At 38.4% G+C, this 72089-nt stretch overlaps 1 pseudogene; it reads right to left on the bottom strand.

Moving 5' to 3' along the window:
- Nucleotides 1-34331: 34331 nt before the first annotated feature.
- On the bottom strand, nucleotides 34332-40456 carry LOC149748616 (protein TASOR 2 pseudogene; annotated as a pseudogene).
- Between the last annotated feature and the right edge of the window lie 31633 nt (nucleotides 40457-72089).

Below are 72089 nucleotides of genomic sequence, written 5' to 3'. Positions count from 1 at the left end.
TGCTGCCCCATGTAACAATGTTTTTGGCTTCAGCTAACACCCACCCGCTGCCACCTTGAACCCCAACCTCCAGTTCTAATCCCTTTTCCAACTATTTTTACCAGCAGCAGGACAGCTTTCAGAAACACTTATGACCACCTCATTATTTCTCAAATTTAGCTCACTGAAGTAGTAGTGTTCATTTAGGTGTAAGCTCCAAGCTAAGCACTCGACACAGTCTCATGTAATCCTCACAGCAAATCTAGATGATAGTTTCATCTATTTTACAGATGAGGAAAGTGAAGCTTAAAGAAATTAGTGCTAATCCACATTCTTGACAGTAAGATTACCTTTCTCTTTTAACTCAACAGCTTCCCTACAATTTCCTCTCCTCCGTGTCTCTCTTCTACTGACAATATCAGTGCAGTGTAAGTTACCTTACATTTGATTCTTTGTTACTCCTCACATTCCACAGTTGCCAAGGTGCGTCAGTTCCCTCTATTATGTGTTCCTACTGCCATTATGATAATTCAGAAGAAATCCTCACTAGCCCCAGATGACTGCACTGAACTCTTGGCACTGAAAGATACCTTCAGTACCTTTTCTAGTCCAACCATCCTTTTAAAAAAGATAACTCCTATTAGAAAACCTTAAGTCTTAGACTCAAAGCTCATTTATATGTTTAAAGGTCTGCTTCCAAAGATCACTATTTATCATCAATGAAACTAGCATTTAACATAGGTATCTTATGTAACTAACTAAACCCCACTTCACCTTGTAAAAGAGATTCCTTTTCCTTACAGACGTACCTTTCCCTGGGTCACCCAGAGTGCTGATAGCACTGCTGCCAACACAGAGTCCACGCTGACATACCAACTTTGCCTTAAACAAAAGATCGTACTTTGCTTATCATATCGTTCTTGGGAGGGTCCATGAAATAACTCTATAATCTATATACAGACTTTCAATACAGAATCTGTACGTTCTATGCATTCATGGCACAAAGCAAGCTTACGTAAGGCAATTGTGTTTTAGTTAATATTAACAGCTCAAACTTTTTCGTGAAATTTTATTATTTCTGTTAACAAAAATGTCACCAGCAAAACCAAATTAAACAAGCTCACAGATAAGTCCTCTCTTGAAGATTTCTTTTTCAATTACAGCTTGGGAATCACTAAATTTGAAAATGTCTTCTCTGCAAATGCTTTTTTTTTTTTTTTTTTTTTAGTATGAATCCATAACATATCTTATTTGGAAGTTAAACAAACTCTCTAGTATTACTATATAATCCATAAGTTATATGGTAATGTTAATTATTCTTTAGCAAATCTATCCCTGTTCTTTAAAAATCATGACCTCAACCGAAATACTACCTTGGAATTACTTTAAGTTGGATTATAGATCTCTAGCATTGCTGAACTGTATCTAGAAGCCACACACATCTCGGGAGACATACCTGCACACAGTAGTTTCCTTCTCCACAATTTAGGTACAACCAACAATATGGATGTTCAATTTTCAAAATAAGGCATGAAACAATTCCAAGTAACTAGAATGCTGAACGTGTTCATCTTGTCCCCAAAATCATGTAATTTAAACTTGAAAAACCTCCACAAGAAATAGAAAATATCTATCTAAACGATGATCGAGAATAGAAAATATCCATTCACTCCATTAAAAGTCATTATTAATACTTAAGGAATCTGTATTAATCAAAATCTCACCACGAGCTTACAAATGTATTCAAGATAAAACTAAAGAAAACCTATGGAAAGTTGTAGAAATCCAATCTCTTTCATGACAAGCTTTCACTGTCATTTACATTGCCACCAAACTAACAAAAAAGACTGATGAACTGGTAATCTTACAAACTTTATAGACCTAAAATACCAATATTTAACTTTAATGATATAATTAATTTTGTACATTAACATCACAAAATTACTTTTCTACGATCGAATTCCCTTACCTGATTTTCAGTTTCAAACAGAAGAAACCCGTAAGTTTCTTGAAGTTCTTCGTGAGTACAGTTACTTGCTTTTTTTTCTTGGTAAAGAGTTTTGTACCGTATAAGGGGAGAATAATCAAATGTTATAAACATGTTATTTTGCCTTGAAAATTAACTTTTAAAAATGCATCATCTGAATTCCTCCTGCTAAAAGACTAATGACATTTATTATTTTTCTATTCCCTAGAATATATTATAATTACCTTTCAAGTGACTATTTCCAAGGATCTTTTATTTCAGCTGAAATGGGATAGCTAAAAAGAACTAGGCTTATATATCAAAAATAATGGGTCTCTTTCATTAAAACTAAAATAAAACAGACACAGTGTGTACCAAGCACCTCACCTCATTTAAGAAAATGTCACTTTTCACCAGTCACTTGACTGTACTGAAAACCATGCTCAGATGCAGAGTCCAAGTAAGAAGTACGGAGAATTGAAACTGCCCTCTGGAAGAGAGAGTCTGAACTCAAGGACACTGTCTCAAAAACTGCAAAACACAAACAAAAATAATGCAACTGTTTAAGATAACCAAAGGATGGGGAAAAGTGGCACACTAAATATCACTGAATACTGATACAGGAAATATATCATCTATGATAATAGGAAATAATCATCTATTTCCTTCCTGTATAATTAAGACATTTACAATGTGTTTTGGCTACCATATCTGGACTATCTTAAAAGATCTCACATGTGAAAATAACCTAAATGGATTATAACTGAGGGTGAATGACTTTTAATGCAAGAATAAATCCCTTTTGGTTTCAAGCTGGGCGCTGTAGCCACACTGGGTAAAAGCAGATGCAACTGTAGTGTCAAGTTGGTGGTCAGCAACTGCTTAGACCAATGCTTCTCATTCTTAAATTTTTTTAAACCTAAGCCACATTTTGATAAACTTACCCTTCCTGTCTTCTCACCAAATCCCCAAGGAAGTCTGTTAGGTTCCTTGGAAGGAGCCTACTACTGCACACTCAGCAAACACATTAGAAATCATGTTTCTTTGGGGCTTCCTCACCAGCCTGTACATGCCTATTAAAATTTACTTCTTATGGGCTGTATTATAAAATCATCATTTTACAAAAATAAAACTTTATTACTTTTCTTGAAAGTGCTTTCTTCAAACCATACCCATGTGTTATCCCAAAGATGCTGGTATGCCCCTCCCATGAGAGGCATGCTTCCTAATTGAGAACTACTGACTCAATCCAGTAATTCTCTTGATTGAGCCCTTGTGTCTTTTGATTTTACCAGTCCTCACTTAGCAAGAACTGAGCCTAATGAGTTCTCATAACATTGAACTATTTGATTTGTTTACTCCTTTCTATTTACCTCCTCTCTATTCTCTTTAACAAGGTTGGGGGGGGCGGATACACACTGATTATTTGTAAATAATAGAGAGAATAATTTATGTAAGACTGGAAGTTTGGGCCTTACAGTATAAATAAGTACATTAATCTGGCTTCCTACTTATACCAGGACTCTGCCAATTACACTAGAGTTCAAAAGTTAAAGAAAACATAAGCTTTTTAATTAAAATTAATTTATGAACAACAGATTAAAAAACCCTAGACTATTACAGAAATCAAAACAAACATTTCAGTAAAATTCATTTGGACTAAACTGTCCTAATGCTTCAATTCCCAAGGTAATTTAAAAATGATTTTGATAATAATACTTCATCGTATCAAAAATAAAAGATTATAAATAGCAAGGAAAGAAAGAAAAGAGGATGAAACACTTAAGAATATTCTGAAGTTGGCACATCTGATCTATATCGATTGCATCTGACTTTGATTTTTCCTCAGTTTCACCTTCTCTCTTTCAATATCGGTATACCAGTGCTGTGAAAAATATGGATATTCTAAAGAGATTCAAACAGCAAAACACCAGTGATAACAATTTAAAAATTATGGCTTTCTTTAGCTACTTCCTCAAAACAAACTGGGAAGCCTATGCACTTGCAAACTCCTTTTACAAATAATCTGTACAGCTAGCTCAAATGCAAATCAGGATTCCTTTAAAAATTATAATTTTGGAAACCTAGTATTTAAATTTTTTAAAAGGCAATATAATATTTAAAGAATCTAATTATACCATGAGGCTCAATATTTGTGAAAGATGTTGCTTACAAGTGAAAGAAATAAAAGTTGTCATAGCTTTGGAAATGACCAATCTATGATTATCAACTTCCCTAAATTCTGCAAGATGTTAATAGATTATAAGTTTCACAAGTACTGAATACTACATATATCCCCAATTTTGAGCGTCAACGCACAATAATAAACTGAAAACTGTGAGAAATAATGCAATTTAAAAGACCCCATCTAATACAATGTGGGGAGTACTGCTCCCAATAAAGCTAGGACTAATGGTAATGATTTAAAATAAACAAGGAGGAACAAGTAAGAAATGACTTATTTTGTACTTTTATACTGTAACTTCTAAAACCATTTATTTATGGTTAAAAATGCTTCCTTTTTATGTCAGCACTCTCCAAATAGCCATATGTTAGAAAAGTAATAATTTTACAGTTGGCAGAAGGAAAAGCATATCAAAAGAGAAGTTAATGGAAAACCACAGTAAACCCTGAATCTTTCATGACTTCATAATAAATGACCTCAATTATACTCTCAAGAAAGCACAAGTTTCCTGCTCTATAATTAAGGACATAATGAGAATTTTACTGATAAATCATTTGACGTTGTCTCTTCCCACACAATGCGCTTTCATTTAACCGCCTAAAACAAGCGTACAAAACGAGGAGCATTAAATAAATGGATAGTTTCATTTTTTGCTGAGCAATGCACATGCTCTAGTTTAACATTCAAGATGATCAGAATATTAAGAGAAAGAAGAGGGGGCTATTCCACAAAGAAATCTAAAGCAACATCTAAGAAGGTAACTTGAAAAGTACCTGTCTGTAAAGCATAAAGAGTGTCCCTTACGGTTTAAGTGATCAACAAAGAGCACATGGAAAAAACTGAAGTTGAATCAAAATGGCTCTGAAAACTGAGTTAATATTCTTTCCTGTAGCACCTGGCTTTGGGCACGTTTCTCTGCCATTTGTGGATTGGATCTTAAAAGTCAGGTCAAGCTTGGGTTTCCCTGGTGGCACAGTGGTTGAGAGTCCGCCTGCCGATGCAGGGGACACGGGTTCGTGTCCCGGTCCGGGAAGATCCCACATGCCGCGGAGCGGCTGGGCCCGTGAGCCATGGCCGCTGAGCCTGTGCGTCCGGAGCCTGTGCTCCGCAATGGGAGAGGCCACAACAGTGAGAGGCCTGCGTACTGCAAAAAAAAAAAAAAAAAAAAAAAAGTTAGGTCAAGCTTGACACAACAAGTTGGATTCTGCTCAAAGCGCCCTGCATCAATCTCCCCCATCTCAAAATCCATGACAGGGATACTGAGTGTCTGATTTCGGGACACTTTTTTCTCTCTTTATAACTTCTAATAAGAGAGATAAAAAAATTATAAACCAGCTTCTGATGCTATACCACAGGTATCTATTTTCCATTCTATAAGCATCTGGTCTGAAAGCAAATAATGAGATGAACAAACGTCAACAACTTAGGTGTCACAGTAATCTAACAGAATCTAGCCACTTCTCCATCTCCCCCAGACTTACATGACCACAACTCCTGTTTGTGAACTAAGCAATAGCACTTATCAGAGACAGAAACACTAAGAACCCAACAATATGTGCCATTAAAGGCCCTTATTAGTAGAAGGCAACCTACACCTTTTAATACTCTCCATGCCTATATACTGTATCTCCTCTAAGTAGGTCATTTGACAGTTGTTGAAGGAACAGCCCATTCTTTAATCACCTAATCCTAAAATGTACTACCCTTACCTTTAAGATATCAAAGGACTGCCAGTTTAAGATATATACAGCTTTTTTAGAACACAATTTGGCAGAAAGTAACAAAAACTTAAATGGGCATACCAAATAACCATTCCATTTCTGGGAATCTATTCCTCAGAAATATTAGCATAAGTGCAGGGGTTATATGTCCAAGGGTGTTCCATGCACCAACACCTATAACAGCAAAAACACTGGAGACAACCTAAATTGCCATCAATAGGGAAACACCTTGCACTTACTAAATAAAAACAAAGTAAATCTGTATATACTGACGTACAAAGATATCTATTGTATACTACTGAGTGAATAATATGTATTATCTGTCATTTTGGTAAAAAAAAAAACCATAAAAAATTACGTGTTTGGAAGTATACAGAAAAAGATGTAGAAAAGATGGGAAATCCAACCGTTAACAGTATATACACCAATGGTGATTGGGGAGTGGACAAAAAGGAGAACTTATACTTTTGCCTTATATATATCACTACAATTTAGATTTTTCTTACATAAGCATGTATTACTTCTACTATTTAAAATATCTCAATTTAAAATCAAGTAAAATAAATCATAATTTCAAAGAAATACAAATAGAGGAGTGTGACAATTTCTCTTGAACACACACACCTTTTCTGATGCAATTTGCAAACTTAATCACCTATCAATTTTGGACTAATAATTATAAGAAATCTGTAGCTACTGGAAGATAGAATTTTTAAAAAAGTCCTTTCATTTTACATGATCTAAATTAAAATCTAAAAAACTGTACTGTGCAGCTTTGGATTCATTAGTAATAGCTTATAGCATTTAGTTTAATACCCACTCTTCTCTGATATGAACCTTGTCTCGGTCTTCTCTCACAGGGAATGGAGCTGGGAGGGTGGTCTTAATTCATTTGCACCAAGTATACCCCCGGACTTCTTGACATAGTCCTGTTCTCTGCTAATGTCATAAATGCTAAAATGAAAAAAGAAAAAATTAAATCATAAAGTGAATAGTTCTATTTCAGGCATATCTACTATATAAATAAATGTTTACTGAGCATCTAGTTTGCATTAGGTACAATTTTGTAATGTTTCCCTTCTTTGTCAAGTCTCCAGAGCTAAAGGCTAAATTTGCTGTATAAGAAGTAGTAACACACATAGATTGAAGTGGTTTTCCCCCAATTCTTTAATTTCTAAAGAAAATTTTCTTCGCAGAGATAAACAGGAATCAATTTTGCCTCACTGAAAAAAACCTTTCAAAATGCACAGATTATAGAACCACACCCATGTTCTACTGGCTGGAAATAATAAAATCAAATAGAACACAAATAAAACCTCTCCCCACCCCTACATAAGTAATATTTGATTCACCCTTCATTAAACAAAACTATTAGTGATGACTATTATGTGCCTAGTACTATGCTATACCCTGCATTTTATCAAGACAAACGAGAAAAAGTCTCTATGATGAAAGCGTCCCGGTGGCCTGGAGATCTTAGAATGCGCTCACAAAATACTCCTAGAGTGAGTGTGTGACCTTTGGAAAGCAAGGGCTGTATCTCCTGGTGACAGTGGTCTCAAAGAGGAAAGCAGAGCTGGAAGTAAAGACCCTCCCAAACCAGATTACACTTGCAACTTAGAAAAGGAGTAGCAACAAAGGCACCATATTTTTAAAAACAATCCTCAGCTTCAGGAGCAGAGGAGGGAACCCTTAAGCCTGAAAACTGCTCTGTTGCATCCGTACACTGGGCTCAAACACATCTTCAGAGCTAGAATAAGATGAAGGCAGGGAGAGGGCATCTTTTCCTTTGTCCTCGGTGAGAAAGCTTTCCCAGAATTCTCTCTGCAGGCACCCCATTCTCAACTCATTGGCCAGAACTGAGTCACACGTTTATTCCTAAAACAATCACTAACCAAAGAGAGTGGAATTACCATAATGAGCTTAGAGTAACTAAGAGTCACACAGCCCCCCACTCTCACCCGCCCAAGCTGCTCCTGAAGCATGGGATCACCCCAAAAGCTAGACAAAATTGTGGTTTGGGGGAAGGGAAGAAAAAGGGAGGTGATTACTGGGAAGGCAGTCAACAACATTATCACACTAAGGTCTCAACAAGTTAGTGGTAGGTCTGCACTAGAATCCTGGTCTCCTGAATCCCAATTTAATTCTCCCCTCTTGACATAATGAACGATATAATCAATATTGCTACTTTTTCTAAAGAATCTTAAATATATTCACACAGTTCTACCTCAAATCCTTTTTGAAAAAAGGTGTACTATTATAAAACTATACATGCTATTTTTTGTAAAGTATACTGAATTTCTCAAATAATGAACTGCTTGCAGTTCCTCATGTGTATCGTGTTTCCACCTCTGCATTTGCTATTTCTATTGCCCTGAAAATGTATACACTAGTGCCCTTTTTTGGCTTATCATTTGAATACTTACTTAGATTTCAGGTATCAGTACCTCTCTGAAACCTTTCATGACATATCCCATCTCAATGACACTGGCTGTTGGTATCACTGGCTACCCACTGTATCATGTTCCAGATTCTCCCACATATCTATAGTACTGATTTCGTTATAGATTTTTCTTCCTGCCACTGGATTAGATGAAAAACTTTCTTGACTGGACCTTTATTTTCTAAATACTTTCTCACTCTTTTTGTCTAATTGTTGTGGCTATTCTATTTTTTAGGAGAGTTCTTCAGCTTTATTATCTAATCCTTTCTTGCTTCCTGAATAATTTCTCTCCCTTTTTTAAAAAAAGAATCTCTTCTTTTACGTAAGTTGTATTTTCTCTTTTCTTTTTAAAGATACCACAGTTTACAGATACTTCTATTTCTATTCCACCCATATTCCTGCCCTGAGAAGTACTTGGTACCTCTAAATCCTGAGCCTTTTCCAGATTCTGTGGAGGGAATCGGCTTGCTTCTCTTGTTGGCTTACCTCTCTTCAGCCTTCAGCATTCTCTAATCCACTAAATCATTTAGTAATTGACCACCTTCTTTTGTAGTTTCCCAAATACTGATTTCATTTATCTTCTCCTTTCTCACTCTCTTGATCTTTGTGGATTTATATCTTTACTCTGTTACTATAATCTTAGTGGAATTTCCAGAGGAGTGTACAACTGGAGGTGTCACAGACATAACTGAAGTGTCTACTTAATGTAAGTCTTAATTTCTTCAATCAAAAAATGTGCAATATATCACCCACCATGGTAGCTACTATCACCATTATTTTTATTTTAACTTTTATAATTATGAAGACCTCATTTTATTTACTTATGTATTTATCACAGAACTAATTACATATCAAATCTTCAACAAATATTAATTTTAAAAGAATTAATTTTTAGTGTGTATTAACGCAATAACCATTTACTCAAATACATGAAAAGAACAGTCAAAGTAGATCTTCAACGATTTCTTTCAGAGCATTTATCATGGTTTATAATTACATAATCATAATTATTTCACTAATGTCTATTTACCTAATAAACCAAGCCTTATGAGGACAGGAATCATGTCTGTTTTGTCTACTTGTGATTACCCAGCATCAGCCCAATGCCTGGCACGCAGTGAATGTTCAGTAAATATGTATTTGATAATTAAATGAAAGAATAATACTTATGCAATTTAATCTGTTCCAAAACTCAGAAAAAGAGCTTCCCGATTTTTTTTATAAAGCAGTCAAATGCTAACACCAAAATCTGACAAAGAAAATACTAAGAAAGGAAACTATAGATCTCACGAATATTGATACTAAAATCCTAAAATATATGTATTGGCAAAGGGAATCCATCAGGACACTAATATAATAACAGAAGTCAATTAAGGTACATTTTAGGAATGTATGAATTGGTTCAATAAATAGGAAATCCATAAATTTAACTAACCACATTAACAGGTCAAAGTTATCATGAGGGGCTGCTGGAACATGGGATGAGGCAGGAGAGCCACATGTCAGACTGTCCAAAGGAAGTTACTATATACTTCTTTCCAAACAGATGACTTAGATAAGTTTTTGTTGCTGCACAGTATCTTTTTCATTTATGTAGTATTATTTTGGCCATACTTAATCTACAAAACAAATTGATGCTTCCAAATAAAAGAAAGCTGTTCATTTAATGTAACACAGAAAAAATCCTACCATAAGTTGTTTAGGGGAAAGAAAAGCTGATAACAAAGGAGAAGTATGTATATATATACACAAAGTCTTAAGAACATATACTATGATTTAAACAATGGTCATCATCTGTATAATGCTTATCTGATGTTTTTCTTGTTTATTTGATTATGCGCCCACCACTAGATTATTAGCTTCATGAATACAGGAATTTATCCTTTTCCATGCTGTACCCCAGTGCCCAGAACAGTGCCTGGTACACAGTAAGGTTTCAATAAACATTTCATGTATTGAATGAATCAATCCATATTCCAAATCACTTCACTTCTCTACTTAAACCCTTCGCGGCTTCTCGTTGCCCCCAGAATACAACACACACTCCCTGCCATGGCCCTGTGAAATCTGACCCCTGCTTGCTTCCTCCACCTCACCTGATCCTCCCTCCTCTGGCTTACTACTACGGTCCAGCTACCCTGGTCTTTCCATTCAAGCTCTTTGCTCTTTTCAGGCCTTTGCACTTGCTGTTATTTCTGACTGAAACGCTCGCTCTCCTGTTTTGCCCTCGGCTTAGCTCCCTCTCTTCTTTGAGTGAAATCTCAAGTTATTCCCTCAGATAAACCTCCTCTGATCACCCCGCCTAAAGTAGGTATTTTCTTTAAATCACTCATTACAACATACAGCTATTTTGTCAATTTACTTTTGGGTGTGTGTGTGTGTCCATCTTCCCCAGCAGAATGTAAGGTCCACAGAGGCAGATACTCTTTGTCTTGCTCACAAAGACCTTCAGTACCCAGCAGAGCTCCTAGCACCACAGTACTCAACGCTCTACCAAGTTATCTTTGGGTAGGTCAAGTACAGGTAATTCCTGTTTCATTCTTTTTACAGCTTTACGTATTATCTGAAATTTTACGTAAGCATAAATATAATCTGGGGAACTAAAGCTATTTTCATTTTGGAAAAAAAGATCTTCCATGGCCCTAAGTAGTAGCAAGTTAGTTTTTAAAATGAACACAAAGTAAATGAATGGAAATAGCATTTCCCATAAGCCAAAACAGTAAGAGACCCATAAGATAAAGCTTCTCTATTAAAAAATAGAAAATACTACAGAATGAGAAATGTATGATTTTTATAACAATTTTTAAGTTCTTAAAAATTTTTAAACTTTAAAAATTTCTTAAATTAAAAAAAGTCTACCATGTACAAAAGTTTAAATGTTTTCTAATGTCAAGATAATCACCCACAGAAAGAGTAAAAACCAAGATACCCTTGCTATTATTTGAAGTGCAAAAGTCCATTTGGAATCACTGCTTTACAATTCAAAAGATTTCCTAAAATACTGTAAGTCTACACACACAGAAGAGTTGTAAAGAGTGATGCCATCTCTCTGGCAGTTCGGCAAGGGTTTCTCCACTCCACGCTCGCAGAATCCCATGAGTCAGGAGGCAAAGGCGCTCCGTAAACCCTTAAGTACATACAACCGTTTGTTCACCACCTACCTCGGCGGCCCCACCAAAGCTTCACTCCCCAAAGCCCCCTGAAGGTGGGACACCTAGTCCGTCCCTTCTCCCAGTCTCCTCGTCACCCAGTTGTCTGGCAGGCAGCTCACCGGCCAGGTGGGAGGCCCCAGACGCAGGTGTCTCCAGGAGCCCCTGGCTGGGTGGGGGTTAGGGCCGGCCCCTCCTCCTCACCTCATGGCGTGTGGCGGAGGGGGCTGTCCCTCTGCCCAGCTGGCCCCTCCGGCCCCCTCCTGCCAGCGAAAGCCAGTGTGGCGGGGGCGGCGCGGGTTGTGCCTTTAAAAGTCAACGAGGGCGGGTGGCGAACCGCGAGCCGCGCACACGGGCACAGCCAGGCTACCAGGCCGTGCGCCGGGTCGGGGAGCCGCAGTCTGGTCCGAGGGCTGGACAAGCAGAGTGTCCTCAGTTCCCTGTTTCTGACGTCTCCCAATACTCTTAGGTGGACAGTTTTATTGTTATTTTACAACGATCGCTCCAAGCTTCAATTCCCTCGAAGGTCTTGCCTGCAGGTTATTCAGTAACCATTCTGGATTGCAAATCCTAGACCTAAACCGAAATCCATGTCTTTTCACCACAGTGACCCCAAGTTATTCTAACTCACCGCTGCTATAAAGCTTTCCCATTATTGTCTAGTAAACTCGCTGATTATAGTTTCATGGGGCTTTGCTCTGTAATTTACAAAAATAAAAGGTCTACTGAATATGGTTTTGGATACTCCATATATGCCCAGGAGATGCTGATACCAGCACCCAGGGTTGGGATGGGGTGCTTGTCCCTCCCACTAAGCCACACAGCCCTAACAAAACTCATGAAAAATAAAGTTGGAGCGTGTGTGTGTGTGTGTGTGGTGTTTGGCCTGATCTAAGGACGTCTTTCCTTTTGGCTTATGTTTTAACCAAGTAATCTAAGACATCCATATGCATTTCCTGGACCGTATCTGCACTTGCTAGCGGAAAACTAATCAGGAGCTCCTAGAGAATCATTGCCGCTATGGTATTGTACAAATAGAAAGCATACAGGAAGACCTTAACTCACAAAGGAAATTACTTAAATTCATAAAGAATCACGTAGATTAATTACTATTGAAAATAGCAAAATCACTTTGCATATTTAACATATGCAATGGGAGAGCAACTGCCTTCTTCTTAAAAACTTTAAAAAATTATTTCCATTGCTAGGGGGAAAATTGGCTGCGGGTGGTAGTGGTGTGATGAATTGGGAGATTGGGATTGACATGTATACACTAATATGTATAAAATGGATAACTAATAAGAACCTGCTATATAAAATATAAAGAAAATTCAAAAGTAAAAAAAAAATTATTTCCATTGCTAAAAATCCCTTTGTACTATGATTGTTTCATTTAACTGTGGCTTACTTTTAGACTTAATATTCAATTTTTGAAGACTGTTTGAACATTTTCAAAATCCATTTCTACTATAAAAAAGATTTCTATATATCAGACAGATGCTTATAATCTCATATCATATTTTGTTTTCTTTCTTGCTATGCTGTGTAAAAAGTCAACAGATTCTTTGGAGAACATACTTTCCATATTCAAGATTATGCACTTTTTATTAGAATCACTTCGAAGTTGATATGGTGCCATTTTCAGACATCTGTATAAAGGAACCGGCCTTTGCTCTGGCTCATCAAACCACGTTTACTAATTTGTGCTTCAGCATTAAACTATCAGCCTGCAATGAATGGCTGCATTAAACTCATTACTGTATTTATACACTACAAAGATACTGTTAAGTAGTTTTGTCCTTCTTCCAAGAAAATCCTAAGACTAAATTTCTCTCAGGGTCAATTACATTTTAAGACCTGCTTTAGATTATTTTGATTATCACGTATAACAAAAGGGAAAGTGACATCTAATCCATACCATAACAATGATTTTTTTTTAATCACCACCACCCCTAGATATATCCCATCACAAATGCCCTGGGCAGAGAATAGGCCTATTTACTAAAGGTGGCTCATAGAGAAGTGGAGGATAACCACAGGGTGAAGCAGGTGCTTCAACTGGTCAAAACAGGCCTCAGGAGTTGGGGTCTTGAATAGTTAATGAGGAAGCAGGTGTACCCAAAGGTTCTAAACAGGGTCTATTTCACCGTACCAAGGAGGGCAGAGTCTTTAACACAGAATATTACCAAGGGATTTAGTTATCCAATTAAGTGTTACTCAATTCTTAAGAGAAAACAGAAAGTATGCCCCAGACACTTCTTAGAAAATTCATAAATAAAAAGAGAGGCCAAATTTAAAAACAAAAGGCCAATTGAGTTAAACAATAAAAACCAAAACCTAGTTCTTTTTTTTAAAAAAAAGATTTTTTTTAATGTGGACCATTTCTTTAAAAAACTCTTTACTGAATTTGTTACAATATTGCTTCTGTTTTATGGTTTTTGTCCCCCCCCACCCCCGCCAGCCATGAGGCATGTGGGATCTTAGCTCCCCCACCAGGGGTTGAACCCACACCCCCTGCATTGGAAGGTGAAGCCCTAACCACTGGACCGCCAGGGAAGTCCCCAAACTGGTTCTTTTGGAATAAGTAACCTTTAGCAAATATAATCAATAAAGAGAAAAAATTAAATATCAACAAAAGGAGGCTAACCACAAATACAGGGAAAAATTTCTAAAATAATAAATTATCACACACTATACCAATAAATTTGAAAGTTATAAAAATATAATTTACTAACATTGGTCTAAGTGGAAGAAACATCTGAATAGACCAATTACGATGAAAAAACTGAAAGAGTAGTTGCAGTCCTACTCCTCTCAAAAGACCAGTTCCAGAGTTTTATTGTCAAGGTTCACTTTTCACTTATCAGATTATCAAAAATCCACGAGTTTGGCAATGCAGTCTGTTGGGGAAACTGTGGGAAACAAAGGAAAAGAAAAGCAAAAGACCAGGAGAAAATATTTACTATGAAGGTTATAAAAGATTTATTTATACATTAAGACAAACAGATCAACAGAACATAAAAATGGAAATTCACAGTTTAGGAATTATGAATAAGTCAATAAACACATTTCAAAACACCTCCAATTTACAGACTTAAAAAAGCCAAATAAACCCAAGCAAGATAAATATAGATACAGTGAAACAGCAGAAAGCTAAAGACAAAGGGAAAAATATTAAAGCAGCCAGAGACAAGGAACTGAAAGACTGACAGGTGACTTTTCAATAGCAATAATGGAAACCAAAAGACAGAGGAATGAGATCTTCAAATTGCTACAAGAAAATAACTGCCAACCTAAACTGCCATATTCAGCAAAAACATCTCCCTTAAGTGATGGTGAAACAAAGACACTTTCAGGTAAACACAAACTAAGAGAGTTCATCTATTCTAAAGGATAGACTTTAAGCAGAAGGAAAATGGCCCTAGGTGGATGGTCTAAAAGATAAAACAATCAATGAATAATAGAGAAAGTAGCAAAAATGTGGGAAATATAAAAAAGGACTGACGGCAAAACACAATAACAATTCTAAACAGGTCTCCTTCTGTCTTGTAAGAATATTAAAAAAAAATTAAACTACATAATAATAACATGTTAAGTCATGAGGAGCTGAATAAAATTAAACTACTAAGGTTCTTGTATTATCTAAGAGGAAGGTAAAGATATTGGTTATTTTTATTATTTAAAAAAATTTTTTTTTTGCGGTACACGGGCCTCTCACCACCGCGGCCTCTACTGTTGCGGAGCACAGGCCCCGGACGCGCAGGCCCAGCGGCCATGGCCCACGGGCCCAGCCGCTCTGCGGCACGTGGGATCCTCCCGGACCGGCGCACGAACCCGTGTCCCCTGCATCAGCAGGCGGACCCCCAACCCCTGCGCCACCAGGGAAGCCCTACTGGTTATTTTTAGATTTTGAAAAGTCAAGGATGCATGATATTTCTAGGATAACTATAAAAAGAGAAAAAAGTATAAAACTTCTGAAATAATATACGGGGAAAATGAAATGATATAAGATATTAAATAGCTATTTTAAAAAAATAACAAAAAAGGAGAAAAAAGAAATATAAAACAGCCAGGACAAATAGAAAGCAAAAATAAGAGCAACTGTAGCAAATGTAAATAGGCTATATCCCAGCTAAACATGTTTGAAAATTGCATTAAAATTCCAACTGATGCTCTTTAAAATAAGCATATCTAAAGCATACACATGCATACAAATCTATAGCTATCTCAAAAATAGTTTAATAAATGAAAAAACAAAAAATAAACACAAAAAGAAATATATGATAAGACTTCCCTGGTAGCTCAGTGCTTAAGAATCTACCTGCCAACGCAGGGGACACAGGTTCAAGCCTTGGTCTGGGAAGATCCCACATGCTGCAGAGCAACTAAGCCCATGTGCCACAACTACTGAGTCTGCAAGCCAAACTACTGAGCCCACGTGCCACAACTACTGAAGCCTGCGAGCCTAGAGCCTGTGCTCCGCAACAAGAGAAGCCACCGCAACGAGAAGCCTGCACACCACAACGAAGAGTAGTCCCATCTCACCGCAACTAGAGACAGCCCGCACACAGCAACAAAGACCCGACGCAGCTGAGTATAAAATATAAACAAATAAATAAAAAAAGAATTAAAAAATAAAAACAAAGACATGATAGAGATAATCACAAAGCTAAAACAGGATTCACTAAAAAGACTAAGATCGATGATAAACTACAGGCAAGATGAATTAATAGAAAAGGAGGAGGGGAGTTGGGAACAGAAATATGCATTATCAGAAATGAAAAAAGGAGACATAATTACACATTCTTCAGACATTAAAAATAGGAAGAGGGCACTTTTAACAACTCTGTACCAATAAATATTACAAATTTAGACAAAATGGACAGAGTCCTAGAAAAAATCTAATCTACCAAAACTGACATAATTTTCTTTAAGAATCTAAGTAATCCTGCTACTATTAAAAAAATTAAATCACTAGTCAAGAATCTGCCACCACCAAAACTTCAAACCCAAGTGGATTCAATGGTAATTTCTACCACAACTGGTTATCCATATGTGAATAAAGTTAAAATTACAGCTATACTCCAAACTACCCACAAATAACAATTCTAAATATACAGACATGAAATAAGAATGTTTAAAATTAAGAATTACTAGCACCACAAAGAGAAAAAGAATTTGCAACCTACTTAACTGTCAAAAGATTAGTACCTAGAGTATGTAAAGAAGTCCCAAAGTTCAACAACCCAATAAAAAACAGAAAAATGGACAAAGAATATGAGCAGTTAGTACAAAAAAAGAGGGGGGAAAGACCTTTAAGCATATATAAAGATGCTCAAACAGTCCAAGAAAATGTAAATTCAAATAAACTGATACCACTTTTCACTGATCACACTATCAAAACCTATAAATGTATAAGCATATTCCGTGAGGCGAGGTTTTAGGAAAAATAGTCACTTAGGTATACTGCAGGTAAGAGTGCAGAATCCAAGGAAAAGCAATTTGGCAATATTTACCAAAATTTCAAAAGCATTTACATATTGACCCAACAATCAGTTTTGGAAATTAACTGTATAGAAATCTCACATACAAAATGACAACTCTACAAAGTTACTCCATGCACCACTGTTTTGTTTTTTTTAATAGCAAAAGATTAGAAAAATATCAAATACTCTATCTACTACAGATTAGGTAAAACTGGTACAGCCACAAAGTAGAAAACTGCTTTTCCTACTCTATAGAATGAGTATGCTTCCTCTATACTGATTTGTGAAGACTTCTAGAATATGCTGAAAAGTGGAGCAAAATAAAGGAGCATAATAGCAGAAATTACAGTAAGAAGGAGGAATATCAAAAAATACACTGGGGGAATGAGCTGGACAGGTACAGGGAAGAAAGACTTTCTTCAACGTATGCCTTTACATGTTTTTAAATTGTTTAAATAAATGATCCTAGTAACTTTTTTAGCAACAGGAAGAGTTCATCAACTAGTACATATAACATATTTCATTTTAATTCGTAGATATTAGTAAGAAAAAACAAGCAGCCTGTAGAAAACAGCCCTGCGTTTCTTTTAAGTAATCAGAGAAATGCAGTTTAAAACCACAGTAATATATCATTTCACTTCTACCAGACCAGCAAAGATTTTAAAAGTTGGACAATGCCATATGTAGAGAGAATGGTGAGCAAAGGGAGGTTTCATTCACAACTGGTGGAGTATAAATCAGAATCACCATCTGGGGAAAGTTAGATATTATCTAATGAAATTGAACATGCAAATATCCTCCCAATGGATCTAGCACTTCCACTACAAATATGCCCGATCAACAGTACTGTGTATATGCACTTGGAGATGACTGAGAGCATTTATGGCTCCACTAATTATAATGGCCCAAATGTTGGTAATAACCAATATGTTCATAAAGAATAAAATGGATCAACGTATAATATATTCTTAGAGTAGATTATTATACTTCAACAAAAACGAATGAATCACAGGTGTGGTTCTCAAAGTGGTGATGATAATGTAAGTGAGTTTTTGGTATTATATATTGAAATGTGCCATCATTTGGGAAATCTACATAATTCAGTGAACTAGTATCTTCCTCATGACCAATGCATGGGTGAAAGATCCCTTTAAAGTGCAAGCTACCAGACAAACATGTCACAAAGGAAGAAAACTACAGGCCAATATCACTGATGAACATAGATGCAAAAATCCTCAACAAAATACTAGCAAACAGAATCCAACAGCACATTAAAAGGATCATACACCATGATCAACTGGGGTTTATCCCAGGAATGCAAGGATTCTTCAATATACAAAAGTCAATCAATGTGATACACCATATTAACAAACTGAAGGAGAAAGAGCATATGACCATCTCAAGAGATGCAGAAAAAGCTTCTGAAAAAATTCAACACCCATTTATGATAAAAACCCTCCAGAAAGTAGGCACAGAGAGAGCTTACCTCAACATAATAAAGGCCATATATGACAAACCCACAGACAGCATCATTCTCAATGGTGAAAAACTGAAACCATTTCCTCTAAGATCAGTAACAAAACAAGGTTGCCCACTCTCACCACTATTATTCAACACAGTTTTGGAAGTTTTAGCCACAGCAATCAGAGAAGAAGAAGAAATAAAAGGAATCCAAACCAGAAAAGTAGAAGCAAAGCTGTCACTGTCTGCTGATGACATAATACTATAGAGAATCCTAAACACTCTACCAGAAAACTACTAGAGCTAATCAGTGAATCTGGCAATGTAGCAGGATACAAAATTTATGCACAGAAATCTCTTGCATTCCTATAAACTAATGATAAAAAATCTGAAAGAGAAATTAAGGAAACACTCACATTTACCACTGCAACAAAAAGAATAAAATACCTAGGAATAAACCTACCTAAGGACACAAAAGACCTGTATGCAGAAAACTATAAGGCACTGATGAAAGAAATTAAAGATGATACCAACAGATGGAGAGATATACCACGTTCTTGGATTGGGAGAATCAACATTGTGAAAATGACTCTACTACCCAAAGCAATCTACAGATTCAATGCAATCCTTATCAAACTACCAATGGCATTCTTCACAGAACTAGAACATAAAATTTCACAATTTGTATGGAAACACAAAAGACCCCGAATAGCCAAAGCAATCTTGAGAAAGAAAAACGGAGCTCGAGGAATCAGGCTCCGTGACTTCAGACTATACTACAAAGCTACAGTAATCAAGACAGTATGGTACTGGCACAAAAACAGAAATATAGATCAATGGAACAGGACAGAAAGCCCAGAGATAAACCCACGCACATATGGTCACCTTATTTTTGATAAAGGAGGCAAGAATATACAATGGAGAAAAGACAGCCTCTTCAATAAGTGGTGCTGGGAAAAACTGGACAGCTACATGTAAAAGAAGGAAATTAGAACACTCCCTAACAACATAAACAAAAATAAACTCAAAATGGATTAAAGACCTAAATGTAAGGTCATACACTATAAAACTCTTAGAGGAAAACATAGGCAGAACACTCTATGACATACATCACAGCAAGATCCTTTTTGACCCACCTCCTAGAGTAATGGAAATAAAAACAAAAATAAACAAATGGGACCTGATGAAACTTAAAAGCTTTTACACAGCAAAGGAAAACACAAACAAGATGAAAAGACAACCCTCAGAATGGGAGAAAATATTTGCAAATGAAGCAACTGACAAAGGATTAATCTCCAAAATTTACAAGCAGCTCATGCAGCTCAGTATCAAAAAAACAAACAACCCAATCCAAAAGTGGACACGAGACCTAAATAGACATTTCTCAAAGAAGATATACAGATTGCCAACAAACACATGAAAGGATGCTCAACATCATTAATCATTAGAGAAATACAAATCAAAACTACAATAAGGTATCACCTCACACCAGTCAGAATGGCCATCATCAAAGAATCTACAAACAATAAATGCTGGAGAGGGTGTGGAGAAAAGGGAAGCCTCTTGCACTGTTGGTGGAAATGTAAATTGATACAGCCACTATGGAGAACAGTATGGAGGTTCCTTCAAAAGCTAAAATTAGAACTACCATACGACCCAGCAATCCCACTACTGGGCATATACCTGAGAAAACCATAATTCAAAAAGAGTCATGTACCACAATGTTCACTGCAGCTCTGTTTACAATAGCCAGGACATGGAAGCAACCTAAGTGTCCACTGACAGATGAATGGATAAAGAAGTGGCACATATATACAATGGAATATTACTTAGCCCTAAAAGGAAACAAAACTGAGTTATTTGTAGTGAGGTGGATGGACCTAGAGTCTGTCATACAGAGTGAAGTAAGTCAGAAAGAGAAAAACAAATACCGTGCAATAACACATATATATGGAGTCTTTAAAAAAAAAAAGTTCTGAAGAACCTAGGGGCAAGACAGGAATAAAGATGCAGACGTAGAGAATGGACTTGAGGACACGGGGAGGGGAAAGGGTAAGCTGGGATGAAGTGAAAGAGTGGCATGGACTTATATATACTACCAAATGTAACACAGATAGCTAGTGGGAAGCAGCTGCATAGCACAGGGAGATCAGCTCGGTGCTTTGTGACCACCTAGAGGGGTGGGATAGGGAGTGTGGGAGGGAGATGCAAGAGGGAGGAGATATGGGGATATATGTATATGTATAGCTGGTTCACTCTGTTATAAAGAAGAAACGAACACACCATTGTAAAGCAATTATACTCCAATAAAGATGTTTAAAAAAATGCAAGCTAGACCAATAGGTTTTAATATCGCATAGTTTGAGAAGTTCATTGATTCCAAACTCTATACTTCAGCTAACCTTTAAGAAACTATTAGGTTTTGATGAGTATTAAAGAAAAATATAACTATTTAAAAGAATATTAAAATATTCCTCCCTCTTCTAAACATACAGCTCAGTGAGGCCGGATTTTTTCATATACTTCAACTAAAACAGTATATTGCAACTAACTGAGTGCAGAAGCAAACATGAGACTCTAGTCATTAAATATATTTGCGAAAACGTAAAACAAAAACACTCTTGCCACTAACTTATTCTGGGTTTTGGAACACAGTTATTTTTCATTAAAAATGCTGTTTAAGATGTAGTAGGTTTACTATTATTAGTAGTAGTATTTTTTAGAGGTATACACCTCTATAAGCAATACACCATATACTTAATGGTATATGTAAATATACCAATATCTACGTTTAAAATTGGTTGGTTTCAATATCTAATATAATATTGATCCACAATATGATCCACAAAGGATCTTTGTGGTCCTCAATACTTCCTAGAACTGTGAAGGAGTCCTCAAGTTTCTGAATTGAGCTATAGGTACATGCTTCAACAGGGATGGATCTCAGAAACATAACGTTTAACGAAAGTAATTCACAGAGTACACAATATGATTCTACTTAAAGTTCAAAAACAGGTGAAAGGAAACAATATGTTGGGTAAGGATACATATATGGTTGATAAAACTGTAAAGAAAAGCAAAGGGATAATTAACACAAAATTCAGGACGACCATGGTGATGGGGGCAGAGAATCCTTTGTTTCTGGAGAAAGGCACACACCAAAGGCTTCTAAGGTACTTGTGATGGTCTATTAAGCAGAGTACACAGATACAGTTTTTTGTTTTTGTTTTTTAAAACAGTATATACAAATGGTATATTTCACAACAAAAATTTTAACAGAAGAAACAAGGAGGCATACCTATCCTCTTAGAAGAAAAAACTCAAAAGAATGTCTCTTCTCAAATTAATCTATAAATTCAATGCAATCACAAACAATATCTATCCCAGCAAGATTTTCTACAGAACTTGAAAAGATGATTTTAAATTTCATCTGGAAGAAAAATGCAAAAGAAGAGCCCAAAACTTTTTTCAAAAGAAAGTACCAAACTATATTATAAAGCTACAATAATTAAAACAGTGTGGTAGTAGATAAATGGGTCAAAGAAAAGAAGAAAATTCAGAACTCAATTAAAAAAAAAAATCAGCAAAGTATATGACCTGGCCAAAAATGCTTAATTTTCCTACTATCCAAGGAAGATAAACATTTAAATGAGATGTTATTTCAACTATTAGAAAATTAGTAAAATATTACCATCCGGTGCTGGCTAGTGGGGAGACAAAACACATCTTTTGAGAAAGTGAATATAAAAAGGTACAATCATTTGAGGGTAATTTAATAGCGTTATTATCCATCACTCTCAGAAGCAATCAAGTCTACGATTCATAGAAATACTATGATGAGCGCATGAAACACTGCTTATAATGGCAAAAAAATCACTGCAGCATTTTAGTTATAAGGGAAAACTTGAAAATAATTTAAACGTCCATCAGTAGAGGAATGAAAGACTCATTTGACAAACAGATGTCATATCTATTTAATTACACTAAATAGATATATCACACTGCATTTATTTAACAAACACTACGTCTCAGTTAAGTTTTTAGACACTTTGCAGATTTTAATTCACTTAAGCAACTATGTCTGGATTACAGGAGATGCTCCTGATACAGCTCTTTTTAAAAAAGAACTGGTTACACTTGGACAAATGTCCTGAAAACACAAAATTTCAAACACTGTTCTTTGTCTTCCTTAAAATAGTTGTGAACACTGTGTCACTTTTAATTTTTCTCCAGTCTGAGTTATTTACTGTTGTACTGAGTATACTGTATAGAGCTATCTGGTTCTAGAAGGCAGTTTTTCAACAGAAAAGTATTTTTACACTATTAAGGAATAGCAGCTTTGTTATAAACCTCCTGAGTAAGCTTACTACCAATCTCAGAGCCTATACTATTAAATATATCCAAACCCCTTTCCCCTTCTAATGCTTTTTCAGGGGAACACCGTGGGCCCTTGGATCACCAACGTTACTGCAATAACACCGTACGCTTGCACAGCACTTAACGTCTGGAATATATTTTCAAAAACCTAACTGTTCTAATTTTACCTTACAGGGAGAATAAAGGGTAAAAGAGGTGTATTTAAATATATGGATTTCAAATAGACAAGTGGTGATTAAGAGAAACTTGAGGATTTTCAAAGGATCTTCCCCCCAATTTTGAGGTTAATGTGCCACGTTCTCCCACAAATGCTGCTTGGTGCCACCTTCAGACAAACTGCTGGGTTGAATGGACCAACCTACGATGACGCGCTACTTCTGTTTTCAGCTAAATGACCCTCCCTGGGGAAAGACCTCTTCTATGCCTACTTTAAAAAAGAAAAGGTCACACACGGCCAATGAAGTCTATGCAGAAGGAAAGCGGAGGTGCGGCCTTAACCAAGAATCCTTAGAAAAGTACTTCACTGCCAGTCCCAACCCAAGGAGCAAAGAAAGCTTCAGCTGGCCACTTCTTAACAACGTCCACGAGGATGCAGCGGTCCTCTCACAGGCAACTCAAAGGAAGTGCTGAACCGCCCTACACTTCCCGCCTCCGAAAGGGGAAACAGGAATTCTGACGCCTTACACACCTGGAAGACGCTGACTGACTAGAAACAGGTGCAGATCGGTGTGTTAGCAGCTGAGAGCGGCCACAGGTGGAGTCAGAGCCGAAGCAGCAAAGCAAAAGCGATTCTGAAAATCTCCGACCCCCGCCCCTCCCACCCAGAGCAGCGCTACCAGGCAAGAACGCGTGAGTCAACTCAGCATCCAGGAGAAGCATGCAAAGTCGACTGGAACTCAATTTTTCATTAAAAAATAAAATGACAACAACGAACCCCGCACAACCCGAGCGGCCACGCCGGGCACTCGGCCCCGGAGGACGGGCTCCTCTCGCCTGCCCTCTGGGTGGGCGTCCACGAGAGGCAGTCTCACCTGTCCTGTGCGCCGCCGCCGCCCCCGCGGACCGAAGATAAGCGTTCAGTTTCCTCTCCATGCTAAAATGCTGTCCGCGCCTCCACACGCGCTTCCTCCCCTCAGGCCCTCGAGGCCAAGCGTGACAGATCCCGTCGGACCCTGCCAACCAGCCGCGCCCGGGCCAACTCCCCGGGCCGGGGAGCCTTCGGGCCGCCCCTTGCAGCGACTCCCCTCCTCCCGGTTCCATAGGGCCCGCGTTCGCACAGGCTCGTCAGCGGCGCGCGGGACCCTCCACGTCGCAAACAGTCCTTCCTCTCCGCCCTTGTGCCAAGAAAGCCGCCCGGGCGTCGCGGGGCGGCTCCGAGGCGCTGGCGGGAGTGACGCGGACCCGGCGTCCAGGCTCGGAGCCTGCAGGCCTCGCCGCGCTCGTCAGCCAAACAAACGCTGCTCCTGCCCCAGAGGGTCATAGGAAGGCACGAACGCTGAAACTCCGCTCCACCTGAGGTAACAAGTCGACTTTCTCAGTGACTGACGCTGGAACCCGGAAGTAAAACCCCACGCCCACAGGAAGCGGAGGTGGGGGGAAGAGAAAGTGAAAACTGAACTGTGGCGTCCCTAGGAGGCAGGAGCCAATCGCTGGGGAGAAGCCGACGCGCAGGCGCGAGCTGCGGCCCTCGTCCACGCGGCGCTCACCTCTCTCCTCTACGCAGGCGCGAGGCCGCGGCGGGGCCCGGGATTGGACAAAGGATTCTGGCGGGCGCGGTTGCCCGGCGGGCGGAGCTGGGCGTCTCGCGGGGCTGACGCGTCACCGGAAGCGGAAGGCGCGCAAGGAGAACCGCGGAGGCGCGGCCACGACGGCGTTGAATGTGTTGGCGCGCGTCTTTCGCCTCACCGTTGGGAGTATTTACCTCCTTGAGTCTCCTGCTACAGCTGCCGCAGCGTCGCTTGTCTTGTCTTGCCCAAAAGCGACGTTTACGAAATCACGTTGATCCATGTAACATTTGTTTATGTGGTGGGTTCCCTAGGAAAACACCGCTAGAAGCTTCTATTCCATGCAGAGTTAAGGGAATAGCATTACTATAGCAATGCTGTTACCACAAATAGCATTACTTATACCAATCAGAGATACTAGGTGATGCACTTAGCCGTGAGCCAGACACTGGGCCACACTATGGGAATAGAATAATTTACTCATTCAGTAGCATCTTTTATTGTTTACTGTGGCCAGGTGCTGAATTAGGCACTAAGATTACAGTCATGAATAAGCCAGATAAGGACCCTGCACAGAGTGGAGCTTATTCTAGAGGTGGATGACAAACAGTAACAAGTAACACCACCACCACCACCACCAGAACAGAACTTAATAATAACTGCAGTGAAAACAAGCCAGAAATGCTGAGGATGGGGTTGGAGGCTGGAGGCCAGAGCAGAAAAGGCAGAGCTACAACGTCTCACTGAATAAGGGACATTGAGGTCAAACCTCAGTGATAAAAACAGACCAAATTAGTTCTTGGAAGATGAGGAGGAAGAACTTTCCAAGCAGAAGACAAAGTAAGTACAAAAGTCCTAGACATGAAATTGTGTTCAAGAACTGAGGAAGGTTGGCTGTAGAAGCAGAGACTGAGGTACAGCCGATGTTTTCAAAGTACATAAAACCAGTATGTACAACTCCCTGGCTTATCACAAAGCAAATATTCATGAAACCACCACCCTGGTCAAGAAATAGAACATTAAAACTAGAGCCTGTGCTCCGCAGCGGGAGAGGCCACAACGGTGAGAGGCCCGCATACCAAAAAAAAAAAAAAAAAAAAAAGAAATAGAACATTGCCAAAAACCCAGAAGTTCCTTCTTGCGCCACCTATGGATCAATACCCACTCCCCTTACCTACCATCAAACCTAACAACGAATCTAACTTCCATGGTAATCTCTTCCTTTCCTTTCTTAGTAGGTTTGCTGCCTAAATATGCATCCCTAAACTTTATCATTTAGTTTTGCTTGTGGTTTGAACTTTATATAAACTGAATGGGTTTGTGCCTGGTTTCTTTGGAGTAACACTGTGAGACTCATGTTTCTGTGTACACAATTCTTTCATTTTCATTGCTATATATGTAGGGGTGGGTGTAGCACATTTTCTTTATCCATTTTACTGTTGATAGACATTTGCATTATTTCCAGTTCTTGGCTATGATGAATAATACCGCGGAGCACAGGCTCCGGACGCACAGGCTCAGCGGCCATGGCTTACGGGCCTAGCCGCTCTGCGGCATGTGGGATCTTCCCGGACCAGGGCACGAACCCGTGTCCCCTGCATCGGCAGGCGGACTCTCAACCACTGCGCCACCAGGGAAGCCTGCTACTCTTTTAACCCCGCTTCTCTTCACCTCCAGCCTCCTAAACCTATAGCTCTTCTTGCTCTTTCCTATTTGGGTGTTGGTTGATAAGGATTAGTGAGAACTTCCTAGTCAGGGGCCTCTACAGTAAAAGTTGCTAACATTTATTCAGTGCTAACTATGTGCCAGAAATGCTTCTAAATGCTTTCCAAGTGTTCGGTCACTTAATTCTCTCAACAATATTGTGATGAAGGTATCCATTTTACAGATAAGGTAACTGAGGCACTGAGAGGGGAAGATGCTTACTCAAGGACACAGTTAACAGATAGGGGAGCCATAGTTTGAATCCAGGCTTTACTCCAGAGCCTGCACTCAGACATTACGACTTGCTCAAGATACTGAAAACCTTCAGCGAGGCTGAACAGTGGATTATGAGTTTCCAGGGGACTAAGAGGGGTTGTGATTTGATGTTTTTAACACAGAATCCCTAAAATCACAAGTGATGTCTATTTGGCAGACTGGCCAGGCCTTAGAGCTTACGGCCTTTGGCTTACATTTGAACAGACTGCTGTTCTTCTGAACAAACGGTTTGGCATTTTTAAGGTTGGTTTATTACATGTCTAAAGACTGGATTCACTTATATCTTTCTTATTCCTGTTCTGATCTGGTTCCCAAAAGATGGCTGTGAACTTGAGAAGGGAGGAGTGTCTTCTTATTCATCTTTGTGTTTCCACAGTCTCCAGCCCTTAGGCTTAGTAGGTGCTCACTAAATGTTGGTCCACTGGAATTAAACCCCTTTAGTCTGTATCAGCCACCTTGAATTATGGGCCATGGTAAAGGTTCCCCTCTGGGACCACCAGGTAACCCTGTTCTGCTTGGCATTGACCTTTTTTTCTTTTTCCCTGCACACAGAAGCATTTTTTTCTTTATTCTGATTTAATGTGTGTGCGGGGGTTGGTTCTCTCTGATAACTACAACAGAGAACATATCATGCATTTTTGATTACTCTACATCTTTTGAATGTATGAGTAGAAAGGACTAGAAAATTTACCCTTCATTGCTAATTGCTTGCCTTCAATTTAAAGAGTAAACTAAATCCTGTTATTCTAGCTCAATCTATTTTATCTATTCTTTCAGATGCTTTCCTCTGTCATATCTTTCCTTTTTCTCCCTGTATCATTTTTCTTTTTTTTTAAGTTCTCAGCACAACCTCCAGGCTTGACCAGCATTCCTGTGTGCTCTCAGACTCCACCAAAGAAGAGGCGGATTGCTCTTCAATGATTTTATTATTATTATTTTAAAATTATTTATTTATTTATTTACCTATTTTTTGGCCATGCCGCGTGGCTTGTGGGACCTTAGTTCCCCGACCAGGGATTGAACCCGGTCCCTCAGCAGTGAAATTGCAGAGTCCTAACCACTGGACTGCCAGGGAATTCCATCTCTCTGTACCTTTTAATGAGCATTGCAGATCATTCATTTTGTACAACTTCTGATCCCCACCTTTTGGACAAACTTAATACCCATGCAAATATGAGTTTAAAGATTGAGGCACACTGACCGAACTCCCTAATCCCAGGCATCCCCAGGAGGCTACTGTCTCTCTTGAACAACCTTATCTCTGAGAGACCCTAGGTTCCTGGAATAGGGCAGATTCTGCTTCAGAAAGGAAATGTAGTCATACTCAGAACATCCCCTAGGCCAACCCAGAGCAGCCAGGGGTCTTCATTCCAAGGTTGGCTCTGAGCAGATCTGCTCTTCTCCAGACCCGCGCATGAAGCAGACTGACCTGCCGCCTGTGGGCATTCCAGCCCGTGCCTGCTGTGGACAGCCTCACTGTCTTCAGACCTCTCTGCTGGTATGTTTCCAACACTTTCACAAGAAAATTCCTAAGTCACTTCCTCCATGTGGCCTTCCTCCGATCAACCCCAAAGATCTGTGAGACCTCCTTTATTCTGTATCCCATCATCATCTAAATCCCAAAATTTAATTAAGGATTTTCCAGACTTCTTCTTTAGAATCTTTTCTGAAACAAATGGATTTGTGAGGATCTGGAAGTCATATATAAGCTTTCCTACAGTTATAGACTTTAAATGAAGTTTGGCTTCTATATTATATTGACACCTGTGAATCTGTTGCTTAATATCAATAAAAGCTCCCCAGACTCTCTGAGTGTGATGCTTTTCTTTCCAAAGGCACAGACCTAGGCTTCCTGGTGTCATCCTTCTGTATATAGCTGTGCTCAGGTCAGCGGTGATGGTCAGCAGCCTGCCCGGGGTGAGAGTCTCCCTAAAAGGGACCCCAGAAATTGATCTACCTTTCAAGAGGCTCCATCAGCATCCAGAAACACTGTACCCTATCTCGAAAGGCATCGGTCCTGCTGCTCTGCAAATCAATGTTCTCCAGGCCTCATTTTGGCAGCGTGGGCCCTGGAAGTCTTTCTGTGCTGTACTTCTGTAGCCTTCCTTCTTGTGCACCCGCACTGCAACCTCTGCAACTTCCCCTTACTTGGCGCTGGGATTTCAGGACCTAGGAATTTTCCACGATGTCCTTCTACATGCTTTTCCATCGGCAGGCCTGGGCTGGCATGTCACACAAGGCTAGCTCCTTCGGCCAACCCCCTCTGCTTAGTCAGTGGCAGCTCTGCAAATGCTGGAGGGATGACTCAATGCACGGGAGTGTGTCCTAAATACTGCATTTGAAAGTGATAGTTTTCCTGAGCTTCTCATGACAATGACTAACCTCTCTGAATGTTTCTTTATGCCTGTGAATAGCTTATCGAAACGGATTAAGCATCCTTTTATGCATGTTCTTAGTAATACTGGCAATATAGTTCTTTTTGTTTGTTATGGAAATAACCCAAATTGGGAAAGGTAGCTTTAAAACTCCCCCGCTAACCAAAGCATGATCAATTGGGGAAAAAATTTTGAATTCTTTTCTTTTTCTTGTGAGAGGCATGGGAAATAATAGGAAAGGGAAAGTGGGGAGCACCACTCATCAAAAACATATTTTAAGAAATGTGCTGGCTTCTATTTCAGGAAGGTTTACATCAACACTGTTAACAGACAAATGAAGGAAAAGGAAATGTGGATCATTGGTATTGGTACTTTTCAGAAACGCTGATTGATAATATTTTCTTGTATTTGAGATAATCAAGGACAGAAAGCAATGTCACAGGATGTGAATTACTCCTCATGACGGTGAGGAAGGTGCCTATTTTCTGTCTGTTGTACAGTATGTCTGGGAAGTCCCTCCCACACTGAGTCCTTGGTCTTTCTTCCTCTGACCCTTTCACATGACTTTGACTCCTTATTGGCAGGGCCTTTTCCTAAGATTCTTTTGCTGATAATCCAGTCATGCTGTTCTCACACAAAGGCGAGTACTAGAAATAGGCATGTCAGGCTATGACACAGCCTTCCTCCTCCTTTGAAGGGGTAATGACCTTATTCAAGATGCTTTTATTAGGTCTTCTCCGCAAGTTACCGGAGAAAAGTCATTGCATTTCATTCACACAGCCATGCTGCCACTGCCAGTCTGGGTGGTTCTTCCAAGTCTCGGTCAACCCCCGTTTTACATGGCTGAGGCGAGGTAAGAAGTTGGACAATGAATTGTAATAACCTGGCTGATTTCTTACTTTGATTTAAAAAAAAAACAAAACTAATCATTATTATTTTTTTCTGCCTGTAAAAGTAGTCATTCCGACTGTAGAAAATACAGGGAAAACATAAAGAATAAAATTAAAATCCCACAAAATATCATCGTTATTAAATTTTGGTATTTTTCCTTCTATATCTGAGTTAAGTTATCTTGTCCCACTGGATGGGTGGGACCAACAAAAGAATTTTCTTTTTCTGTTATGGCCAAATCTACTGTTTCAACCTGGGAGGATCTGTCAGTTTTCTCATAGTGTGCATCACAGAGTTTAAAACTACTTGGAAATACAGCCCAAGCTGGCTGTGCTTCTTCACCTGGTACCTGGCAGTCAGGACTAGAAGCTGGTGACACTTCTTTAATTAAAGAACTGAAGGAGGGAAAAAACAAAAACAAAAACAAAAACAAACAAAAAACAAACAAACAAAAAAAAACAACTGAAGGAGAAGTCTGAACCAACTTGAACTTCCTCTGCAACCTCAAGGGCACAGGTTTCTTTCGAAAGTATGAAAGCCACTGTCTGTAAGTTATCACCTTTTCTCTCACTTTCTCGTGGTTTCATTGACGTGTGATCAGCAGAGTTCACATCAGGCACCTCTTCAGGCTCAATTATTTCTTCCGCTGTCTCCTGAAGCTCTAAGCAGGGTAACGGGGCCTCCTGCTGCTGCTCCATTTCACCAGCGGATGCTTCTTCCCAGGGACTCGTGGGCGGTGATATGGTGAGAGTGAGGTCAAGGTCAGAATCCTCCTCTGATAACTCGAGGCTGACTTCCTCTCTATTCACAGATAGGCTGGTTTGTTTGGTAAATGCAGAATTAAATGTTTCAAAACTCATGTGTTCACTGTTTAGACCACTCTTGTCATTCTTTAGTTCTGAAGAGCCATCCGAAGCATTCCTCACTGATGGGATGCAGTCAAGTGAATCTTTTTCTTCCAAGGGATCAGAAGCTGACGATGAGACTACTTCTTCAAGCTGGGACGACTCTACAGTGTCTTCCGAAGAGATGCTGAAGAGACTCTGGCTCGACGGAAAACATTCTTGAGAGAGCTTCATTTCTTCTCTGGGTAACAAATAACTAGAACTTTTAACTAGTGATAATGCCTCTGTTACAAGGCAATTATCAGACGGCGATGGTGAGCCTGCAACAGCCTGCCCTTTCTGTAATGAACACATTTCTTTAGCAAGTATCTCTCTACTCACTGAGAAGGCACAAAGGTACTTAGCGCCTTGTTGTCCTGACATTGCCAGAGAGGGAACGTCCCTAAGACCCTGTGTCTTTTCAAATGCGGACACAGGATGTCTAAGGCTTGTAGCAGGTGATACTTGTTTAATCAACTCCACATTAAAGGGTGTAGGTTTATCAGCTCTGTTTACAACTTCTGTCTGTATCGGTGCATAGGCATTTTTTTCAAAACTGAATGTAACTCGTTCCAGATTAATCACTACATACTCCGTATCATCCTCCCCTTCCAAGGATGACTGACATTCTTTGATTATAAGGCTGCTATGCTGGATAAAGCCCTGCAAAGCACCTGTTTTTGTTTGCATTTTTGCATGAAAAACATCAACTTTGCTTTCAAGGGTGCTGTACACAGACTTTTGAAAAATCATTGACGGATTGCTGATCCCATCGTAAGTCCTGGCGAATGTGGACTGTGTGACAGTATCATTATAAGATGTCACCTGTGTGCCATCAAGTGGCTCAAAGGTTTTATCTTCAGCAGGAATAGAAGATCCATTAGTTTGGGTACTTCCAATGCTAGAAAGCACCAGATTAGAGGTCTCTAGTTTATCTGATGACTCTTGTTCGGCTTTCCCCCCAATTATCTGAAATGATAAAAGCAAAAGAAATAAATTAATTTAAAAAATCAAGGGCCAAATAGATCTTTTTTTCAAGCATTTACATATGTGAAGAACAGAACAGACAAAGATCAATTTTAGTTTGCTCTGTTCTTTTGAATCTTCATAGGGTAGAGATCAAGCAAATCCCTCTCTTCTTAGGCTTAAAATACCCCCCAAATAGGAATTTGTTTTATCTAAATACACACACACGAGAACTCCAAAACTTTCTTAGTTGCACAGCCTTGTTTTTTTTGTTTTATTTTTAATGGACTTTTGGGAAGAAAAGTGGCTAGACCACTGGCAATTTAAAGACTTGAAAATGCAGACTGTTTGCTAAATAGCATCACTTAATTCAGAAATGCAGCAGTAGAGGAAAAAGTGCTCAATTAATTTAAATTATTTTTAGTAAGATTAAAAGATAATCTTTAAAGCAAAGAATAACTTATTTTAAACACCAGCTTTCAATTAGACTATAAATGCACTGTCATCTGGAATGTTCCCATGAGGAAACACTAATTATTATCTCTTGTACTCAGAATACACTGATAAGCAGCTTTCCCAAGGTATCAATCTCTATCCTGTTAAATAAAAGTCCCTTACCCCTTAGCTGTCTTCTTAGCTTATAACTGGACATAATCTCTCTCTCATTTTAATACCTCCCTATTCAACAAAGCAGCAGAAAACACAGTGCAGCTTGCATTAATAAACTCAACTAAAAGGACTGATTTAAACAGTACCAGAAAGGATTTAGCATAAACAGTAACAGAAATACCTCTGGACAATTTTGATAACCTCATAAAAAGGCTGTTTCTTTTCTTCTTTTCTTTAAAGGCTGAAGAATGGTCTTGTTCAGAATATGGTAAAGTGGATTGACCATACAGTTGACCTACACCTGTAGCTCTGGAACACTACGGCCACAGATTTCCTGCCAGATTTTGAAGCAGTCGTGTTGTAAGTCAGGACCTGTGTTTCAAATCTCTTGTTAAAAACATTTCTGCCTTAGTCAAAGAAAGACACTGACCTGAGCAATTGGCAGGGAGGAGCTGAGACTTGGTTTTAAGGGGACACGACTGGCCAGATACAAAGCGTAGAAAACTCTTGATGGCACACTCATTCTGAGAACAGTTCTATGACCCTCCCAATCGTACTGTGGCTGATAATGTTGGGCCATAGTCGAGAATCTCACCATGCCTGTGCTCTTAGTGAAATGAAAACTTTGATAATCCTAGTTTGCCCTAGAATAGGGAGTGGTACAGGATTTAAAGGTGTGTGCACCTTTAAAGTATGGGTACAGTATTCAAGAAGATGACGGAAACATATTTCTAAGTATATGCTATAGAAAGTGTTAGGAATCGTTAATTTTAACATTCTACTTTCTACTTAATACTCTTTCATGTTTGCAAGAAAATCATTCCTAATTGGACATTACTAAAGTAAGTTAATATATATTACCACGACCGAAAATACTTTATAAGAAACTAGTGTGTGTATAAATATATATGTAATAATTAAAATCTGCCTGACTAAACATAAATACTTTCTTATTCTAAGGTAGTGATTTTATGTATCTCTTTGAGAATAAGATGAAATTTATGAACCCCATCCTCAGAAAAAGAACGCATACACACGTAACATATATTTTATGTGTACACATATAAACACACATATGTGCATATATATACATAAATACATCCACAGAATTAGACACTGAGAAACAGCTAGAGTGTCCAGATCTGAGTCTTGGCCGGACAATTTACTATGTGCCTCCAGGCCATTCTGTACTTCTCCATCCTCAGTCTTCTCACCTATAAGATGGGTGGCACGGTCCTTACCTCACCCGGCCGTGTGAGAATTAACTGAGCTAATGCGAGTGAAGGGCTCAGACCAGTCTCTGGCCCACAGCGTTCCACCAGTCTTCATTCTGATGAAGATGAGCATCTGCAGACACTCACAGACCCTCTGAGGCTCACCCCTGGACCTGCAAATCCCCACGGAAGCCCAGGTACAGAAACTCAATGTTAACACAGGCACTGAAGGTGCCCAAACCCATGTAAAATTATTCTGTAATAAATCTGCTCTGAAAGCTTAAAAAGGCAGGTATTTTGTCAATCCATTTACTTAGAATCTTGATACAACTTTTTAATTTGCTCCAATTAAAATTCGATTATCAGGCTTCCCTGGTGGCGCAGTGGTTAAGAGCCTGCCTGCCGATGCAGGGAATACAGGTTCGTGCCCCAGTACGGGAAGATCCCACATGCCACGGAGCGGCTGGGCCCGTGAGCCGTGGCCGCTGAACCCGCGCATCTGGAGCCTGTGCTCCGCAAAGGAAGAGGCCACAACAGTGAGAGGCCCGCATACCGCAAAAAAAAAAAAAAAAAAAAAAAAAAAAATTCGATTATCCGTCCTATCAGTTGAGAACAGTGAAATGAAACAAAGTGTATTTTTCATATTTACAAACAGTTATCTGCAGACTATGAGAGGTCTGGCATTTTATTTACTGTCTCAGGATTTGTTTTCTGTTTTGGTGGTACGCGGGCCTGTCACTGTTGTGGCCTCTCCCGTTGCGGAGCACAGGCTCCGGACGCGCAGCCTCAGCGGCCACGGCTCACGGGCCCAGCCGCTCCGCGGCATGTGGGATCTTCCCAGACCGGGGCACGAACCCGTGTCCCCTGCATCGGCAGGCGGACTCTCAACCACTGCGCCACCAGGGAAGCCCTCAGGATTTGTTTTTAAAAATATTTTTTAATATATTCAATTTTAGTTTCCTTTAAGGTTTATCAAAGATTTTTTATATTTATTATTACTGCATTTGATCCATAAACACTATTATAGGTAAACAGAATAAGTATTATTCACCTCTTTTAAAAGATAATAAGCTCAGAGAACAAGTAATTTGCCCCAAATCATACAACTAAAAAGCTACATAATTATGGTTGGCTCCCAGATCATCTGAGGCCTACGATTTTTTTCCTCCTTTTGTTTCTTCAATCAGGATGGTAGATAAGCTCCACCTGCAGACAATCCAGACTTTGTAAACTAAGTTTCTGGCATTCTAATCCTTTACATAGCTAGAGAATCCACTTTCCTAAAAGAAACCAATGCCTTGTTATGAATGTGATTTTACGTACAAAAAATATTTCTTCAAAAATAACACCAGCATTTACAGTATTCAGCTTTACCTACCTCATTATTACAGGAATAGATGAAATTCTGGCTTTCTGGGGTCTCTGGATGACCTGCTGTTGCAAACATTTCTTTCTGTTCATTCTGCACCCAAAGCTCCAAGCCTCTCACAGGCGGTGGTTTCATGAAAGGAAGCAGGGGGTCAGTGATTGGGAAGGACACTTTGGCAGTAGGACCTCTGGGAGCCTCATTAGTCTCCAACAGAGGGTCTACGGAGCACCTTTCCACACCGGAGGACTCTTCAATTTCACTGAATTCAAACGATTCTAACGTGCTATTTATGCACACGTATTTTGCTGGGTTGCTGTGTTCTACTACTTTTCGGGATGATTGTATGACTTTGTTTTGATTGCTATAAAACAGAGCTACCCACATATGAAGTAAAAGCTTCACTTCTTCCATGGTATCTGGTAAATCAGTATTCCAAGGCCTGAGATTTTAAAGAAAGAAGAAACCAAAATCATTGAAAATGACTGTTTTAGTTGATTATCTTATAAGTAAGTGCCTTAATTATTAACCTTAGTTTTTGTGTTCATTTTTATTTTAAAAATTACATGAACATGAAACAATGAGTAAGATAAAAATGAAGTTGATATAACAAATAATTACAGTGAATCTGCTTGGTATTATTCCCAAGTTACTGGATTTTACACACTTCCTTCTCCCTCCCCAGGGTTTAGCACAAGTATCCCTTCTCGCTACATTTATCTCAACAGAAAAGTTCATCCGTTTTCATCCAGGGTCACTCCCACTCACCCGTGTAGTGCTCTGACTACAGTCTTCTCCAGGGGGTTGTTGGTATACTTACTTGCCGTCTAAGCTGAACACGTAATCTGCTTCCCATACGAAAGTGACCTTAAAGGAGCCGTCACAGCTGAATACGGCACGAGAGCGGCAGAAGTCCTGCAGGCTGGAGGGCAGCACCCCGCTCCTGCGCCTGAGCGCTGGGGCCTCGGAAAGCTGCTGCAGTGGGGAGGTGACCTGCTGATGCCGAAATGGCATCACTTCCCCCACTGGGGTTCCCGCTTCAGGGCCTTTTGTGCCATTCTTGGCAAACGCAGGGCCTGGGGCCCCTCTCTGCTGTAGATGCTTCTTTGAATGTTCTGCAAGGAGCAGGGCATAGGAACGCTCCACAGCAATGACAGAGCTTTGGCTTGCGTCGGAACTTTCTAGGGTTTCCTCGGGCAGTGCTGACTGGGCTTCTGCAGGGGCCTGAATGCCAGCAACCAAGCTTTCTTCCTCCTGGCTGACCGTGGGGTCTGATGTCAGATTACTCTTATCAGAGGAGGGCTTGGATGACGGTCCACCTTTTTGACTTTTAACTCTTCTATGATATTCATGGTCTGATGTACCACGCAAAGAATGTTCTTTAGAAAGCAAAACATCGTTCTGTGGCAATTCAGAGGAGCAGGGCAAGTTTCTGGGCTCAGAGGATGGTGTGGTAGAGGTAGCAGCGCTTAATGCAAGATCAGCCAACATATTTAGGGCCTGGGAGTCACAGTTGACAATGGAGTTTTCAGGTGGGTCTTCTGGAGCCACTGTGATATTTTCTGGTTGAGCTGTACTTATGCTAATAACATCTTCTTGACCATCTGAAATTTCTGATTGAAGCTGTGAAGAAGTTTTTCCTTTGGCTTCAGCATAAAAGAAAAAAAGACACATAACACTTGATTTCCATAGAATTAATTCTTTGTCATATTCCTATGGTTCAGTGAAAATCAACAGTTAAGTCAACATATTCAAGAAAAACCTCTTGATATGTTGCATAAATTGTATGTTAAATTTTTATTACCAGAGTGAGGTCTTGTCCAACTTCCTGATGTATTATAATGTATTTACCAAGGAACAAGTCTTAAGGAATGTGCATATTAATTTAAAAAGAAATCACCCTTCAAAACTGCATGTACTCAGGCTTCCCTGGTGGCGCAGTGGTTAAGAGTCTGCCTGCCGATGCAGGACATACGGGTTCGTGCCCCGGTCCAGGAAGATCCCACATGCCACGGAGCGGCTGGGCCCGTGAGCCGTGGCCGCTGAGCCTGCGCGTCCGGAGCCTGTGCTCCGCAACGGAAGAGGCCACAACAGTGAGAGGCCCGCGTACCGCAAAAAAAAAAAAAAAAAAAAAAAAAAAACCTGCATGTACTGACCTACACACAAGGCATACTGCTCAGCTAAAGAAATATACAAAGAGAAAAAAACAAAAACAAGAAAACAAGACTCCTGCCCTCAGAGAGCTTACAATCTAGTGAGAATCTAAGAATTTCTAAGTTTAAAGTGTATATCATAGAAGGTTAATGTACTTTCTTAGAAATCATTTCCCTTGGCAAGTTATTAGAGAAACCACCTAAGTTCAAAATAGAGATGATTTTTAACCGTACTGATGTTTAATTATAATACGTTACGATACAAATAAAAAATGAGAAAAGTAAGAATATTCAGAATCGCCAATTAATTTCAAGTTTTAAAACTTCAGTTTCTGCATTAAAAACATTTCCTCTCTATTCTATCTGCAAAAAAGCAAATCTCCTCATCTACTGATAATTCTCCTTACAGCAGGTACTCAAATCTACCCACTGGCATTCGGTCAGAAAACTAACATTCTCAGGTGGTTTACTTGCCTTCTCAGGACTTTGATTCAGCCTTTTAAAATGTGATTATCATGAAGGACAAAGTTCTCAACAATACTGGGCAGTGAGTCCCTGTAGCAGGTGGCTGGATGGACAGAAAAGCCAACTGTGCTCCTCTTTATAATTAGCAGTAGCAGGTCTGAAATAAATTACTAACCTGTCTGCAAAGCCCAATGACAGTACATTTACAGAGAAAACTCTGGCCTATGAGGTCATCAAACAGAATGACAAGAGTGTGTGTATGGTGAGGAGGGTAAAATTAATCAACCACTGCCCAGTTTTTATTTAAAATATCAAAGCCCAACGGGGTGAGGTACGAGAAAGTGGCCCAAAGAGGGCTGTCTCGTGAACCCTCCGGGTGTACTGGAAACACATTCATTTTAGGATCTGATGTGTTTACTGACACTAAGTTCATTCTATCCTTAAATACTATGGTTCTTACACTGAGTATCACTATGAGGAAGGTCGAATCTAGAGAACACTGTATTGAGTCAAGAAAAAGGGTTCATTTTCATATGTGTCATTTCAGGTAAATCATTTAATAACTGACTTGCTAGAGGTTTTCAATTAATTAAAAATACAATACTGATCATCTATCTCTTTTAAGAAATATAGATAAAATGATGCCAAATAAATTATAAAAAATTAAAGAGTTCAGTAAATAAAAACTATATTGAAAACTTTAAAAAGGACAGAAAACCATTAGTTTCAGTAACAAAATGATTGAGCCTTCTTAAACTCTGATATTTCAAGTAAAAGAAATGAAGTGGATTAGCATGGGTGATTAAGAAATAAAAGAAAAAATTAACACATTATTTAAAAGGTGGTAATCTTAAAATTTTAACTTGGAATGTGGCTGCACAATATATACAGACACTTGCAATACAAATCGCCCTATTTCTGAATACCCATTCTGGAAACTTTTCATTTTCTGGGCTCACTTTTCTGCCAATGCCCAGTTGCACACCTCCTCCCACTAATCGATTAGCCTACAAGTATATAGAAGCCAATTCAGCACAAGGAATTCTAATGACAAGGCTGGGAATACAATGCATTATGTATGTATCTATACTCATCCTGTTTACAAACTAATTGGAAAGACAGGACCAAGACACACCAGATGATTGGAAAATAGTATGAATTAACTCTTTAACGTTCTCAAAAACCCAAAAAAGAAATGGAAAAAAAAGGAGAAATGAGTGCAGATCAGAGCATCAGGAAATGACTCCGGGTGGACTTAGCTGAGCAGAGGGGACTGCACAGGAGTGACAACAGGCGTGGTTCGTGTGGGTGGCACCATGTGCCTGGCAGGGAAGGCACGCATTGGGAAACGGCAGGAGAGAAATGTGCACCCGTGGGTAAGACCACCTCGTAACTGCCTGGGGAGACAAGCAGAGAGGCTGTGTTGGGTATGACTCTCTACAGGCTGTACGGTGATATGACTGAGGAGCTTTCAGAAAAATCTTCAGCCATAAACAACATTAGCGAAACTGAGGAAAGGGACTTCCCTGTGGTCCAGTGGTTAAGACTCTGCGCTTCCAATGCAGGCAGTGTGGGTTCGATCCCTGGTCAGGGAACCGAGATCCCACATGCTGCAAGGTGTGGCCGAAAAAATTTTTTTAAACAATGAGGAAAGAAAAAACCAAGCTCATCCATAATACCATCACCCCAACAAAACAAGAGTTTCTTTCCCTGAATTCCACTAAATTTGAGGCTTTTAAAAAACCTAAAGGTAGATGAGAGAAAGTAGAATCATGAGATTAGACAGAAAACTGATGGAAATACAGAGATATGAGGAAATGAAGGTTTTTCTAAACAAAAAACACCACCACACATACAACACAGTAGGACTCAATACCGAAGATACTGTAAAATGTATAGATTTTGCAGCTTGGTGGAGCTGCACTCTACTCAGAGAGACGGGTATGAAGAGGGACATGGAGCTGGGAGAAAAGTGAGGTCCGCGGTGATGAGGGAACGTGCCAGCAACGAGGAGGTTCCAGCAGGTGGAACACGGAACCAGCAGTCAGCTGCTGGCTCACAGAAGGAGACTTGGTTATTCACTTCCGCACAAGTAGAAGTAGAAAAGTAAAACTGCTTTTAAAATTAATTTAATGCCTTTTGAAACCAAGTACAGGGGCTTCCCTGGTGGCGCAGTGGTTGAGAGTCCGCCTGCCGATGCAGGGGACACGGGTTCGTGGCCCGGTCCGGGAAGATCCCACATGCCGCGGAGCGGCTGGGCCCGTGAGCCACGGCTGCTGAGCCTGCGCGTCTGGAGCCTGTGCTCCGCAACGGGAGAGGCCACAGCAGTGAGAGGCCCACGTACCGAAAAAAAACAAGAAAAAATACAAGTGAAATACAGGATTCGAGATTACTGACTGCTTTGAACCATGTCTTTACAGTTCCCTCTGGACAAACTTATAATATCTTCTATAACTGATTATGGTCCAGAAAAATACTGCCAGATGCTACTTGCTTGTGAATTTAGTCATTAAAAAAGGCCATTTATACTTTAACTCTGCTAAACAGTTCATGTTCAGGCTTTCTGCAGAATGAAAAGTAGGGTCTATTTAGTGAAGGTATGAATCTTGGCACTTTCTTATTTATTCACAATGGGAAACCAAGTTACTTGTCCTGTCAGTGTCTGAACTAAAGAAGACCACAAGAACGTGACAGATTTCAACTGATCTTATACTGTTTCAATATACTACTTTATAATCTCGATTAGTCTGTATTACGGTGCTGAAATTTACAGGAAGAGGACTTCTTACCAGGTTGTGGCTGCTTTCTGATTCTGGGATTCTGATTGCCTTTTACTATATTTTCCCTCTGTTTTTGTGGAGAATTCTTCACAGGTGGCTCAGCCCTTGGAACAGTTTTGACTGGAGATGTCTCTCGTTTCCTTGCCCTTTTAGCATTCGTTGACCCTGGAACAGCTTTAGAAATAGGAGCTTCTTGGTTTTTCCAATCCAATTTGGTTGTCTGTACAAACTGTGCAGTCAGCACTTCAGCACCTTATGCAGAAAAGACACCGTTTTCTAAGGGGTAGGGGGCGCACATATTTATCAGCATAGCTTTCCTTTGATTTGTTTTGGGGGGAAACTTTAATAATGGGGAATAAAATATAAAATTTGGGGTATTTCATTAAAAGATTTTTGAACTTGCTAAGTGTTGGTCTATATCCCTAATTAGGATTAGGAGAAAAATATCAGAGTAATAACTTTATAGAAACAAGGCATGACTTAATTTTTAAAAAAGATTCCATAATCTTTGCTGACTGATGTGGCAGGTAAGGCTGAACATGCTAGTTCACAGCACAGGGTGACGGATAATTCAATTTACACAAAAGCGACACAGCTCCCATAAAGCCATATGGTTAAAACCATGATCACACTGTAGAGAAGAGACTGTAGGTTCACAAAGAGCCATCTTACATATTTTCCTTCACTACACCTAAATATCAAAGCTTTAACACTGCCTGAAAAATCATCTCTTAAGAGAAGACAGAGGAAGGTACATTGAAGAAAGTCCTCTTCTGATTTAACTTCCTATAAATCTATTATAATTGCTCATTTCTCTTACAAAATGCTCAGCTTTACTTCTCGCAGGGAAGGAAGGAAAGAACTAAAGGTGGGGGCACATGAGGAGAAAAAACTATTAACAACCTGCTTGTATCACACGCAGAAAGTGTTTCAATCCTTTAAGAGTTTAAAAAAAATGTTAATAAATGTTCCCTGTGAAAACGTTTTCCCCATTGACGATATAAAATAATCACACGTGTGAATGTTTGCAAATATTTTAAAATCACGTTATATGGAAAATACTATTTCTAATTGATTGAGAACAGAAAACATATTAAACAGTTTCAGAATGTGATGGTTATTAGTGAAATGTAGAAAAGAGACCAGTTTCATTTTATTCTTTTGAAGGTTAGAAAAATAAACGGTTTTTTAAAAAAGCTTTTAGACTCTCTTAATGTTGTACATTTCCCTGGGTCTAATTATTTTCTTCCCTACTAAACTATCAAAGGCAATAAAGCAGCAGTTTTGTTTTTAGAGTAAGACTTCTGATTTTATACTGGTTACAATTTCTAAAATTTTTAGCATAAAAAAAGGCAAAATATAAGTCAAGCAGGAAAACTGTTAAGACTAAATTAAGAAGAGAAAGAAAATAAGATGAGATGATCAAGACTAGGGGAAGCGTAACATCTGCACGGGCGGGAGGGGAACATCTCTCACAACCTAGGTCCTGCGAGGAAAAGGAGAAACACGAAACAGGTGACCCTGCACGGACTGCCCTGCTTATTTGCATCACTCAATGACATGTTTCTCAAGCTGCATGCAATAACCCATGGGTGTATTATAAAATAAACTTAATGGGCTGCAACCAGAATTCTTTGTTAAATGAAACAGAAGATATCAGATTGTATTACACATAGTTAGGGTAAATGCTTCCTGAAATTTCTGTTTCAGTAATGTATGAATTTGTGTGTACTGGACTACAATATACAATGTATTTCTTTTCTATTTTTTTTGAGCTTTTGTGGTATTATATTTAGTCATCTTGGCTGGTTTAATCACATCGTTGTTGTTGTTCATTTTTTGGCCACACTCTGTGGCATGTTGTGTCTTAGTTCCCTGACCAGGGACAAACCCGTGCCCTGTGCACTGGAAGTGTGGAGTTGTAACCACTGTACTGCCAGGGACATCCCTAAAACATATTTCTTATAGTGGATGAAATTAGCACACTTGAGAAACAGTGACAACATATATGTTGAATTATAGGTAATTTATTTAATACCTTTAAAATGGTTCATATAGAGAGAAACCCAATATGGTTGGCCTGGAATTTGTGAGGAAATGTAAAGTGTGAGTTGCTGCTTCATACTGCCGTTCTTTCTACCACCCTCCTAAACACACACACACACACACAATTTCTCAAACTATAATTGGCCAGAAATAACTACTTGTTAAACCACAGGGTAAAATCTTAATTATCTAGGATCCTGGGGATCCACACACCTCCAGTGTTTCTTCTTTAGGCATCAGAATTTTAAAATTCAAAATACTATAGATAGGGTTGGCAAATTTTTTCTGTGAAGGGCCAGACCTCAGTCACAGCCGCCCACCTGTGCCAGCACAGTGAAGTACAGAGACAACAGGTAATGCCTGAGGGACCCTTTGGCCCAAGTCTGCTCACCTCTTCGCTAAGGGGTCATAGAGCATAAGTTCCCTAGTTTTAAACAAAATACACCACACATAATCTGAGATGACTCTAAGCCAAAATTGTGTTATTTGTCGTGCTCTGTTCACTGAAGTGCATTTGACTAACATTAAATGGCTCTGGACGCTGATTCTCTCTCAGTTTTCAGGGGGCAACAAAACCACTTGAGGAACTGTTTCAATATATATGTCTCGAGGCCACTGGACCTTGTTTCAGTAGGTCTGTAGTAGGATCCAGACGACCACTTTTAAAACACACAAAGGATTAGAAATTCTGCCCCAGGATGCTCTAGTTCTGGGAGAGTCCAGGCACTTTCCCCCCTCTTTAAACATGTTCAGGCTATCACTTATCAGTTTTTGCCATCTGTTCTTAGTGTGCCTGATTTTAGCAGATCCTCTTCTTCCACTCGAATTTGTCCGAGGACAGTTCAGAAAATGAATGACCTTATTTCTTAGACAGGTAAGTAAATAACTGAGTGATGATTTGAGCAGTTTTACAAGTGAAATACAAGCTTTTGGTGGGTGGGCTTTTGTCCTATTTCTTGATTTTCATGTCATCTAGATTAGCGCTTCTCCAACTTTAGCATGCACACAGATCACCTGGAGAGAGCTAACGGACACTGTCAAGCTACAGTCCAGGATGGTCACACAGGAACAGGGTTAACACACAACAGTTATTACTAATTGCTCAGCTGAAAATCCATACAGACCATGCTTACCGTTTTCTCTTTTCTGACGGAACTTGAGAGTTGTGCGAGAGTCTGGACGCTTCTTTGCTCCACCACGAGTTCTTCTGGGAAAGGGACGGCACAACTTCACCCTTTTACTCTGTACCACGGGCAGCGTGCCTGCTTTTCTCTTACGCTGAACTCTCAGATTTGATGCGGGACTTAATGGGACCAGAGTTCCCTGCCTTGTTTTAAACATCTCTTCAGAATTCTTTTGTGTTTCTGTTTCTTTTCTTACTTCTGCCGCTGAGTTGTGAAATTCAGCACCTGGAGTCATAACTAAAGAAAATCCAGCATCACAAATTCCATCTGAAATACCTTATTTCTTGGACAGGTAAGTAAATAACTGAGTGATGATCTGAGCAGTTTTACAAGTGAAATACAAGCTTTTGGTGGGTGGGCTTTTGTCCTATTTCTTGATTTTCATGTTATCTAGATTAGCGCTTCTCCAACTTTAGCATGCACACAGATCACCTGGAGAGAGCTAACGGACACTGTCAAGCTACAGTCCAGGATGGTCACACAGGAACAGGGTTAACACACAACAGTTATTACTAATTGCTCATCTGAAAATCCATACAGACCATGCTTACCGTTTTCTCTTTTCTGACGGAACTTGAGAGTTGTGCGAGAGTCTGGACGCTTCTTTGCTCCACCACGAGTTCTTCTGGGAAAGGGACGGCACAACTTCACCCTTTTACTCTGTACCACGGGCAGCGTGCCTGCTTTTCTCTTACGCTGAACTCTCAGATTTGATGCCGGACTTAATGGGACCAGAGCTCCCTGCCTTGCTTTAAACATCTCTTCAGAATTCTTTTGTGTTTCTGTTTCTTTTCTTACTTCTGCCGCTGAGTCGTGAAATTCAGCACCTGGAGTCATAACTAAAGAAAATCCAGCATCAATAAATTCCATCTGAAATACCGTACTTCTTAGACAGGTAAGTAAATAACTGAGTGATGATTTGAGCAGTTTTACAAGTGAAATACAAGCTTTTGGTGGGTGGGCTTTTGTCCTATTTCTTGATTTTCATGTTATCTAGATTAGCGCTTCTCCAACTTTAGCATGCACACAGATCACCTGGAGAGAGCTAACGGACACTGTCAAGCTACAGTCCAGGATGGTCACACAGGAACAGGGTTAACACACAACAGTTATTACTAATTGCTCAGCTGAAAATCCATACAGACCATGCTTACCGTTTTCTCTTTTCTGACGGAACTTGAGAGTTGTGCGAGAGTCTGGACGCTTCTTTGCTCCACCACGAGTTCTTCTGGGAAAGGGATGGCACAACTTCACCCTTTTACTCTGTACCACGGGCAGCGTGCCTGCTTTTCTCTTACGCTGAACTCTCAGATTTGATGCGGGACTTAATGGGACCAGAGCTCCCTGCCTTGCTTTAAACATCTCTTCAGAATTCTTTTGTGTTTCTGTTTCTTTTCTTACTTCTGTCGCTGAGTCGTGAAATTCAGCATTTGGAGTCATAACTAAAGAAAATCCAGCGTCACAAATTCCATCTGAAATACATGGAGACTGAGGACAGCCTGCCAATAAGTCTAGTGCAGTAGATACTTCCAAAATGTACCCATTAGGATTTGAAGAATAAGATCTCAACTGAGTTAAAGACTGTAAAGGGCACTTTTCAGCTGGAGGAGTCAAGTCAAAACCACTGGACACTTTGCCAAAGAATGCAGTCTCTTTAATTCCATCCTGAGAAGCAGCAGTCAATGAAGGACTTTTGTCCACCTTGTACAGTTCTTGGAGATTATGCTTTACTAATGTGTTTGGACAGATTCCTTTTTCAGAAAATGATTTCTTTGCTTCCAGCAGGGCACAATTAAGGGCAGGTAAAATAGGTACCACCTTCAATGAGATGTCATCTTCAACTTTCAAGTCTTTCAGCCCTAAAATATATACACATGTATTAAAAACCCAAAGTTCTTGTTTTTTCAAAAACATGCAGGAAAAAACGCTTTAGATTACAAAATTACAGGATGGTTAAATATGATACAGTGTTTCAAATGGTAATCTAAATAGCAATTAATAGAAGACTTATGGATGCACTTAATGAACATATATTATCTCCATATATATGAAAACACGCACACACAGAACCAAAAAAGAGTCACTCAGATGGGATCACCAGGTGAGAATGAAGAAGGCAGGCCCGCCTGCAGCTCCATCTCATCTGACCAGGAGCCCAGCGTGGGCTCAATGCACCGGCATTTAGAGTTGGCAGAATTACTTTTCTATTCTCATCTTCTGCTTTTAAAATGTATCTAATCTGTACCTTATATGACCTACTTCAAATTCTCTTAAGAAGGTAGTCACAGGTGCAAACTTTCAGTTATAGGATAAATAAGTACTAAAGATGTAATGTACAACATAATAAAAAATAATTAACACTGCTGACGTTACATATGAAAGTTAAGAAAGTAAATACTGGGACTTCCCTGGTGGCGCAGTGGTTGAGAATCCACCTGCCTTTGCAGGGTACACGGGTTCGAGCTCTGGTCTGGGAAGATCCCACATGCCATGGAGCAACAAAGCCCGTGCACCACAACTACTGAGCCTGCGCTCTAGAGACTGCGAGCCACAACTACTGAGCTTGCATGCCACAACTACCGAAGCCCGCGTGCCTAGAGCCAGTGCTCTGCAACAATAGAAGCTACCACAATGAGAAGCACGTGCACTGCAATGAAGAGTAGCCCCCGCTAGCCGCAACTAGAGAAAGCCTGCAGCAACGAGGACCCAACGCAGCCAAAGAAGGAAAAAGAAGGGAAATACTAATAGTTCTCATCACAAGGGAAAAAATGTTTTTTCTATTTTCTTTAATTTTGTATCTATATGATATGATGGATGTTCACTAGAATTACTGTGGTAGTTGTTTCATAATGTATGTAAGTCAAATCTTTATGCTGGTAAACCCTAAACTTATATAGTGCTGTATGTCAATTATATAATATCTCAATAAAACTGGAAGAAACTAGAGTTACAACACAAACCAGTTGAACTAAAAGAAAGTAAACCCTAAGTAACCCCCAACTCTCATGGTAACTACTGGTATATATTTCATCACCTTCTCTAGCAAATGCAATTTTTTAATATTATGTAACTAGACTGACTAGTCTGTATTTTACTTCCTCTCCCTGGTTCACTCTCTGACTGAAATGCTAATTTTTCAGCAACTCAATAACCTAAAGGAAAAGAGTACAGGAAAAAAGAGAAAAGGTCAGGTCACTGAGAAATAGGTAATAAAATCCTAGAAAATGTAATTTATCAGTAATAAAAAACCCACAGATAATAAAGACCTTTGGTGCCTACTAAACTGAAGTATACCATTCTTTTTAACGAAAAAGTAACTGCAAAATTAAGAAACACCTAGCTGAATACGTTTATACTTGAGCAGGTATCAGGAAAAGAATGGCAAATAAAAATAAATGGGAAAATGTGGCTAGCCATTAAAATAAAAATTCCTTTCTCTGCAGTTCATTTAGATAGTAAAAGGAAAAATAAAACATGACAAAGTTCTTATGTACTGCTAACAGTTCACGATAAAGCAGCAGTTTTCTAGACAACTTCATTATTTCAAGAATTTGGAAAGGCAGAAGTCAGAACGATTTGTAACAGGCTATTATGAAATCTAAGAAAAAGAACTTTTTAAGTCTGCTAAGCGAAGAGTCACTCAATTTAAAACAAATAACCACAGCACTGAACATTTCTGAGTGACCAGAAATAGAAAAGTGTCTTAACGAACTAGAGGAGGCTGTGAGCATTGAACACAACAATCCAATGTTTACTCAAAAAGAAATCCTGTGCTGTTCAGCCCCAAATGGTACAGGAACTAATGTTTCTTATTCAGGTGGTAGTGTACACCTAAAAATAAGAATAAAGGCAGAGCTCCTGCATACGGAGGGAGGCAGTGTGGGAACAGAGCTGGAAGCCAGCTCAGACTCAGCTGTTTGACCTTGGGCAAGTTTAAGTTTCAGTTTCCTCATCTTTGAAATGGTCACAATAAAAATACCTATTAAGGGCTGTGAAATCAATTGTGCCTAGCAGAATATCAATGTAGTAAATGCTTGAAAAATGCAAGCAGCTATCGCCATTATGTTATTATAACTGGTAATATTTTGCTTATTCCAAACAGGTAATGCCAGTAGTTCTCTGCTTTGAGTAGCTGAATACAATTTAAAAACATCAATTAAAAAATTTTTTTGGATTGGTTGTAGCTTTATAAATACTATATACAAATCATATTTAAACATACACAGTGTGATTATAAAACAATGAGGAAAATTTCCTCATGTGACAAAAAGAAATGACTCATTTATTTATTTATTTGCTCAGCAAGCATTTATTATTTTTTAGGTGCCTGACATTGTTAAGCAGTAGGGATGCAGTAGAATACAAGAAAGGCAGGCATTAAATAATTATAAAAATAAATATTTAAATTATATTGGTGAAAAGCCTAGGGGTCCTCATTGAAGGAAGAAGAGTGGTGATGGGAATAAATAAAGTGATATTTAAACTGACACCTGACAGCTATGGGTAAGTGGCTAGACCAGCACTTCTCCTCCAATTTTATTCATTATCTACCCCCACCAAAGACAGCCTTTCTAGACTTTGTTTCCTAACTGCCCTCTGAAATTCTAATACCACAGATATACTGTATATCTATTTACAGACTGCAGGAGCAATATTTTTTGCCCCAGCAGGCAATTCCTGGTTCTGGCTTGGGGGGCGATCAACATCATCTGATCAGGGGGAAGGAGACAAGTAGTCCAGACAGAGGGAAGTGCTTCTGTGAGGACCTTAAGTCCTACTGACGGGGAGACTATGATAAAACCAACTCCCAGCTCTTGCTGTTCAATAACAAATGAATCCAGTTTTGGACATGCTGAATGTGAGGACCATCTGAGACATTTAAGTAGAAAGAAATGTCCATAGGCAGGTGGATATCTGAGCATGGAGCAGACAGGAAAGGATAAGCCTACAAAGAAAGGAGATGAAGGATTAACCAGGGAGAGTAAAGGAAGAAAGTTATTTAAGAGAAGAAAAGAGTTACCAGGGTCATATGCTGCTGAGAGTTTAAGATGAGGACTGAAAAATGGCCCACAGGTGCAGTGAACTGCCAGTCCTGGTCCTTACCTGCTGACGGGGATGAATGGAATAAATGCAACCCGTGAAGACCCATCTGCTCCTCTCCAAAACCTACACAGAATGAGAATCAGAAGAAACGTGAGGTTGCTGATCTTATACAATAAAAGTAAACATACTGAAAAACATTTATTCAAAAAGTTGTTCTTACTTGTTTCTGACATTAAGGCTGACGACGTAAGTAAAATGAAAAATTCTCGATCTTCTAAGCATTTGACGATTGCCTTAAACATAAAATAGCAAGAAAGAAGATTCAATTCCTCTCTCCTTCTCCCTCTACCACATTCTTCAGTGATTTTTAAGCTCATGAAAAGTTAAAGAAAAAAATTCTTGAAATGTCAGTATTTATGGGAATCAGGACAATTTTGTCCCCAGTATCAGAAACTGCAAGCTCCTTAGCATTCAAGTAATCTTGGCCTTGTTATGGCTACATATAATAAATAACTAGAACATCATGGGTTAGTTTTAGGATAGTGTTCAATTACATAACAAATCAATCAGAAAAAACGTCTTTCACTTTTTTTCATTGACATGTTGGACATTTCATACTGCTAAGTAGCCGCTCTGTTCCCATTTAGCCACTACAAATTCAAGGTCAATCAGACCTATGATTAACATGTTAAGCTCATTTTAATACAAAACATATCACAGAATCCTGGGACTAGAAAAACTGGAAGATACCATCCATTAAAAGAATCCTTTCTACAGCTTCCTAAGAGATGAGTAATAAAAGGAAATAACATCATTAGGTCCCCTGGTTATAAGAAATGCAGATGAAAATAAATACTTCTATTTTCCCTCTACCACAGTCTTCAGTGGCATCTTCTGTCATTCTAAATCACAGAGATAACAGCTCTTCTTCCCCATTAGTCACCATTTCAAAAGCCTATATACCCTTAACGAAGATAAAATTCAATGTCATACAATAATTTCTCAGTTAAAAAATCAGAATAAAAGATACCACTTTATAAAGTGATAAAACATACTTCAAAAATTGACAGGTCATAAGCCTACAAATATGATAAATCAATAAATTATTCAACAACTCAAGTATGAAAAAAAGACTTCTTTTCTAATTATTTATTGGAACTAATTATGAGACTGAAACTTCACCCACAGGAACAATCACTATTGTGAGTCTCCAAACATTTCTATCACAGCCCCTATGCATTGGTTGGTTTACATTTTTGTCTCCTATAGTCTTGTAAGTTCCTTGATGGCAGGGACAATTTGTCTTTTTGCTTCTGGCACACAGTAAGCACTCAAGAGAGAATTACTGAATAAATGTATCAACAGTTATATATACCCATATCTTTGGTATTTATCAGCAAACAGATGTAATTCTTGTTTTATCTTTTTATCGGTGTAAAGAGTAAAAGTGACAATAATTAGCTACATTATTCTGAATTTTAGTTTTGTAATATAGATGAAAGTAAAATCCTATATCTGCTTAAAACTGTACATTTCTTTATTCCAAAATATGTGCACGTAAAACAAATATGTAGTGTATCTTATTAGTCTCTCAAATTATGCGCTGAAAGGGCTATATAAAATTCCTATTTTAACCTTTGTGGGGAAAAAAATCATAGAATCTTTGAAATATCTACTTCTAGCCTTTTCCATTCACACACAGAAAAATCCAGCCATACATGTCTTTACCACCTTTTAAAGAAGAGACCTTCCTCAGTACTGTTCTTGAAGTCCAGTGTTGTAGGTACAAGGGACATTTACTGCTCGTCCACTATACACCAGGCACCAAGGTGTCAAAGATGCTTAAGACATGATACCTACCCTCAAGGAGCTCGATGTCTAGGTAGGGAGACTGATATGTAAAGATTATTCATTATAAAATGAGGCAGGAAAAGCAGCCTGGAGCACTGAGAGCGAAGGACCTTATGTGATAAGTAATTTCTGTTAAGTAATTAACACACAAACTGTGAAGTAAAGCTGGGCACCGAGTCTCCTGAGTTCAATACCAGAAGCACTCACAAGTAGACCCTTCACTAATGCATTTTCTCAAAGTATCTTTGACCTTCCTTCCTTTGAATTTCCAAATATAAAATGAACTACACTACTTCGAAAACACATAGCCTGTAGTCCCCGTCGATACTCGGTGGTCACCTGCTCAGCATCCTGTGTCAGCCACTGCACCTCCTTACTGCAGAATGGGGGCCCTGACCTCGCACCCAGTTCTGGAAGGTGGGCTCTGAGTGGCCTGAACTAATCAGTGTGGGCCATTCCCTTTCTAGTTGCTGCTGAGAGACATGCAGATGATGGAACTGGTCTAAGGACAGAAGCCATGGTTTGGAGGACGGGTTCTCTCTGCATGCAAAAAGGAAGCACGCAGCCCTGACTGGCAGCCTAGGACAGAACTATTGCACAGAGGAGGGAGAAGCTGAAAGAAAAAGAGTCCTGAGCAAACAGCACTTGAACTTGCTTTACCATCTAAAACTCAAAAGTAAGCCTATCAAAACTCTTTATTGTTTAAGCCAGTCTGAATTTCTGTTACGTGCAACTCAAGCATCTTACCTGACACTTCCCCCAAGGCAGCTCACCTATCTATTCTGTTAATTTACCGGTTTCATACTGTCTACTATGGGGATAAGTCCGTTGTGCCACTAAAGGGCTGAGCAGACTTGTTTGCTCACTTCCACCATGCACACTGTTTCCTTTGGGATGTTTGGGAATCACTCACTATAAGGTCAGCATCTACTCCTATCCTCAGACCGAGGAGCCCTGGTTAACACAGTGGAGAGGTCTTTGGATGTTACATATTTCTCAGTAGAATCGTGCTTTTCTACGCTATGAAAACAATAGAAGCAGCAACTTTTTCTTCTTTATACACCTATGTGTTGACAAGGGTCACTTTTAAAGAAATATCCCACAAATCAATCTCCTTTGATTAATGCAGAAATACCAGGGATCTACTCAATTCTTCCATCATAAAACAAAAACAACAACAAAAAAGGATTTGAGAAAAACTGTCCTCCTATACTTAAAACCAGGAGTATGAACTGACTAGTGAGACACAGAAAAAGTAAACTAAGATACAAAGGGGATGAACATGTTAGCCAATAAATATCATGTCAATAAATATTAAATGATAAATATCCTCTTAAGGGAATTTCCTGGCGGTCCAGCGGTTAGGACTTGGCACTTTCATTGTTGTGGGCCCGGGTTTGACCCCTGGTCAGGGAACTAAGATCCTACAAGCTGTGTGGCGTGACCAAAAAAAAAAAAAAAAAAAAAAAAAAATCCTTTTGAGCAAGCTAAAACAATTCAATCTAGGCAGAGCCAACTAATAAACAGATATCAATTTCTCAATTTAAGGAAAACATAATAATAATATTTTAAACTGATGATTCTTACTAATTGCTCCCTTTTAATGTACTCTGTTAGTTTATCTACTTTTTCCCCTTGTTTGTTGGACAGTTTCACCTCATACATATTGAAGCACATATCTTGGCAACAGACTGTGGAGAAAATCAGAAACACAGAACATTTCCTATTTTAAAATGCTATTGTGAAAAATTCCGTTTCTCCCTAGACCCACCGTGTGGCTGACATGGTTGGTCTTGGTGCTCCGGCCTGGTGTCAGGCCTGAGCCTCTGAGGTGGGAGAGCCGAGTTCAGGACACTGGACCACCAGAGACCACCCGGCTCCATGTAACATCAACCGGCAAGAGCTCTCCCAGAGATCTCTGTCTCAACGCTAAGATCCAGCTCCACCCAATGGCCAGCAAACTCCAGGGCTGGACGCCCCACGCCAAACAACCAGCAAGACAGGAACACAACCCCACCCATTAGCAGAGAGGCTACCTAAAATCATACTAAATTCAGAGACACCCCAAAACACACCACTGGACGCAGCCCTGCCCACCAGAAAGACAAGATCCAGCCCCACCCACCAGAACACAGGCATCAGTCCTCTCCGCCAGGAAGGCTACACAAGCCACTGAACCAACCTTACCCACTGGGGGCAGACACCAAAAACAAAGGGAACTACGAACCTGCAGCCTGCGAAAAGGAGATCCCAAACACAGTAAGTTAAGCACAATGGGAAAACAGAGAAATATGTAGCAGATGAAGGAGCAAGGTAACAAACCATCAGACCAAACGAAGAGGAAATAGGCAGTCTACCTGAAAAAGAATTCAGAGTAATGATAGGAAAGATGATCCAAAATCTTGGAAATAGGATGGAGAAAATACAAGAAACGTTTAACAAGGACCTAGAAGAACTAAAGAGCAAACAAACAATGACGAACAACACAATAAATGAAAATAAAAATTCTCAGGAAGGAAGCAATAGCAGAATAACTGAGGCAGAAGAATGGATAAGTGACCGGGAAGATAAAACAGTGGAAGTAACTACCACAGAGCAAAATAGAGAAAAAAGAATGAAAAGAACTGAGGACAGTCTCAGAGACCTCTGGGACAACATTAAAAGCACCAATGTTTGAATTATAAGGATCCCAGAAGAAGAAGAGAAAAAGAAAGGGTCTGAGAAAATATCTGAAGAGATTATAGTTGAAAACTTCCCTAACATGGGAAAAGAAACAGCCAGTCAGGTCCAGGAAGTGCAGAGAGTCCCATACAGGATAAATCCAAGGAGAAACATGCCAAGACACATATTACTCAAACTATCAAAAATTAAATACAAAGAAAAAAATCCTAAAAGCAGCAAGGGAAAAGCAACAAATAACACACAAGGGAACCCCCGTAAGGTTAACAGCTGATCATTCAGCAGAAACTCTGCAGGCCAGAAGGGAGTGGCAGGACATATTTAAAGTGATGAAAGGGAAAAACCTACAACCAAGATTACTCTACCAGCAAGGATCTCATTCAGGTTCGATGGAGAAATTAAAACCTTTACAGACAAGCAAAAGCTAAGAGAATTCAGCACCACCAAACCAGCTTTACAACAAATGCTAAAGGAACTTCTCTAGGCAGGGAACACAAGAGAAGGAAAACACCTACAAAAACAAACCCAAAACAGTTAAGAAAATGGTACTAGGAACATACATAGCGATAATTACCTTAACTGTAAATGGATTAAATGCTCCAACAAAAAGACATAGCCTGGCTGAAGGGATACAAAAACAAGACCTGTGTACATGCTGTCTACAAGAGACCCACTTCAGACCCAGGGACACATACAGACTGAAAGTGAGGGGATGGAAAAAGATACTCCATGCAAATGGAAATTGAAAGAAAGCTGGAGCAGCAATTCTCATATCAGACAAAATAAACTTTAAAATAAAGACTATTACAAGAGACAAAGAAGGACACCACATAATGATCAAGGGATCAATCCAAGAAGATATAACAACTGTAAATATTATGCATCTGACATAGGAGCACCTCAATACACAAGACAAATGCTAACAGCCATAAAAGGGGAAATCCATAGTAACACAATAATAGTAGGGGACTTTAACACTCCACTTTCACCAACAGACAAATCATCTAAAATGAAAATAAATAAGGAAACACAAGCTTTAAATAACACCTTAAACAAGATGGACTTCACTGATATTTATAGGACATTCCATCCAACAACAACAGAATACACTTTCTTCTCAAGTGCTCATGGAACATTCCCCAGGATACATCATATCCTGGGTCACAAATCAAGCCTTGGGAAATTTAAGAAAATTGAAATCGTATCCAGTATCTTTTCTGACCACAACTTTATGAGACTAGATATCAATTACAGGAAAAAAACTGTAAAAAATACAAACACATGGAGGCTAAACAACATGCTACTAAATAACCAAGAAATCACTGAAGAAATCAAAGAGGAAATCAAAAAATACCTAGAGACAAATGACAATGAAAACACGACCCAAAACCTATGGGATGCAGCAAAAGTTCTAAGAGGGAAGTTTACAGCACTACAATCCTACCTCAAGAGACAAGACAAATCTCAAATAAACAACCTAACCTTACACCTAAAGCAATTAGAGAAAGAAGAACAAAAAAACCCCCAAAGTTAGCAGATGGAAAGAAATCATAAAGATCAGATCAGAAATAAATGAAAAAGAAATGAAGGAAACAATAGCAAAGATCAATCAAACTAAAAGCTGGTCCTTTGAGAAGATAAACAAAGTTGATAAACCATTAGCCAGACTCATCAAGAAAAAAAGGGAGAAGACTCAAATCAACAGAATTAGAAATGAAAGAAGGAGAAGTAACAACTGACACTGCAGAAATACAAAGGATCATAAGAGACTACTGCAAGCAACTATATGCCAATAAAATGGACAACCTGGAAGAAATGGACAAGTTCTCAGAAAAGCACAACCTTCCGAGACTGAACCAGGAAGAAACAGAAAATATAAACAGACCAATCACAAGCAGTGAAATTGAAACTGTGATTAAAATTCTTCCAACAAACAAAAGGCCAGGACCGGATGGCTTCACAGGCAAATTCTATCAAACATTTAGAGAAGAGCTAACACCTATCCTTCTCAAACTCTTCCAAATTATAGCAGAGGGAGGAACACTGCCAACCTCATTCTACGAGGCCACCACCATCCTGATACCAAAACCAGACAAAGATGTCACAAAGAAAGAAAACCACAGGCCAATATCACTAATGAACATAGATGCAAAAATCCTCAACAAAATACTAGCAAACAGAATCCAAGAACACATTAAAAGGATCATACACCATGATCAAGTGGGGTTTATCCCAGGAATGCAAGGATTCTTCAATATACGCAAATCAATCAATGTGATACACCATATTAACAAATTGGAGGATAAAAACCATATGATGATCTCAATGGATGCAGAAAAAGCTTTTGAGAAAATTCAGCACCCATTTACGATATAAACTCTCCAGAAAGTAGGTAGAGGCGGAACCTCCCAAGAACTGAATCACAGAGCTACTCTACACCTTTCACAAAAGACCCTTTTAAGAAGTACTTAAGGGAAAACAGAAGTAAGAGGGCGAGAGAGAGAGTGCACACGCACGCGTGCATGTGTGTATGAAAGAGAGGGTGGAAAAGAACTGGAACAGAGCTCAGGACATGCAGTGTACCATGACATCTGAACAGACCTTTGTGCTCCACGTAATTCTGTTTTCTAAAAGCAGCTTCTGGTAGTCTGTTTTTCAAAGACGACACTTTCATTACATACTTAAACTCTAGTTCGTGTGGTCTAAAAAACAAAATAACAATATCATGTGATGTAATAAACACTGAAACTACAGCTTCATAAGTTTTGGCTTTCGAATATAAAGCAAACAAAAATATTATAACCACAAAAAATTCTTAAATCTATAAACGCCAGATCAAATAATGTACATATTCATAAATATTATAGATTTTTGAGTATGTGACCTCATAAACCATGGTCTGCAAATGTGTTCCCATTTTCTGAATGCATGCATTTCTGTTATAACCAAAATATCCAGACATGTGGAAGAATTATGCATATTGGAACGAGAATCTTCTAGAAATTACACTACGTAAGAACTTTTGATAATATGGGACTGCCGACCATGCAGTGCCACAGGATGAACCGCAGCCAGACTTGCATCATTTCCCCTGACTACCTTTTCCTTCTTTAAAACTCATTTTTGAATACTTGCAGACTTACAGATGCCTCCTTTCCCCCCAAATACTTCTTAATGTGTACCCTTAAGAAAAATATTTCCTTATATAACCACAAAACAATTAGCAAAAATCAACAAATTAACAATGATACAGGACAATTTTTTAACCTACAGACCTCATTCAAATGTTGCCAACTGTCTCACTAAGGTCCCTTGTAACAAAAGAAGGTACTTTTTTCTGGTTCAGGATCCAATCCAGGATGCCACATTGCATTTACGTATGTCTCTTTAGTCTCCTTCAGTCTGCAACAATCTCTGAGTCTTTATCTTCAGTGACCTTGATATTTTTGAATAATATAGACCATTTATTTTGCAGAATGTCCCTCAATCTGGGCATGTCTAACCTTTCTTCCTGATTAGATTGGCAGGAGCACCACAGACTGATATCGTGTTATTCTCTGTGCATCGTATCAGGAAGCACATGATGTTTATTCCTCTCCTGGTGACATTAACTTAACCACTTAGTTAAGATGGTCTCTGTAGCTTCTTCCATTGTAAAGTCTTTATTTTTTCCTTTGCGAGATATGTAAATACCATCAAACTTTCACCTACTACATCAAGCCTCCACTGATTATTATGATGTTGCCAAAATGTGATTTCCAAATTCCATCGCTCTTTCTATACCTATTAGTTGCACTCTACAGTGAGAAAGAACTTTCCCTTCTCTCCCATTTATTTATTCACAGAATCCTTAATTTATTCTATGGGCTATAAATTCCCTCTCTCTTCTTAAAAAAGGCCAGTAGAAAGTAAATGATTTCTAATAGCACACCAGTTTTCATTTTATTTTTCAATTAAAGCATGTCTAACTTTCAACAGTTTTGGGTGCAAACTAAGAATAGATTAAACAAAAAGATATCACAAGATGCCCTTCACAGTTCTCTCTGCAGAAGCAAGTACTGTAATTCATCATAATGTAAATACATGTAAAGGCTACTCTAATACTAGTCTAGGAAAATCGTGTGAAAATTAAAAAGCTAGATACTGCAAACCTTATAAAGATTCTAATAGAATTCAGTGGCTAGAATCTGTTGCATCTGTTATCTAGGCAAGTCCAAGTTGTTTCTTGGGGAAAGTCAAACTTCTAGCATCAAGTAAATTAATTTAGCCTGAGAGATCATTTTCCCATAAATAGATTAAGATACTAAAATATAAAAAGTGATTTGTCAAAGATTATAAAACTAACTTATTTCAAGGCAACGGTCAGATTTATATCTGAATTTAGGTCTCCTGTGTCATGGCCCTGTGCTCTATACATCTCCCCAGGAGTAATCTAAAACCAAGTACAGTTGCTGTATTTCACACCAGTGCCAACAAGCAAGACCTCAAAATGAGAATCAAAAAATTATACAAGCATCAGTAAAGGCACTTATTCAATACTTACAGTTGTTTTGGAACCAATGTGCCGTAAGAGGACCAAAGAGTTATATCACACATCAGACAGCCTTGAATAATTAATTTCCCTTTCCATGGATAGATGAGAACTGTGAGAAATGAGGGTAAGAAAGAAACTGATTATTTTATTTATGAACAAAACATTTACTTAAAGAAACAGCTAAAAGAACCAATTAAATAATTTCTTACCATCTTCTTTGAGTTCAAGTCTAGGGGGAAAAAAAAGAAGCATATTTTATAAGAGCAAAGGAAAGAAATCCAGTAAAACAAAGTATGTACATAATTACTTACTTGCTTTTATGATTATGAGCTGGTGCTGCCATCTTTTTAGGTTCCCTGTACTGAAAAGCTACAATCACATAAGGACAGATCTGTCTGGGTCGCTCAATAACAGTGCTGCCTGAAAGTTCATAGAGGTAATACTGAAAGAAGCAAAATAAGTATTATCAGGGTAATACTACAGAATTCCACGTGCATCAAGTTTATTTCAACCCTACCCAACCCCAAAATTTAACTCCTTAGATTTAGAAATGATTTATTCCCAGGTGACTATACCTGATTCAGTTCAAAGGTGCGAAACTGACTTGTCTTGTGAGAAAACTTGTTAGTACTTACAGCCACGTGGCAATCATAGCCAGAAGATGGGCTGGTATAGTTAGTTGTATAATTCTCAGACACAAACTTGACTCTTCCCTAGAATGTAAATATTAAGACTAATCAAATGTTTTCAAATAGCAATAATCTGACTCTAGGATTTATTTAAAAGTAGCCTAATAAAGAACATATACACATGTTTGCTGTCAAGGTCCCGCCTCTTCATCAACAGGACCACCAAAGGCAATACTAAGAAGACAAATAATATAAATGGTACTTCAGTGAGCAATCAAAACCTGTATTCTCTCCCCATCAAACAGCTTATGATGTTGGGCAGGGCTGCCTTCTAAGCAGTAAAGTAAGGAAGACTGAGAGCACATAGGCAAAAACTAAACAGCAGTATCCACCAGACAGGGTGGGATATGGGGGCACGAAACCAATGGCGAGGCACAATCTGACATAAGCAAAAAATGTTTGTTACCTGAGCTGACAGGCACGTTGTCTGCGGCAGAACTACAGCACTTATCACAGAGCAGGAGAGGGAAGAGTAAGGGAGGGAAGCAGTGACTATGAGCCAATGCAATGCTACTTTCCCTCCAGTTCTTGGGGACAAGTTTTGGAATATGAAGAGTTCACACTCTTAAAAAAATCAGTAGTGTTAGGTTTATAACCAAAGAACTTAAGATAGTAGGAAAGCTAAAACAAAAGCAAAACCAAAACAAGACCACAGAATATGTCCTCAAAAAGCCCCCCAACCTCTAAAATTAGAGTTTTCCTACTATTTGAGTGAAAATTCTAATTGCGTGATTCATTTATACTGGACTATTTAAGGGCATTTAAAAATTTCTGAGATCATCAGTTGCAGGTGCCCCATGAAACTGTGAACAAGGTCTCAATGTTTTAGGGGTTAAAAAAATATATAAAGGTTTCTCATTTTGACAACTTAAATCAATGAATGTTGCTTTCTAAATTCATCTCTTATAACTGAAATCACACTGCTTTATAAGCAGCTACTCGTTTTCTGTTATTTACTATTTAAAAAGTGGCATTGTGGGACAGGGTGAGAGGAAAGCTTTTCACTGAATACCTGTTGTATTATTTTGAAGCTTTTTTTAAAAAAACATATTCATAGATCATCTATAAAATGAATTTAAAAAAAGCTTTGTCCGTAAAGGAAAGCAAAAAGCAGTTATTTTCTCTGACTTTAGATAGCTGTCTTTGGCAAGGACTATGTGTAGCAAATGATCTGCAAAGAACATTATCACAGACTGATAATCTTTCATTTTTAAAAGAAAAATTACATAGAAGCACATTTAGTCTTTACCTTAATTAGATTAAAAATTACAACATAACCAGACTTCCCATGATACCAAGGTCTTGCATGAAGATAGTCTGAGTATTTGGAAATGTATACACCTATAAAAGTATAAAAATAGATTAATTTACACTTTAAAAAGATTATTTACACATGGGTTACCTTTAACTGAACAAGACAACACAAAAGACAAATAAATGCTAACATTAAAAAACTATTTTGAAACTGCTTACCTTTTAAAAACTATTTGAGATATTCTAAAGGTATGGAAACATTAGAGCTAAGATACAATACATCTGTTCGACAACCAGTTTTCTATTTGGGTATGGTAAGTGAAAAGGGATAAGAGTGTCACATGTTTGGAAAAGTCTTCGTGAGTCTGTTTTTTCTCCATGCAATCATTCAGTGAAAAGGCCTATAGTAATCTGATTCTCAAGTTATTTTTTGCAAAACATCTCAGTAAGTACTCATATTTAAGAATGTGTGCTGAGGTCTACTACACTGCAGCTGTGTGCCAGGCAGCAGTGCCACAAAGGGAAATACAACGAGGTCCTGCCTTCAAGCAGCTTATTCTGCTGGGCTGTGAATTCCAGGGAGGCGGGGGTTATATCTGTTTTGTTCACCACTGTAGCCACATCACAGCCCACTGCAGCTTAATAGAGAAGTGAGTCTCAAGAGGGGAGAGACTCCTTTAAGTTACGACAGGAGAAGAGGATCCCCACCCGGCAGCAGCAGTGAGAATAAGGAGGAAAGGACACATTTCAGAGATATTCCTGAAGTATCTCTTTTGAAACATAAAAGACAATGGTGAGGACATGGATATAGCAGACAGAGCAATAAACTTGTGGCCAGGAGATTGGGTTCCAGTTCCAGGTTTTTCACTTACTGCTAATAATAACCATGTGACTGAGGAGTATGTCACTTAAGCGGGCAAGGTGGGCATGAGTATAGATACATAAATCACAGGGTTCTCAGGAAGATTTAAAAAGATCCATAAACTTTTAAAACTATAATACACTACAGTAATATAAAGGATTACTTTCATACACAGAACTATCCATTTCTATTTGAGCCCAAAACTATAGAACACACACAGGCAGTAGTGCTATTTTATTATTACCCCCAGTACATGTGATGAAGAAGATTGTGTATTTATAGGAGCAATCCAGCCTCTATCTACTCCACCACCCTACTGAAGCCAGCCTCTCAAACATCAACAATAAACTCATGTGACTGCAGTAAAGCGCAAAAATGGCCTTAATTTTTAGAGATGTAAGCTGAGGTGTTTGCTTGTAATTCACTTTCACAATTTTCAGAAAAAAAAACTTTTTTAAACAAATGAAGAGAATAATGCAAAACATTATCTGTTAAACGTAGGTGATAGGTATATTATACTATGCTCTCTACTTTTTCTATGTTAGCATTTTTCATAATGAAAAGAAGGGGGGGTTAAAAAGAGTAGGGGAGAAGGAAAAAAAGGTTTTAGGTAAACTGTTATTGGGGTTATGAACTTATCCCCTTTCATGTCCTTTAGAAGAGCTGAATATAAGTTTAAAAAAACATTTGTTTTACACAGAGTTACCATATGAGCCAGCAATTCCACTCCTAGGTATAAACCCAACAGAAATGAAAAAACATGTCCACATAAAGACCTGGACAAGAACGTACATAGTACCATTTTTTTATAATAGCCAAAAAGTAGAAACAACCAAATGTCCATCAAGTGCTGAATGGATAAAGAAAATGCGGTACAGTGGAATATTATTCAGTCAAAAAAGGAATGAAGTATATGCTACAACATGGATGAATCTCAAAAACACTAAGCTAAGTAAAACAGTTAGTCACAAAAGGTCATATACGATCCCATCTACATGGAATGTCTGGAATAGGCCAATCCATAGGGGCAAAAAGTAGAGTACTGGTTGCTTAGGCTGGTGGGAGTGGGGAGTGACTGATGAAAATGGTCTAAAATTGATTGTGCTGATGGCTGCATATTCATTTTAGTGAATATGCTAAAAAAAAAATTGTATACTTTAAACAGGTGAAACGAATGGTATGTGAATGTTATCTCAATAAAGTTGTTATTTAAAAGAAATGGTCAGCAGGAATGGAGCCATGGAGCCCAGTAATCCTTCTCAGTGCTGATCTCCAACTTCTGTAGCATCTGACACTGCTAACACCCCTCCTTACAGCCTTCTGTTCTCTGTGAAACTCCACCTCCTGATTCTTCATCCCCTGGACTGCTCTCAACTCCCTCTTCCTAGCCTTGCCCCGTGGCCCCATCCCTTGCTCCCATAACCACCTGAAAGTTCTGCTCTTGCCATCTTTGCTGCCCCATGTAACAATGTTTTTGGCTTCAGCTAACACCCACCCGCTGCCACCTTGAACCCCAACCTCCAGTTCTAATCCCTTTTCCAACTATTTTTACCAGCAGCAGGACAGCTTTCAGAAACACTTATGACCACCTCATTATTTCTCAAATTTAGCTCACTGAAGTAGTAGTGTTCATTTAGGTGTAAGCTCCAAGCTAAGCACTCGACACAGTCTCATGTAATCCTCACAGCAAATCTAGATGATAGTTTCATCTATTTTACAGATGAGGAAAGTGAAGCTTAAAGAAATTAGTGCTAATCCACATTCTTGACAGTAAGATTACCTTTCTCTTTTAACTCAACAGCTTCCCTACAATTTCCTCTCCTCCGTGTCTCTCTTCTACTGACAATATCAGTGCAGTGTAAGTTACCTTACATTTGATTCTTTGTTACTCCTCACATTCCACAGTTGCCAAGGTGCGTCAGTTCCCTCTATTATGTGTTCCTACTGCCATTATGATAATTCAGAAGAAATCCTCACTAGCCCCAGATGACTGCACTAAACTCTTGGCACTGAAAGATACCTTCAGTACCTTTTCTAGTCCAACCATCCTTTTAAAAAAGATAACTCCTATTAGAAAACCTTAAGTCTTAGACTCAAAGCTCATTTATATGTTTAAAGGTCTGCTTCCAAAGATCACTATTTATCATCAATGAAACTAGCATTTAACATAGGTATCTTATGTAACTAACTAAACCCCACTTCACCTTGTAAAAGAGATTCCTTTTCCTTACAGACGTACCTTTCCCTGGGTCACCCAGAGTGCTGATAGCACTGCTGCCAACACAGAGTCCACGCTGACATACCAACTTTGCCTTAAACAAAAGAGCGTACTTTGCTTATCATATCGTTCTTGGGAGGGTCCATGAAATAACTCTATAATCTATATACAGACTTTCAATACAGAATCTGTACGTTCTATGCATTCATGGCACAAAGCAAGCTTACGTAAGGCAATTGTGTTTTAGTTAATATTAACAGCTCAAACTTTTTCGTGAAATTTTATTATTTCTGTTAACAAAAATGTCACCAGCAAAACCAAATTAAACAAGCTCACAGATAAGTCCTCTCTTGAAGATTTCTTTTTCAATTACAGCTTGGGAATCACTAAATTTGAAAATGTCTTCTCCGCAAATGCTTTTTTTTTTTTTTTTTTTTAGTATGAATCCATAACATATCTTATTTGGAAGTTAAACAAACTCTCTAGTATTACTATATAATCCATAAGTTATATGGTAATGTTAATTATTCTTTAGCAAATCTATCCCTGTTCTTTAAAAATCATGACCTCAACCGAAATACTACCTTTGAATTACTTTAAGTTGGATTATAGATCTCTAGCATTGCTGAACTGTATCTAGAAGCCACACACATCTCTGGAGACATACCTGCACACAGTAGTTTCCTTCTCCACAATTTAGGTACAACCAACAATATGGATGTTCAATTTTCAAAATAAGGCATGAAACAATTCCAAGTAACTAGAATGCTGAACGTGTTCATCTTGTCCCCAAAATCATGTAATTTAAACTTGAAAAACCTCCACAAGAAATAGAAAATATCTATCTAAACGATGATCGAGAATAGAAAATATCCATTCACTCCATTAAAAGTCATTATTAATACTTAAGGAATCTGTATTAATCAAAATCTCACCACGAGCTTACAAATGTATTCAAGATAAAACTAAAGAAAACCTATGGAAAGTTGTAGAAATCCAATCTCTTTCATGACGAGCTTTCACTGTCATTTACATTGCCACCAAACTAACAAAAAAGACTGATGAACTGGTAATCTTACAAACTTTATAGACCTAAAATACCAATATTTAACTTTAATGATATAATTAATTTTGTACATTAACATCACAAAATTACTTTTCTACGATCGAATTCCCTTACCTGATTTTCAGTTTCAAACAGAAGAAACCCGTAAGTTTCTTGAAGTTCTTCGTGAGTACAGTTACTTGCTTTTTCTTCTTGGTAAAGAGTTTTGTACCGTATAAGGAGAGAATAATCAAATGTTATAAACATGTTATTTTGCCTTGAAAATTAACTTTTAAAAATGCATCATCTGAATTCCTCCTGCTAAAAGACTAATGACATTTATTATTTTTCTATTCCCTAGAATATATTATAATTACCTTTCAAGTGACTATTTCCAAGGATCTTTTATTTCAGCTGAAATGGGATAGCTAAAAAGAACTAGGCTTATATATCAAAAATAATGGGTCTCTTTCTTTAAAACTAAAATAAAACAGACACAGTGTGTACCAAGCACCTCACCTCATTTAAGAAAATGTCATTTTTCACCAGTCACTTGACTGTACTGAAAACCATGCTCAGATGCAGAGTCCAAGTAAGAAGTATGGAGAATTGAAACTGCCCTCTGGAAGAGAGAGTCTGAACTCAAGGACACTGTCTCAAAAACTGCAAAACACAAACAAAAATAATGCAACTGTTTAAGATAACCAAAGGATGGGGAAAAGTGGCACACTAAATATCACTGAATACTGATACAGGAAATATATCATCTATGATAATAGGAAATAATCATCTATTTCCTTCCTGTATGATTAAGACATTTACAATGTGTTTTGGCTACCATATCTGGACTATCTTAAAAGATCTCACATGTGAAAATAACCTAAATGGATTATAACTGAGGGTGAATGACTTTTAATGCAAGAATAAATCCCTTTTGGTTTCAAGCTGGGCGCTGTAGCCACACTGGGTAAAAGCAGATGCAACTGTAGTGTCAAGTTGGTGGTCAGCAACTGCTTAGACCAATTCTTCTCATTCTTAAATTTTTTTAAACCTAAGCCACATTTTGATAAACTTACCCTTCCTGTCTTCTCACCAAATCCCCAAGGAAGTCTGTTAGGTTCCTTGGAAGGAGCCTACTACTGCACACTCAGCAAACACATTAGAAATCATGTTTCTTTGGGGCTTCCTCACCAGCCTGTACATGTCTATTAAAATTTACTTCTTATGGGCTGTATTATAAAATCATCATTTTACAAAAATAAAACTTTATTACTTTTCTTGAAAGTGCTTTCTTCAAACCATACCCATGTGTTATCCCAAAGATGCTGGTATACCCCTCCCATGAGAGGCATGCTTCCTAATTGAGAACTACTGACTCAATCCAGTAATTCTCTTGATTGAGCCCTTGTGTCTTTTGATTTTACCAGTCCTCACTTAGCAAGAACTGAGCCTAATGAGTTCTCATAACATTGAACTATTTGATTTGTTTACTCCTTTCTATTTACATCCTCTCTATTCTCTTTAACAAGGTTGGGGGGGCGGATACACACTGATTATTTGTAAATAATAGAGAGAATAATTTATGTAAGACTGGAAGTTTGGGCCTTACAGTATAAATAAGTACATTAATCTGGCTTCCTACTTATACCAGGACTCTGCCAATTACACTAGAGTTCAAAAGTTAAAGAAAACATAAGCTTTTTAATTAAAATTAATTTATGAACAACAGATTAAAAAACCCTAGACTATTACAGAAATCAAAACAAACATTTCAGTAAAATTCATTTGGACTAAACTGTCCTAATGCTTCAATTCCCAAGGTAATTTAAAAATGATTTTGATAATAATACTTCATCGTATCAAAAATAAAAGATTATAAATAGCAAGGAAAGAAAGAAAAGAGGATGAAACACTTAAGAATATTCTGAAGTTGGCACATCTGATGTATATCGATTGTATCTGACTTTGATTTTTCCTCAGTTTCACCTTCTCTCTTTCAATATCGGTATACCAGTGCTGTGAAAAATATGGATATTCTAAAGAGATTCAAACAGCAAAACACCAGTGATAACAATTTAAAAATTATGGCTTTCTTTAGCTACTTCCTCAAAACAAACTGGGAAGCCTATGCACTTGCAAACTCCTTTTACAAATAATCTGTACAGCTAGCTCAAATGCAAATCAGGATTCCTTTAAAAATTATAATTTTGGAAACCTAGTATTTAAATTTTTTAAAAGGCAATATAATATTTAAAGAATCTAATTATACCATGAGGCTCAATATTTGTGAAAGATGTTGCTTACAAGTGAAAGAAATAAAAGTTGTCATAGCTTTGGAAATGACCAATCTATGATTATCAACTTCCCTAAATTCTGCAAGATGTTAATAGATTATAAGTTTCACAAGTACTGAATACTACATATATCCCCAATTTTGAGCATCAACGCACAATAATAAACTGAAAACTGTGAGAAATAATGCAATTTAAAAGACCCCATCTAATACAATGTGGGGAGTACTGCTCCCAATAAAGCTAGGACTAATGGTAATGATTTAAAATAAACAAGGAGGAACAAGTAAGAAATGACTTATTTTGTACTTTTATACTGTAACTTCTAAAACCATTTATTTATGGTTAAAAATGCTTCCTTTTTATGTCAGCACTCTCCAAATAGCCATATGTTAGAAAAGTAATAATTTTACAGTTGGCAGAAGGAAAAGCATATCAAAAGAGAAGTTAATGGAAAACCACAGTAAACCCTGAATCTTTCATGACTTCATAATAAATGACCTCAATTATACTCTCAAGAAAGCACAAGTTTCCTGCTCTATAATTAAGGACATAATGAGAATTTTACTGATAAATCATTTGACGTTGTCTCTTCCCACACAATGCGCTTTCATTTAACCGCCTAAAACAAGCGTACAAAACGAGGAGCATTAAATAAATGGATAGTTTCATTTTTTGCTGAGCAATGCACATGCTCTAGTTTAACATTCAAGATGATCAGAATATTAAGAGAAAGAAGAGGGGGCTATTCCACAAAGAAATCTAAAGCAACATCTAAGAAGGTAACTTGAAAAGTACCTGTCTGTAAAGCATAAAGAGTGTCCCTTACTGTTTAAGTGATCAACAAAGAGCACATGGAAAAAACTGAAGTTGAATCAAAATGGCTCTGAAAACTCAGTTAATATTCTTTCCTGTAGCACCTGGCTTTGGGCACGTTTCTCTGCCATTTGTGGATTGGATCTTAAAAGTCAGGTCAAGCTTGGGTTTCCCTGGTGGCACAGTGGTTGAGAGTCCGCCTGCCGACGCAGGGGACACGGGTTCGTGTCCCGGTCCGGGAAGATCCCACATGCCGCGGAGCGGCTGGGCCCGTGAGCCATGGCCGCTGAGCCTGTGCGTCCGGAGCCTGTGCTCCGCAATGGGAGAGGCCACAACAGTGAGAGGCCTGCGTACTGCAAAAAAAAAAAAAAAAAAAAAAAAAAGTTAGGTCAAGCTTGACACAACAAGTTGGATTCTGCTCAAAGCGCCCTGCATCAATCTCCCCCATCTCAAAATCCATGACAGGGATACTGAGTGTCTGATTTCGGGACACTTTTTTCTCTCTTTATAACTTCTAATAAGAGAGATAAAAAAATTATAAACCAGCTTCTGATGCTATACCACAGGTATCTATTTTCCATTCTATAAGCATCTGGTCTGAAAGCAAATAATGAGATGAACAAACGTCAACAACTTAGGTGTCACAGTAATCTAACAGAATCTAGCCACTTCTACATCTCCCCCAGACTTACATGACCACAACTCCTGTTTGTGAATTAAGCAATAGCACTTATCAGAGACAGAAACACTAAGAACCCAACAATATGTGCCATTAAAGGCCCTTATTAGTAGAAGGCAACCTACACCTTTTAATACTCTCCATGCCTATATACTGTATCTCCTCTAAGTAGGTCATTTGACAGTTGTTGAAGGAACAGCCCATTCTTTAATCACCTAATCCTAAAATGTACTACCCTTACCTTTAAGATATCAAAGGACTGCCAGTTTAAGATATATACAGCTTTTTTAGAACACAATTTGGCAGAAAGTAACAAAAACTTAAATGGGCATACCAAATAACCATTCCATTTCTGGGAATCTGTTCCTCAGAAATATTAGCATAAGTGCAGGGGTTATATGTCCAAGGGTGTTCCATGCACCAACACCTATAACAGCAAAAACACTGGAGACAACCTAAATTGCCATCAATAGGGAAACACCTTGCACTTACTAAATAAAAACAAAGTAAATCTGTATATACTGACGTACAAAGATATCTATTGTATACTACTGAGTGAATAATATGTATTATCTGTCATTTTGGTAAAAAAAAAAACCATAAAAAATTATGTGTTTGGAAGTATACAGAAAAAGATGTAGAAAAGATGGGAAATCCAACCGTTAACAGTATATACACCAATGGTGATTGGGGAGTGGACAAAAAGGAGAACTTATACTTTTGCCTTATATATATCACTACAATTTAGATTTTTCTTACATAAGCATGTATTACTTCTACTATTTAAAATATCTCAATTTAAAATCAAGTAAAATAAATCATAGTTTCAAAGAAATACAAATAGAGGAGTGTGACAATTTCTCTTGAACACACACACCTTTTCTGATGCAATTTGCAAACTTAATCACCTATCAATTTTGGACTAATAATTATAAGAAATCTGTAGCTACTGGAAGTTAGAATTTTTTAAAAAGTCCTTTCATTTTACATGATCTAAATTAAAATCTAAAAAACTGTACTGTGCAGCTTTGGATTCATTAGTAATAGCTTATAGCATTTAGTTTAATACCCACTCTTCTCTGATATGAACCTTGTCTCGGTCTTCTCTCACAGGGAATGGAGCTGGGAGGGTGGTCTTAATTCATTTGCACCAAGTATACCCCCGGACTTCTTGACATAGTCCTGTTCTCTGCTAATGTCATAAATGCTAAAATGAAAAAAGAAAAAATTAAATCATAAAGTGAATAGTTCTATTTCAGGCATATCTACTATATAAATAAATGTTTACTGAGCATCTAGTTTGCATTAGGTACAATTTTGTAATGTTTCCCTTCTTTGTCAAGTCTCCAGAGCTAAAGGCTAAATTTGCTGTATAAGAAGTAGTAACACACATAGATTGAAGTGGTTTTCCCCCAATTCTTTAATTTCTAAAGAAAATTTTCTTCGCAGAGATAAACAGGAATCAATTTTGCCTCATTGAAAAAACCCTTTCAAAATGCACAGATTATAGAACCACACCCATGTTCTACTGGCTGGAAATAATAAAATCAAATAGAACACAAATAAAACCTCTCCCCACCCCTACATAAGTAATATTTGATTCACCCTTCATTAAACAAAACTATTAGTGATGACTATTATGTGCCTAGTACTATGCTATACCCTGCATTTTATCAAGACAAACGAGAAAAAGTCTCTATGATGAAAGCGTCCCGGTGGCCTGGAGATCTTAGAATGCGCTCACAAAATACTCCTAGAGTGAGTGTGTGACCTTTGGAAAGCAAGGGCTGTATCTCCTGGTGACAGTGGTCTCAAAGAGGAAAGCAGAGCTGGAAGTAAAGACCCTCCCAAACCAGATTACACTTGCAACTTAGAAAAGGAGTAGCAACAAAGGCACCATATTTTTAAAAACAATCCTCAGCTTCAGGAGCAGAGGAGGGAACCCTTAAGCCTGAAAACTGCTCTGTTGCATCCGTACACTGGGCTCAAACACATCTTCAGAGCTAGAATAAGATGAAGGCAGGGAGAGGGCATCTTTTCCTTTGTCCTCGGTGAGAAAGCTTTCCCAGAATTCTCTCTGCAGGCACCCCATTCTCAACTCATTGGCCAGAACTGAGTCACACGTTTATTCCTAAAACAATCACTAACCAAAGAGAGTGGAATTACCATAATGAGCTTAGAGTAACTAAGAGTCACACAGCCCCCCACTCTCACCCGCCCAAGCTGCTCCTGAAGCATGGGATCACCCCAAAAGCTAGACAAAATTGTGGTTTGGGGGAAGGGAAGAAAAAGGGAGGTGATTACTGGGAAGGCAGTCAACAACATTATCACACTAAGGTCTCAACAAGTTAGTGGTAGGTCTGCACTAGAATCCTGGTCTCCTGAATCCCAATTTAATTCTCCCCTCTTGACATAATGAACGATATAATCAATATTGCTACTTTTTCTAAAGAATCTTAAATATATTCACACAGTTCTACCTCAAATCCTTTTTGAAAAAAGGTGTACTATTATAAAACTATACATGCTATTTTTTGTAAAGTATACTGAATTTCTCAAATAATGAACTGCTTGCAGTTCCTCATGTGTATCGTGTTTCCACCTCTGCATTTGCTATTTCTATTGCCCTGAAAATGTATACACTAGTGCCCTTTTTTGGCTTATCATTTGAATACTTACTTAGATTTCAGGTATCAGTACCTCTCTGAAACCTTTCATGACATATCCCATCTCAATGACACTGGCTGTTGGTATCACTGGCTACCCACTGTATCATGTTCCAGATTCTCCCACATATCTATAGTACTGATTTCGTTATAGATTTTTCTTCCTGCCACTGGATTAGATGAAAAACTTTCTTGACTGGACCTTTATTTTCTAAATACTTTCTCACTCTTTTTGTCTAATTGTTGTGGCTATTCTATTTTTTAGGAGAGTTCTTCAGCTTTATTATCTAATCCTTTCTTGCTTCCTGAATAATTTCTCTCCCTTTTTTAAAAAAAGAATCTCTTCTTTTACGTAAGTTGTATTTTCTCTTTTCTTTTTAAAGATACCACAGTTTACAGATACTTCTATTTCTATTCCACCCATATTCCTGCCCTGAGAAGTACTTGGTACCTCTAAATCCTGAGCCTTTTCCAGATTCTGTGGAGGGAATCGGCTTGCTTCTCTTGTTGGCTTACCTCTCTTCAGCCTTCAGCATTCTCTAATCCACTAAATCATTTAGTAATTGACCACCTTCTTTTGTAGTTTCCCAAATACTGATTTCATTTATCTTCTCCTTTCTCACTCTCTTGATCTTTGTGGATTTATATCTTTACTCTGTTACTATAATCTTAGTGGAATTTCCAGAGGAGTGTACAACTGGAGGTGTCACAGACATAACTGAAGTGTCTACTTAATGTAAGTCTTAATTTCTTCAATCAAAAAATGTGCAATATACCACCTACCATGGTAGCTACTATCACCATTATTTTTATTTTAACTTTTATAATTATGAAGACCTCATTTTATTTACTTATGTATTTATCACAGAACTAATTACATATCAAATCTTTAACAAATATTAATTTTAAAAGAATTAATTTTTAGTGTGTATTAACGCAATAACCATTTACTCAAATACATGAAAAGAACAGTCAAAGTAGATCTTCAACGATTTCTTTCAGAGTATTTATCATGGTTTATAATTACATAATCATAATTATTTCACTAATGTCTATTTACCTAATAAACCAAGCCTTATGAGGACAGGAATCATGTCTGTTTTGTCTACTTGTGATTACCCAGCATCAGCCCAATGCCTGGCACGCAGTGAATGTTCAGTAAATATGTATTTGATAATTAAATGAAAGAATAATACTTATGCAATTTAATCTGTTCCAAAACTCAGAAAAAGAGCTTCCCGATTTTTTTTATAAAGCAGTCAAATGCTAACACCAAAATCTGACAAAGAAAATACTAAGAAAGGAAACTATAGATCTCACGAATATTGATACTAAAATCCTAAAATATATGTATTGGCAAAGGGAATCCATCAGGACACTAACATAATAACAGAAGTCAATTAAGGTACATTTTAGGAATGTATGAATTGGTTCAATAAATAGGAAATCCATAAATTTAACTAACCACATTAACAGGTCAAAGTTATCATGAGGGGCTGCTGGAACATGGGATGAGGTAGGAGAGCCACATGTCAGACTGTCCAAAGGAAGTTACTATATACTTCTTTCCAAACAGATGACTTAGATAAGTTTTTGTTGCTGCACAGTATTTTTTTCATTTCTGTAGTATTATTTTGGCCATACTTAATCTACAAAACAAATTGATGCTTCCAAATAAAAGAAAGCTGTTCATTTAATGTAACACAGAAAAAATCCTACCATAAGTTGTTTAGGGGAAAGAAAAGCTGATAACAAAGGAGAAGTATGTATATATATACACAAAGTCTTAAGAACATATACTATGATTTAAACAATGGTCATCATCTGTATAATGCTTATCTGATGTTTTTCTTGTTTATTTGATTATGCGCCCACCACTAGATTATTAGCTTCATGAATACAGGAATTTATCCTTTTCCATGCTGTACCCCAGTGCCCAGAACAGTGCCTGGTACACAGTAAGGTTTCAATAAACATTTCATGTATTGAATGAATCAATCCATATTCCAAATCACTTCACTTCTCTACTTAAACCCTTAGCGGCTTCTCGTTGCCCCC

Source organism: Delphinapterus leucas, chromosome 8 (genome assembly GCF_059928025.1).
Source record: "Delphinapterus leucas isolate spDelLeu-1000000601 "Yukka" chromosome 8, BTC_Dleu_Yukka2, whole genome shotgun sequence".
Taxonomy (NCBI): Eukaryota; Metazoa; Chordata; class Mammalia; order Artiodactyla; family Monodontidae; genus Delphinapterus; species Delphinapterus leucas.
Note: the sequence above shows the minus strand (reverse complement) of the source record. Positions and strands in the feature narration are given on the sequence as shown.